Source organism: Eubalaena glacialis, chromosome 14 (assembly GCF_028564815.1).
Source record: "Eubalaena glacialis isolate mEubGla1 chromosome 14, mEubGla1.1.hap2.+ XY, whole genome shotgun sequence".
NCBI classification, from domain to species: Eukaryota; Metazoa; Chordata; class Mammalia; order Artiodactyla; family Balaenidae; genus Eubalaena; species Eubalaena glacialis.
In genome coordinates, this window is record NC_083729.1 from 82,386,048 (window position 1) to 82,439,692 (window position 53,645).

At 41.1% G+C, this 53,645-nt stretch overlaps 1 protein-coding gene across 4 annotated transcripts; it reads left to right on the plus strand.

The window, feature by feature from the left end:
- The first annotated feature begins 2,699 nt into the window (after nt 1-2,699).
- On the plus strand, nt 2,700-38,996 carry ZC3H8 (zinc finger CCCH-type containing 8). 4 transcript variants are annotated; one of them, XM_061211090.1, is made up of 9 exons: nt 2,700-2,882; nt 5,724-5,820; nt 23,048-23,285; nt 24,506-24,645; nt 27,085-27,207; nt 27,608-27,719; nt 28,721-28,830; nt 29,715-29,763; nt 38,467-38,996. In XM_061211090.1, exons 1-8 carry the CDS (start codon nt 2,803-2,805, stop codon nt 29,742-29,744), a joined length of 930 nt encoding a protein of 309 aa, XP_061067073.1. In that variant the 5' UTR covers nt 2,700-2,802; the 3' UTR covers nt 29,745-29,763; nt 38,467-38,996. The 4 variants fall into 4 exon arrangements, with proteins under 4 accessions (XP_061067073.1, XP_061067074.1, XP_061067075.1 ...); XM_061211091.1 differs by having other exon boundaries at nt 38,577-38,990; XM_061211092.1 differs by having other exon boundaries at nt 23,048-23,279; nt 38,467-38,990.
- Nucleotides 38,997-53,645: the final 14,649 nt, after the last annotated feature.

Genomic DNA, 53,645 nt, shown 5'->3' on the forward strand with positions numbered 1-53,645 from the left:
TTATCTTTTGCTGTATGCTGGACATTTTAAGTGAAAAAGTATGTATGGTAATAATTTTTTTTTTTAACTTGGGATCTTAGCTCCCCGACTGGGGATGGAACCCGCACCCCCTGCAGTGGAAGCGTGGAGTCTCGACTGCTGGACCACCAGGAAGTCCTATAATTTGAGTTTTGAAATACAGCACTTTCCTCCAATGAAAGGATACTAAAGGTAGCTTAATTCAATTTTCCTCTTAATTTTTAGTAATGATTCATGTACAAAAGAAGGTGACTGCCAATAATATAAACAACAGGGGAAAGTACAACTTCTCTGGGGAAGATGTCTGGCTTCAAAGAACTTCCCTTGTCTTGTCTGTGAAGTGGGCCCTGATTCCTGCCAGGAGTCAAACAGTTCTTCACTAAGAGAAGCAAGTCAGGCTCTCTATCATTGGTCCAACCTACCTTTTGAGGTTTTTTTCCCACGATTCCCTTATACTGGCATTATATTAAGCAAAACTAACCAATTCCCCATTTTTCTAACGTGTACTTTATTTTCCTGCCTTGATACGTTTCTCTCCACGTGTGATGCCCATTTAACTTCATCTCTTCTAAAGGAAATTACCTCAAGACCAAGCTCAAATATACCCCTTTTAAGAAGCCTTCCCAACCAATGTGCTTTTTGCTCTTCTGAATCCTCTTGGCACTTAGTACCCACCCTTTTTTCCCCCAACTAACCCTGGGCATCTTCATTTCACAAAAGCCCCCTATCAACTGTTTTTTAATAGACTTTGTTTTAGAGCAGTTTTAGGTTTATACAAAAATTGAGAAGTCCAAAGTTTCCTTGCCCCCCAAAACACAGTTTCCCCTATTATTTACACCTTATGTTAGTTTGGTATATTTGTTACAATTGATGAACCAATATTGATACATTAACATCCATAGTTTACATTGGATTCACTCTGTGTTGTACATTCTATGGGTTTTGACAAATATATAATAACACGTGGTCCCTCATTACTGTATACAGAATAGTTTCATTGCTCCAAAAATCTGCTGTGCTCTACCTATTCGTTCCTCCTTCCCTACCCTACCCCCAACCCAACATTTGGCAACTGCTGATTCCAAATAACTGACCAAAAATCCTGGAACTAACAAGCAATTAAAGCAAGGTTAATGTACAAAAGTCAATTGCTTTCCTACATACTAGCCATGAACAACTGAAATGTGAACTTAATATCAGTTACATTAGCACCAAAAAAAAAAAAACAACAAAACCCTCAAGTGTAAATCTAACAAAATATGTACATAATCTATATGAGGAAAACTACAAACCTCTGATGAAAGAAATGAAAGAAAATCTAAATAAATGGATATTCCTTCATTGAATTTTAAAAGCAAACTCTCCACTCAGTGAGAATCAGTGACCGGCAGAGCAGAGGGGCAACCACTCATTACAGCCCTTTATTGGCTTGGGCTGGCTACACAGGACCCACCTCTTAAATCAGAGATTTAGAAATGCCTTCCTTCACAATGATGGTTAACAAAAAAAATCCCCCAAACAAAGGTAGCCCCGCAGGTGTGCAGCTTCCAGTGAAAAGCCCAGGGCCCTCACCCTGTTGCAGCAGGGAAAGAGGCGACAAGATAAAATACAAACAAGCGTTTCGTATTTATGTATAAGTCCTAAATATTGCCTGGAACGTACTCATACTAAAATGTAACAAAGTTATTTGTAGCTTAGCCAAAATTCAAATGTAACTGTCTCCGGTATTTTTATTTGTGATATCTGGCAACCCTACTCCAAGGCCTCACTGTGGCAGAGACTTAGAACGAGGAAAAACAACAAATATCTTAGGTGTATTCTGTGCTTGACATTTTTCAAAGCCTTTCAACTCTTTTCTCTCAGGATCTTACTACAAGTCTGAGAGGAAAGCAGAACAAGCATTTCCATTCTCATTAACCAGATGGGAAAAAAACCCCAGACACCATACCACCCCCCCGAAAAAAAACTCACACAGCAAAAAAAAAAACAAAACAGGGAACAAGAAATGGAGGGACGCTTACCCAGGTCAGGAACACAGCTGGCTCTGATCATTCTTAAGCCCACCTGTTGAATTAGCCCAGGTTCAACCTTGGAATCACCTAGGGAACTGCCCAAAACCCGCTGATGCCCGGACCCCACTCCTAAAGTCTGGACGTCTTTTAAAAACATTTTACCTATCTACTTATTTATTAATTTAAATCAATTTTTTTTTTTAACCTTTGGACCCCCTTCACCCATTTCTCTTAGCACGTGGTACTTTCAGTGGACTTTTCGGCCTTAAAGTCATCTTTATTTTAATCTCATTATATTGTAAAGAGTCTGCAAGTCGCAAAATCAGTCCACCGCTCTGGTTACTCATCTGAAAACCTGGGAGGTAACAGTGTATTTCTTAAAGGGCTGTTGTTAAGATTAGGTGAGCGAAAATGTGAAATGATGCCTGGTACAAAGTGAGCGCTCAAATAAACGTCAGCTACCATGCCTTAGAAACACCGTGACTTCGATCGAAGAGTTTTCACTAAAGGGAAATAAAGGAGGACTAAGTTTTAAAATTCTACTAGATACTTGAGATAACGTGTCGAGAAGCATACACGCAAACGGCCGGAAGGAGAACGGCGCCTGCGCAGGGCCGCGGGGGCGGGGGCGAGAGCGGGCGTGCGCAGAGCCGGGGACGGAAAAGCGCATGCACGGGGCGCCCTGCCCGTGGTGAGCGGCGTCCTCCTCGTGGTGCGCGGCGCTCTCCTCACGCCGTGCCTGTTCGTCGGTAGCTGCTCGGCTCTGACGAGAATGATGGATTTTGAGAATCTTTTCTCCAAACCCCCCAACCCGGCTCTCGGCAAGAAGTCCGCCACGGACTCTGACCAAAGGTGACCCCCGGTCTTTTCATGCTTTGAACGCAGGGGATGCAGTTAGGTTCCGCCCCTTTGTTCCTTCGGGAGGCTGCGCGGGCAGGGCCGCCAGGTCCCAAGGGGAGCGCATCGGGCCGGCCGGGCCGGTGCGACGGCCGGGCGTCCACAGGTCGTTCCGGGGCAGGGGTTAGAAGCCGGGGATGGGGCCCGGTTCATAGGCCGCCGGAGCCAGCGGTGCCGGGAGCCTGGGCCGGGGGGAGCGGCGGGGCCCAGGCGGCGAGGGAGGCCCGGGATGCTCCCCTTTCTCTGCGCCCCGGCCCCTCCGGCCGGGTGGGAACCCGCCTGCGGCCCCATAGCGCTTTGCACTTGCAGGCAGTCAGCTCCTAGGGGACGGAGATCATTTGTCATTCTCACTGCACGTGCTAGGCGCTTTTGGGTAGAAAAGACGTGCGGTGAAGGATAAGGAGTCTCCTGATTTACATCGAAAGATCCTACAGACCATAATAGAGCAGCGAAGTCCATTGGGATATACTATTTCCTTTAGGTTGAAAAAGGCACTGAGACTGCCACGGAGAAAATGGAAGCAGGTTAGGGAGGGAAGAGAGGATGGGATGGTAGGGAGGAGGTAGATCTTTTAAGGATGGGAGGTAAGGAAAGCCTCACTAATAACATGGATAATTAATATTTGAGTAGGGACCTGAAGGAGGTGAGAGAGATTGATTATCTAGTGGGAAGAGTATTCCATATAAAGGTCCTGAGGTGGAGTGAGCTAGCTGTGATGGGGTGTTGGGAGCGAAGTGGCCAGAAGGACAGTTGGCGTGGAGTAAGAATAGTGGGGCTGGAAGAGAGGAACTCGAGAGGTATTGGGATGGGGGGCGGAGGGGGAGGCAGCTTGTGTAGGGACTTGTAGGTGCCGTAGTAAGGACTCTGGCTCCTACCCTGAGTGAGGTGAGAGGTCTTGGAGGGTTTTTAGCCGAGAGTGACATATTAGCAGGACCATCTGGTTATGTGGAGAGTAGAACGGAGGGGGGGCCAGAGTAGCTTGGATCGTAGTTTTAGCAACAAGAAGTGGTCAGGTAAGGATATATTTGGAAGATAAACTATTTTCTCACAGATTGGATGGGCAATCTGAGAGAGGAGTTAAGGTCAACTTCAAGGTTTTTGGTCTGTATCATTAGAAGGTTGGAGTTGCTGTTTCAGATTGCAGGAGGATTAGATCAAGAGTTCAGTTTTGGGGAGTTGCCTGGCGGTCCAGTGGTTAGGACTCGGCGCTTTCACTGCCGTGGTGCAGGTTCAATCCCTGGTCTGGGAACTAAGATCCCGCAAGCCCTGCAGCGCGGCCAAAAAAAAAGTTCAGTTTTGGATATATTAAGATTTTGTCCAGTAGATATCCAGGTGCATATTTTGAATAGGAAGTTGGCTCTGCCTGCCTGGACTCAAATCTCAGCTCCACCATTTGCTAGGTTTGAAGCAGGTTACATAAGCCTTCCGTGTTCCGGTTTCTCATCTGTAAAATGGGCTTTTAAACCATAGTGTATATGTCATAGGGCTGTTGTGATGTGTGTAATGTGCATGGAACAGCGCCTGGCGCAGAGTCAGCGTAATGCAAGAGTCAGCTGCTGCCGTTACTGCTGCTGTGGTCATTATTGCTCTGCCTAAGGAGAGGTTGCTTCCTGCTCCATAAGATGATTCATTACTGAAAACCAGAACAGTGAAAGTCACAGCATTTGGTTTATTGGCTCTTGTAACGATGGCCTCTGTAGAAGGCGCACACCTTGGTCTCTCGTCTGATGGACGTGACTGAAGCTCTGACTAGGGACAGATCGGCGTAGTAAACTGTTGGATTGGATGAGGCTGTGAAGCCTGAGCTCCTCCTGTAACTGAAAGAAGCACAAAACCACTCTTCACATTCCAGTGCTAGCAGTGCCTTTCCACTCGCAACGTGTTCTTTTGAGAACATACACATTGCCTAGTCCTTGCCTTTATCTGGCGTGCCACTCAGATCTTAAGCTTTTATCTCTTGGTCACTACTTGCTGAGACACAGTTGTCTTCAGACTTCTGTGTCTATAGCATCAACCATTATTTAGATTTACCTGTACATTTTATTGACTTGTTTGTTTCTTTTATTTCCCATCTTCATCTTTCTTAGGTTTATTTTTAGTTTTGCTGGAATAACCTCAAGTAGTCATCTCAGATGGTATCTATGCATGTTCAGCTTCTCAGTCCTAATGACCCTGAAAACAACTTTTCTTTTTCATCTTCCCACTTGAATATAAGTTTAGTTCTCTCCTGACCTCGGAAGGCACCCTGCATTCTACCTGAAATACTCTTCTCCCTGACATTCCTCTTTGTTTTTAATTCTTACATATCTTTTAGGTTAGGAAAACTTTTGGCCCCCAAATCTAGGTTAAGTGTTCCTCATGTATGCACTGATACTTAGCACACCATACTGAAGTTGCTTTCTTTTTTTCTCCCAAGTAGATAGAAAGTTCTTAGAAGGCAGGAACAAGGTCTTTTTCATTGTTGTATTCCAGGATTTAAGGTCCAGAGCCTGGTGTATGGTGGATACTCAGTATTTGTTGAATGAATGAATGATTTATATAGCTACTAATAGTTGAACATTAAGGTTATGTAATATAAAGTTTCAGCTTTGCGGTTTACTCATAAACATATGTTGACCTTTACTACTCATCATAATTTTGTACCTTATTTCTCTGGAATATTCGGGGTAGATTTTGAATTTGGAATTTCTTTGAGGGCAAGTTGAAGGTAAACCAAAGCAGTGAATTTTAATGTTGTGGTATGAACCCTTTTCAGGTTGAAAAACCCTTTTGTGTTATTTGATATTTTTGCTGCAGAATCGATGGTGAAATAGATGATACAGAAGTTGAAGAAACACGAGAAGAGAAAATAAAATGGAAAGTAAAACTGAAGTGTGAGCAGATTTCCAAAAAAGTAAGATTAAGTTGGTGTATTGAAAAAACAGACAGAAATGGATGTGAGAATTTGATTAGGGATCCTATTTGTCTCCTTTTAGTTAGCATTTGAGACCAGGTTACTTATATCAAAGGAAACCTTGTTGTTATACTTTAAAAAAATTTATCATTTAAGAACTTTGTTGTTGTTTAACATGACCTGTTTTTAGTGCATTGTCTTTATTGTGGTTTCCCCTATCTTTGAAATGGTTGTTAACGGTTTCAAAAACTTCTTTCTTTTCAAATTAGATAAAAAATTTTGATTTGCTAACTTAACCTTAGTGATTTATAGCTTGAAGCTTGTATTCAGTTGCTAGGACTGCCATAACAAAGTACCTCATACTGGGTGATTTAAACAACAGAAATTTATTGTCTTGTGTTTCTTGAGGCTAGAAGTCCAAGAGCAAGCTGTCAGGAGGGTTGGTTCCTTCTGACAGCTGTGAGGAAGAATCTGTTCCATGCCTCTACCCTAGCTTCTGGTTGGTTTGCTGGCAATCTTTGGTCTTCCTTGGCTTGGCTTCCAGAAGCATCATCTTGATCTTTACCTTCATGTTTGAAGGGCATTCTCCCTGTGTGAATACGTCTGTGTCTAAATTTCCCACTTCTATAAGGACACCAGCCATATTGGATTAAAGCCCACCCTAATGACCTCATCTTAACTAATTATACATATAATGGCCCTATTTCCAAATGAGGTCACATTCTAAGGTACTAGGGGTTAGGACTTCAACATAAGAATTTGGGGAGGACACAGTCAACCCACAGCAAAGCCAATATCTGCTCCTTTCTTGCTTTTTCTCTTTTTTGAACTTTTTTTTATTGTGAATGTTAACGCACTGCAAAAGAATGGGTTCAAATTGGCAATGAGACTCACAAGACACACATGGGCTTTAATATGATATTCTTATACTCAGCTTTATAAAAGGATACAGGACAGAAAATCCAGCAGGTACAGCATCTTCATCTCCTCAGGAAGCCTCTCAGCTACCCAAGTACATAACTTCTTTTGCCCTTTGGGGCATATATGGCTGCTGTGGACGAGAGCTGTGGTTGACACCAAGAAACTGCAGTTTGGGTTTCCCACACCTTTTTTATGCTATTTTAGTCATGTAGGTCCCAGTCTTTCATGCCCACTTAAAGTTCCCCAGTCCATGTGTAACACCATACAGGAGATGGGCAGCTACAACCTTCTATGATTATCTTAAGGAGTTTCCCAGAAACAATACTGTGAGGAGATGGATACCTAGATTATTTCTAAGTAGGCTTACTCCAGGCCAGGCTCTTTACTTATGAGTGTGTAAAACATAAATGTATAGTATCACAGCTAATTAAAAAGAGAACACCCAAGTAAACACTATGCAAGTCAAGAAAGCTTTACCCACAGTGCCTCTGATGCCTCCTTTTTCAGTTGTATTCCCTTTTCTCCTCCTGGAGGTAACTACTATCCGAACTTGTGTACTGATCACTTCCTTGTTCTTTACAGTTTTACTACTAATGCTGTCACCCTTCAGAATGCAGTTTTCTCTTGCCTGTTTTTGCACTTTATAGAAATAGAATAGTGTCGTACATGCTCTTTGCTGTCTTCTTTTTCTCACCGTTCTATTTATAAGATTCATAGTATACACGACATATACATGTAGTATATACATAGTATACACAAGTGGCGTATACTGATGTGTTCATTTTCTTAGCTGCATAGCATTCCATTATTTGAATATACTAGGTTCTGGTGTTGGTAGACATTTGGTCTCATGTCCAGTTTTGGGGGTTATGGGCAATGCTGCTACGTCTCTTACTTGTATCCTGCTGCACATCTACTCTACATTTACCTAGGAGTGGAACTGCTGGGTCTTAGAGTACAAGCATCTTTCCCTTTACCGTGATGCCAAACTGTATTCCAGAGTGGTTCTACTGGTTTTTATTCCCAAAGGCAGTGTGTAAGAGGCTGTGTTTCTACTGCTGCTCACTTGGTATTTGTTACCTTTCTTTTTTTTTTTTTTTTTTATTTTTTTTTATTTTTTAAACATCTTTATTGAAGTATAATTGCTTTACAATGGTGTGCTAGCTTCTGCTTTACAACAAAGTGAATCAGTTACACATATACATATGTTGCCATATCTCTTCCCTCTTGCATCTCCCTCCCTCCCACCCTCCCTATCCCACCCCTCTAGGTGGTCACAAAGCACCGAGCTGATCTCCCTGTGCTATGCGGCTGCTTCCCACTAGTTATCTGTTTTACATTTGGTAGTGTATATATGTCCATGACACTCTCTCACCCTGTCACATCTCACCCCTCCCCCTCCCCATATCCTCAAGTCCATTCTCTAGTAGGTCTGTGTCTTTATTCCCATCTTGCCACTAGGTTCTTCATGACCTCTTTTTTTTTTTTCCCTTAGATTCCATATATATGTGTTAGCATACTGTATTTGTTTTTCTCTTTCTGACTTACTTCACTCTGTATGACAGACTCTAACTCCATCCACCTCATTACAAACACCTCCATTTCATTTCTTTTTATGGCTGAGTAATATTCCATTGTATATATGTGCCACATCTTCTTTATCCATTCATCCGATGATGGACACCTAGGTTGCTTCCATGTCCTGGCTATTGTAAACAGAGCTGCAATGAATATTTTGGTACATGACTCTTTCTGAATTATGGTTTTCTCAGGGTATATGCCCAGTAGTGGGATTGCTGGGTCATATGGTAGTTCTATTTTTAGTTTTTTAAGGAACCTCCACACTGTTCTCCATAGTGGCTGTATCAATTTACATTCCCACCAACAGTGCAAGAGTGTTCCCTTTTCTCCACACCCTCTCCCAGCATTTATTGTTTCTAGATTTTTTGATGATGGCCATTCTGACCGGTGTGAGATGATACCTCATTGTAGTTTTGATTTGCATTTCTCTAATGATTAATGATGTTGAGCATTCTTTCATGTGTCTGTTGGCAATCTGTATCTCTTCTTTGGAGAAATGTCTATTTAGGTCTTCTGCCCATTTTTGGATTGGGTTGTTTGTTTTTTTGTTATTGAGCTGCATGAGCTGCTTGTAAATCTTGGAGATTAATCCTTTGTCCGTTGCTTCATTTGCAAATATTTTCTCCCATTCTGAGGGTTGTCTTTTGGTCTTGTTTATGGTTTCCTTTGCTGTGCAAAAGCTTTTAAGTTTCATTAGGTCCCATTTGTTTATTTGTGTTTTTATTTCCATTTCTCTAGGACCTGGGTCAAAAAGGATCTTGCTGTGACTTATGTCATACAGTGTTCTGCCTATGTTTTCCTCTAAGAGTTTGATAGTGTCTGGCCTTACACTTAGGTCTTTAATCCATTTTGAGTTTATTTTTGTGTATGGTGTTAGGGAGTGTTCTAATTTCATACTTTTACATGTACCTGTCCAATTTTCCCAGCACCACTTATTGAAGAGGCTGTCTTTTCTCCACTGTATATGCTTGCCTCCTTTATCAAAGATAAGGTGACCATATGTGCGTGGGCTTATCTCTGGGCTTTCTATCCTGTTCCATTGATCTATATTTCTGTTTTTGTGCCAGTACCAAACTGTCTTGATTACTGTAGCTTTGTAATATAGTCTGAAGTCAGGGAGCCTGATTCCTCCAGCTCCATTTTTCGTTCTCAAGATTGCTTTGGCTATTCGGGGTCTTTTGTGTTTCCATACAAATTGTGAAATTTTTTGTTCTAGTTCTGTGAAAAATGCCAGTGGTAGTTTGATAGGGATTGCATTGAATCTGTAGATTGCTTTGGGTAGCAGAGTCATTTTCACAATGTTTATTCTTCCAATCCAAGAACATGGTATATCTCTCCATCTATTTGTATCATCTTTAATTTCTTTCATCAGTGTCCTATAATTTTCTGCATACAGGTCTTTTGTCTCCTTAGGTAGGTTTATTCCTAGGTATTTTATTCTTTTTGTTGCAATGGTAAACGGGAGTGTTTTCTTAATTTCACTTTCAGATTTTTCATCATTAGTATACAGGAATGCAAGAGATTTCTGTGCATTAATTTTGTATCCTGCTACTTTACCAAATTCATTGATTAGCTCTAGTAGTTTTCTGGTAGCATCTTTTGGATTCTCTATGTATAGTATCATGTCATCTGCAAACAGTGACAGCTTTACTTCTTCTTTTCCGATTTGGATTCCTTTTATTTCTTTTTCGTCTCTGATTGCTGTGGCTAACACTTCCAAAACTATGTTGAATAATAGTGGTGAGAGTGGGCAACCTTGTCTTGTTCCTGATCTTAGTGGAAATGGTTTCAGTTTTTCACCATTGAGGACAATGTTGGCTGTGGGTTTGTCATATACGGCCTTTATTATGTTGAGGAAAGTTCCCTCTATGCCTACTTTCTGCAGGACTTTTATCATAAATGGGTGTTGAATTTTGTCGAAAGCTTTCTCTGCATCTATTGAGATGATCATATGGTTTTTCTCCTTCAATTTGTTAATATGATGTATCACGTTGATTGATTTGCGTATATTGAAGAATCCTTGCATTCCTGGAATAAACCCCACTTGATCATGGTGTATGATCCTTTTAATGTGCTGTTGGATTCTGTTTGCTAGTATTTTGTTGAGGATTTTTGCATCTATGTTCATCAGTGATATTGGCCTGTAGTTTTCTTTCTTTGTGACATCTTTGCCTGGTTTTGGTATCAGGGTGATGGTGGCCTCGTAGAATGAGTTGGGGAGTGTTCCTCCCTCTGCAATATTTTGGAAGAGTTTGAGAAGGATAGGTGTTAGCTCTTCTCTAAATGTTTGATAGAATTCGCCTGTGAAGCCATCTGGTCCTGGGCTTTTGTGTGTTGGAAGATTTTTAATCACAGTTTCAATTTCAGTGCTTGTGATTGGTCTGTTCATATTTTCTATTTCTTCCTGGTTCAGTCTCGGCAGGTTGTGCATTTCTAAGAATCTGTCATTTCTTCCAGGTTGTCCATTTTATTAGCATAGAGTTGCTTGTAGTAATCTCTTATGATCGTTTGTATTTCTGCAGTGTCAGTGGTTACTTCTCCTTTTTCATTTCTAATTCTATTAATTTGAGTCTTCTCCTTTTTTCTCTTGATGAGTCTGGCTAATGGTTTATCAATTTTGTTTATCTTCTCAAAGAACCAGCTTTTAGTTTCATTGATTTTTTGCTATTGTTTCCTTCATTTCTTTTTCATTTATTTCTGATCTGATCTTTATGATTTCTTTCCTTCTGCTAGCTTTGGGGTTTTTTTGTTCTTCTTTCTCTAATTGCTTTAGGTGCAAGGTTAGGTTGTTTATTCGAGATGTTTCCTGTTTCTTGATGTAGGCTTGTATTGCTATAAACTTCCCTCTTAGAACTGCTTTTGCTGCATCCCATAGGTTTTGGATCGTCGTGTCTCCATTGTCATTTGTTTCTAGGTATTTTTTGATTTCCCCTTTGATTTCTTCAGTGATCACTTCGTTATTAAGTAGTGTATTGTGTAGCCTCCATGTGTTTGTATTTTTTACAGATCTTTTCCTGTAATTGATATCTAGTCTCATAGCGTTGTGGTCGGAAAAGATACTTGATACGATTTCAATTTTTTTAAATTTACCAAGGCTTGATTTGTGACCCAAGATATGATCTATCCTGGAGAATGTTCCATGAGCACTTGAGAAAAATGTGTATTCTGTTGTTTTTGGGTGGAATGTCCTATAAATATCAATTAAGTCCATCTTGTTTAATGTATCATTTAAAGCTTGTGTTTCCTTATTTATTTTCATTTTGGATGATCTGTCCATTGGTGAAAGTGGGGTGTTAAAGTCCCCTACTATGATTGTGTTACTGTCGATTTCCCCTTGTATGGCTGTTAGTATTTGCCTTATGTATTGAGGTGCTCCTATGTTGGGTGCATAAATATTTACAATTGTTATACCTTCCTCTTGGATCGATCCCTTGATCATTATATAGTGTCCGTCTTTGTCTCTTGTAATAGTCTTTATTTTAAAGTCTATTTTGTCTGATATGAGAATTGCTACTCCAGCTTTCTTTTGATTTCCATTTGCATGGAATATCTTTTTCCATCCCCTCACTTTCAGTCTGTATGTGTCTCTAGGTCTGAAGTGGGTCTCTTGTAGACAGCATATATATGGGTCTTGTTTTTGTATCCATTCAGCCAGTCTGTGTCTTTTGGTGGGAGCATTTAATCCATTTACATTTAAGGTAATTGTCGATATGTATGTTCCTATTCCCATTTTCTTAAATGTTCTGGGTTTGTTATTGTAGGTGTTTTCCTTCTCTTGTGTTTCTTGCCTAGAGAAGTTCCTTTAGCATTTGTTGTAAAGCTGGTTTGGTAGTGCTGAACTCTCTCAGCTTTTGCTTGTCTGTAAAGGTTTTAATTTCTCCATCAAATCTGAATGAGATCCTTGCTGGGTAGAGTAATCTTGGTTGTAGGTTTTTCTCCTTCATCACTTTAAGTATATCCTGCCACTCCCTTCTGGCTTGCAGAGTTTCTGCTGAAAGATCAGCTGTTAACCTTATGGGGATGCCCTTGTGTGTTATCTGTTGTTTTTCCCTTGCTGCTTTTAATATGTTTTCTTTATATTTAATTTTTGATAGTTTGATTAATATGTGTCTTGGTGTGTTTCTCCTTGGATTTATCCTGTATGGGACTCTCTGTGCTTCCAGGACTTGATTAACTATTTCCTTTCCCATATTAGGGAAGTTTTCAACTATAATCTCTTCAAATATTTTCTCAGTCCCTTTCTTTTTCTCTTCTTCTTCTGGGACCCCTATAATTCGAATGTTGGTGCATTTAATGTTGTCCCAGAGGTCTCTGAGACTGTCCTCAGTTCTTTTCATTCTTTTTTCTTTATTCTGGTCTGCAGTAGTTATTTCCACCATTTTATCTTCCAGGTCACTTATCCGTTCTTCTGCCTCAGTTATTCTGCTATTGATCCCATCTAGAGTATTTTTAATTTCATTTATTGTGCTTGTCATCGTTTCTTGGTTCCTCTTTAGTTCTTCTACGTCCTTGTTAAATGTTTCTTGCATTTTGTCTATTCTATTTCCAAGACTTTGGATCATCCTTACTATCATTATTCTGAATTCTTTTTCAGGTAGACTACCTATTTCCTCTTCATTTGTTAGGTCTGGTGTGTTTTGACCCTGCTCCTTCATCTGCTGTGTGTTTTTCTGTCTTCTCATTTTGCTTATCTTACTGTGTTTGGGGTCTCCTTTTCACAGGCTGCAGGTTCGTAGTTCCCGTTGTTTTTGGTATCTGTCCCCAGTGGCTAAGGTTGGTTCAGTGGGTTGTGTAGGTTTCCTGGTGGAGGGAACTAGTGCCTGTGTTCTGGTGGATGAGGCTGGATGTTGTCTTTCTGGTGGGTTTGTCCACGTCTGGTGGTGTGTTTTGGGGTGTCTGTGGCCTTATTATGATTTTAGGCAGCCTCTCTGTTAATGGATGGGGCTGTGTTCCTCTCTTGCTAGTTGTTTGGCATAGGGTGTCCAGCACTGTAGCTTGCTGGTCGTTGAGTGAAGCTGGGTCTTGATGTTGAGATGGAGATCTGTGAGAGATTTTCGCCGTTTGGTATTATGTGGAGCTGGGAGGTCTCTTGTGGACCAGTGTCCTGAAGTTGGCTCTCCCCCCTCAGAGGCACAGCCCTGATGCCTGGCTGGAGCACCAAGAGCCTTTCATCCACACGGCTCAGAATAAAAGGGAGAAAAAATGGAAAGAAAAAAAAAAAAGAGGATAAAATAAAATAAAATAAAGCAATTATAATAAAAAATAAGAAAAAAAATTATTAAGAGTAAATTTATTAAGAAAAAAAATTTTTTTTAATTTTTAAAAATAGATTTATTAATTTTTTATACTAAAAATAAGAAAAAATTATTTAGAAAAAATTTATTAAGAAAAAAATTTTTTTAATTTTTTAAAATAAAAAATATGAAAAAACTTATTAAAAAGTTTTTTAAAAATAGAAAATAAGGAAAAAATTATTAAGAAAACATTTATTAGGGGGAAAAAAAAAAAAAAAAAAAAAAAAAAACGGACGGACCTAACCCTAGGACTAACGGTGAGAGCAAAGCTATACAGACAAAATCTCACCCAGAAGCATACACATCTACACTCACAAAAAAAAGGAAAAGGGGAAAAGTTAATATATCCTGCTCCCAAAGTCCATCTCCTAAATTTGGGATGATTCGTTGTCTATTCAGGTATTCAACAGATGCAGGCACATCAAGTTGTTTGTGGAGCTTTAATCCGCTGCTTCTGAGGCTGCTGGGAGAGATTTCCCTTTCTCTTCTTTGTTCGTACAGCTCCCGGGGGTTCAGCTTTGGATTTGGACCCGCCTCTGCATGTAGGTCCCCTGAGGGCGTCTGTTCCCCGCCCAGACAGAACGGGGTTAAAGGAGCAGCTGATTCGGGGGCTCTGGCTCAGTCAGGCCAGGGGGGAGGGAGCGGTACGGAGGAGGCGGGGCGAGCCTGCGGCGGCAGAAGCCGGCGTGACGTTGCAGCAGCCTGAGGCGCGCCGTGCGCTCTCCCGGGGAAGTTGTCCCCGGATCACGGGAGCCTGGCCGTGGCGGGCTGCACAGGCTCCCGGGAGGGGCGGTGTGGAGAATGACCTGTGCTCGCCCACAGGCTGTTTGGTGGCGGCAGCAGCAGCCTTAGCGTCTCATGCCCGTCTCTGGGGTCCGCGCTGATAGCCGCGGCTCGCGCCCGTCTCTGGAGTTCGTTTAAGTGGCGCTCTGAATCCCCTCTCCTTGCACGCCGCGAAACAAAGAGGCAAGAAAAAGTCTCCTGCCTCTTCGGCAGCTGCAGACTTTTTCTCGTGCACCCTCCTGGCTAGTTGTGGTGCGCTAGACCCTTCAGGCTGTGTTCACGCAGCCAACCCCAGTCCTCTCCCTGGGATCCGACCGAAGCCCGCGCCTCAGCTCCCAGCCCCCGCCCGCCCCGGCGGGTGAGCAGACAAGCCTCTCGGGCTGGTGAGTGCTGCTCGGCGCCGAGCCTCTGTGCGGGAATCTCTCCGTTTTTCCCTCTGCGTCCCTGTTGCTGGGGGATCCGCGCTGATAGCCGCGGCTCGCGCCCGTCTCTGGAGCTCGTTTAGGCGGCGCTCTGAATCCCCTCTCCTTGCGCGCCGCGAAACAAAGAGGCAAGAAAAATTCTCTTGCCTCTTTGGCAGCTGCAGTCTTTTTCCCGGACTCCCTCCCGGCCAGCACCGAAGCCCGAGCCCCAGCTCCCAGGCCCCGCCCGCCCCGGCGGCTGAGCAGACAAGCCTCTCGGGCTGGTGAGTGCTGGTCGGCACCGCTCCTCTGTGCGGGAATCTCCGCTTTGCCCTCCGCACCAATGTGGCTGCGCTCTCCTCCGTGGCTCCGAAGCTTCCCCCCTCTGCTACCCGCAGTCTCTGCCCACGAAGGGGCTTCCTAGTGTGTGGAAACCTTTCCTCCTTCACAGCTCCCTCCCACTGGTGCAGGTCCCGTCCCTATTCTTTTGTCTCTGTTATTTCTTTTTTCTTTTGCCCTACCCAAGTACGTGGGGATTTTCTTGCCTTTTGGGAGGTCTGACGTCTTCTGCCAGCGTTCAGTGGGTGTTCTGTAGGAACAGTTCCACGTGTAGATGTATTTCTCATGTATCTGTGGGGAGGAAGGTGATCTCCGCGTCTTACTCTTCCGCCATCTTGCCCCTCCCTCCTGTTACCTTTCTTATTTTCTGCCATCTGGTGAGATATTTTCATTGTCATTTAGTTTGCATTTTCTTGATTACTGTTGAGCATCTTTTCATGTTTGTCCAACTTGGATGTGCCTTTTTTTGTGTGCCACTTTAAGTCTTTTTTTCATTTTTTTCTTTATTCTGGATATAGGGGATTTTTTTCCCCTTCTTTGTGGATTATGTGTTGCAAGTATCTGCTCATTTTGCGGCTTTCTTTCCAGTCAATGGCAGTTTTTGATAAAAGGTTTATAATTTTAATGTATTCAAGTTTATTAATCTGTTCCTTTATAGTTAATGTTTTATATGTTTTATTTAAATATCCTGAGGTAATAAAAATATTTCCCTACAGTGTCTTCTAAAAGTTTTGTTGTTTTTCTTTCCCATTTATATTTATAATCACCCAGAATTGATTTTTGTGTATACTATGAGGTATAGGGGACAAATTTCGTTTTACTTTTTTTTCATTATCATACCCAATTGTTCCAGCACCATTCATTGGGGGGAAAACACTTTCTTTTCCCCCATGAGTCTGCAGTGTCACTGTTGTCAAAAATCAAGTGTTTGTGTTCGGATGGGTCCGTTTCTGGACTCTCTCTTCTCGTCTGCTGGTTTATTTGTCTGTCCCTTCCCCCAAGACCTCACTGTGTTGATTATTACAGTTTTATTATAATAAGTTTGGATATCAAATAAGCAAGTCCTCTCACGTTGTTTTTCTTCTTTAACTGTCTCAGCTATTCTTAGCCCTTTGCATTGCCATATAAACTTTAGAAAGAGTTTGTCAAGTTCCACAAAAAATCCTGTTGGGATTTTCACTTTGGAATGCATTGAATCTTTAGGTCATTTGGGAGAGAATTGACATCTTTAGAATATTGGATTGTCCAGTCTTTAACTCCTCTTTAATTTATCTCAGTAGTGCTTTATAATTTTCTTTGTAGATGTCTTCCATCTTATATACCTTTTGTTAGATTTATTGCTAGGTGTCTGATGAGGCTATTGTGAATTACATCCTTTCCTTTTTCTTTTTTTTTTAAGCACCATTTTCTAACTTGTTTTCTCATTTAGCTGGCATACATTGTTACATAGGAATGCATGGAATTAAACTTTTGAGTTCTTGTAACATTTCTGAAAATATCTTGACTTTATTCTCATAGCTGATAGGTAATTTGGCTGAAATAGAATTAGGCTTGAGTTTATTGCCCCATTTTCTTCTGCTGTCCAGTGTTGCTAGTGTGAAGTCTTGGCAATCTAATTCTAGTTACTTTGTTAAGTATCCTGTTCTCCCTGGAAGCTTTTAGAGTCTTCTCTTTATTCTTGGTGTTGTTAGAGACTGTGAATCTTTTTTCATTCATTGTGCTTAAGTGTTTGGTGAGACTGTTTACTCATACCCTTCATGTACAAGGAATATCTTTTATTTTTATTCTCTTTGCCTTTTTTCTTTATATTCTAAGACATTTCCTCTATTTCTGTTTATCTTCATTTCATAAATCATAATTATCAAGAGCTCTTTCTTGTTCTGTTTTGTTGTTATAGCTTTCTAGCATTTTTTAAAAATATAATACCATCTTGATACCTTTGTGTATTTATTTAAAAATTTTTGTGCTCTTTTCTTTTCCTTGAATTGTATTTGCTTCTTCTGGATCAGGTTTTCTCTTTCTCCTGCTTTTTTGTTTTAGTCTCTAGATTGGGAGTCAGTAAATATTTTCTGTAAAGGATAGGCTTTGCAAGCCAAAAGCAAAATTGAGGGTAGAATGTAGCTACTGATACAACAAGTGGGAGAAAACAAATTTCCACAGCATTTTTATTGACAAAATTTAACATATAATAATAATTGAGTTTTTTGTTGTACAGGTTTACTAGTGAGAATGAGGGGATTCTTCTTTTGGGGATAATGATTTGTTTAACTGGAGTTCAGAGTTAGTGTTCCCTATCAAAACGAATTGCAGACATTCATCTGTTAGTGCTGATCTGTAATTAGACTCTATACGTTTCATCTTTAAAGATGTCTTTTTACTGCAGGTACTGCAGAAAACTCTTATCAGTTCACCAGCATGATTGTTATTGAGTATATTCATTGCTTGGAAGGCATTTTTAAAACTTTATTAGATTTTTCTCTTGAGATTTGTCTTTTAGCATGTCATTACATTGCAGATTAATTACTTCCAATTGAAGGTTAGGTGATAACTCCTCAGTTGCACAGTTAAATGGATTTTGAAATAGCGATTTCGTTTGCATATACATTAAAATCTGAAAAACACTGCTGGAACTGTAGTTTGGGCCTGGGAGATAAATCTACTGCAAATTTGCGTGCGAATGGAGATCTTGCTTCTTGTTTTAACTTTGGACAGCACAGTGATATGAGCGATGTCAGTAACATCTGTCAACTCATCAAGAGCCAAGGAAAACCACTTGATACCATTTGTCTTATTTTTTTAGTTGTCAGAGTTTCTCCCAGTTTCCTCACGTCTTTGAGAAACTTGTTGCCAAAAGGCCAATTTTCTTAAACAACTTTTTCTCTGGACAGTTCTTCAGTCGCTGCAATCAAACATGATTTAATTAACTCACCATCAGCTTTCTTTGGCTAACAAATGAACCACTCAGAAACTTACTTTGATTGCAGCCTCATTTTCATTTTTGATTTTTGTGAGGAAATAATTTTGTGATGAGATATTTTGCTTAAATTTTCTAATTTTTCTCACCATGGCTTTCCTGTGAGTTGGGATTATTGTGATGAATGCTTAATATTGTCAATAATGTCAACATATATTGTGTTCCTTCAGCACTGCTGTAGTATCATTGTATAATAACCGTAATGCTTTGCCACCTAATTTGACAGTAAAATAATCCACACTTTACTGTGTCTTAAATGCATGGCATTCAAAGTCTACTTTTCATGTTTTGACATGGTGGGTGTACACTGGTAATGAAACAAAAAAGTATCATGACTTGGTGATATGTGACGTATTCAACATGCTGTCAAGTTATAACTGTCAGGTCTTCCCTGGTGGCGCAGTGGTTAAGAATCCGCCTGCCAGTGCAGGGGACACGGGTTCGAGCTCTGGTCCGGGAATACCCCACATGCCACGGAGCAACTAAGCCTGTGCGCCACAACTACTGAGCCTGTGCTCTAGAGCCCGCGAGCCACAACTCCTGAAGCCCGCGTGCCTAGAGCCCGTGGTCCACAACAAGAGAAGCCACCGCAATGAGAAGCCCACGCACCGCAACAAAGAGTAGCCCCTGCTCGCAGCAACTAGAGAAAGCCCGCGCGCAGCAACGAAGACCCAACGCAGCCAAAATAAAATAAATAAATAAATTTATTAAAAAAAAAGAAGTTATACCTGTCACTGAAATTCATGGTATGCTGAGCATGAGTGTAAAGTGATGAGAGAGCCACAGCCACTTATGGTCTCTTTTGCATCTGCTCAGCTCTGTGAAAGCAGCCAGTGTAATACGTAAATGAATGAGCATGGCTGTACTCTGATAAAACCTTATGGATGCCGAAATTAGAATTGTATATAATTCTCATGTGTCATGAAATGTTATTTCATTTTTTTTCCCCCAACCATTTAAAAAACGTAAAGACCATTCTTAGCTTGCTGACCATTACAAAAACAGGTGGCAGGATAGATTTGGCCCTTGGTTATATTTTAATGACCACTGCTCTAGATTTCATCACTTGCTTTTGTTTTTCTTTATGTCTCTTGATTGAAGAAAGGCCTGGAGAGCTGATGGATGTTCTTTGCTGGTCTGTTGGTAGGTCTATGTCTCCATAGGCCTTTCTTCTAAATGGGAAGCCTGATCGGATATTCAGTACTTGAGTGGGCTGTGTGCATCTGTAGGTTTCCAGCAGCATAGTAGTTCTTAACCTTCTTTGTGCCATGCACCCCCTTTGGCAGTCTGGTGAAGCCCATGGGCCCCTCCTCATAATAATGTTTTTAAGTGTATAAAATATGTTGGATTATAATGGAAATTGATCTTATTGAAACACAGTTATCAATATATTAAAGAACAAATGTGGTAAGAGTAATATGCTCTTTATAAATGCACTAAATAGTAAAATCCAGCGTTAGGTCTAATTATTGTAATTTTGACATAGTGATGAATATAAAAGATATTTTGAGGTCTGCAATAACTATAATATATGAAAGTGCCTGTGATTTCTAGTGGTGACAGTCGCAGCTGCTGCTAATGCTACTGTGGTTTGTTGCTGGTGTTCAAAACAGAAGAAAATGCCAAATGTCAATTTAGAGGTTGATGAAAATAATGTGTGATTTTTATTACTATCCAAGTTCATTGAATTCTATTTGTAGACCCTTGGCCATGGGCAGGGCGGGGTGGGGCCATCTCTGAACAGCAGGTTAAGAACCCTGATATAGGGTGAGTGGATAGAGTGTTTTTCTGGTGGGAGTTGCTCCCAAATGTCAGAATATGGAGGACTTCACTCTGGGGTGTACCCATACAAGAAGTACCCATACAAGAAGACTTGGCGTTCATCAGACATTTTAATACATTTCTTTAGCGAATAGCTCTCTTTTTGCCCAGGGTAAATTTTTTTTTTTTTTTTTTTAGTAAAGTTTTAAAATTTATTTATGGCTGCGTTGGGTCTTTGTTGCTGCGTGCGGGCTTTCTCTAGTTGCGGCAAGCGGGGGCTACTCTTCGTTGCGGTGCATGGGCTTCTCATCGCGGTGGCTTCTCTTGCTGCGGAGCACGGGCTCTAGGCACGCAGGCTCAGTAGTTGTGGCACGTGGGCTCAGTAGTTGTGGCTCGCAGGCTCAGTAGTTGTGGAGCACGGGCCTAGTTGCTCCGCGGCACGTGAGATCTTCCCAGACCAGGGCTCGAACCCGTGTCCCCTGCATTGGCAGGCAGATTCTCAACCACTGCGCCACCAGGGAAGCCCAGCAGGCAGGTTCTTAACCACTGCGCCACCAGGGAAGTCCCCTGCCCAGGGTAAATTTTTGTTTGATTGTATTCTGGGTTGGGGGTGGGTGGGGAGAGATAATTTGTTACAATAGCTTTGTTTGTTTTTATGTAGAATTTTAATTCATTCTCATTTATAGCCCTGTTTCTCACAATGCACCCTAAGCCCAACCTCCGAATTATAACTTGCTTTTTGTTTGTCAAAAATTTGCCAGGAATTTGTTGAACTTTTCTTAATTCCTAATGAGTGTACTACATTCCCCGTCTCCTATACACACACTATTTTAGGACTATTAATTTTTATATTTCTGTACTTTTATTTCTGTGGAATTTCAGGAGGCCATATGAGTGCTATATACTATCCTGAATCAAATGCAAGAAAATCTTTTACTTAAAAAAGAAGAAAAATACTTTATGTAGACTCCTTTATAAAACATAAAAAAGTTATAATATGGTGTTCTTATACTTTCTAAATTATATAGAGAACAACAGACATCAAAGCAATGAGTTTATAGTTAGTTGCATGAAGAAAAGTATTTAAGCAATCATTTGTATCTTGTGTATTTTGTTGCCCTCTGAAAAGAATCATATCAATTAGGAATACTTCTCTATAGTAAAACAACATAGTTGATGATTGTCCTGGTTTTATAATGTTGCCAAGTCATCTCATCTCTTCATTTAATACAAATAAGTCAGTTTTGTTACTACTTGTAGTAAAAGGGGTCTGCTTCAGTACTGGGAGGGAGAACACGTAATCACTCATTTGGATCCTCATAATATTTTGATTCAGATGCACTGAATAGAATCTCACGTTTAATTGAGCTAAACTTCTTGTGAACTGTTGCATATTGAATGATTTTTTGGTTCTCCCTGTGCCTACTAAATAAAATTAAAGGCCAAAACCAAGGTAAACATAATAATTATCACAGGAGTCAGCCAACTTTTTCATAAAGGACCAGATAAGTGCATCTTTTTGACTTTGTGAGCCATATCGTCTCTGTCACAGCTAAGCAGCCATAGATAAATGAATGAATGAGTGTGACTGTTCCAGCAAAACGTTATTTATAAAAGCAGGAGGCCAGGCCTAACCCCTGACCCGAGGCTGTTTACAAGTTTGTTCCATGGTATGTTGGAAAAGGGTGCTCTTGAGGACTCGGAGATGAGAAACTTGGAGGCTTGAAGATTGGATTGGTTGGTAGTCTTGTCTGGTGTAATGAAGATAAGATGTACAGTGAAGCCCTTGTCAGGTTAGGCAACCTTCTCAGCTTGTTCGGACTCTTTAATCAGGGGGCAAATTCATTTTCTAGGCCACAGTCAACCCTCCAGTGGTGCAGCTCCTAGCTTGGAAGTTAACCATCAAAGGTAAACCATTAAACTGGACCACCTAGTATATTTTGTGATTCTCCTTTGCCGCCTTCATCAGTTATGTGAGGGTAGATGAGACCAGGCCCAAAAGCTCTGGAGCAGGGTAATTGGCCAATTTAATGATAGACATATCATCTCTTCCTGAGATCAGAATAGGAGCCCTTTGGCAGTTGGGCTTTTTAAAAATAAACTTTTTAATTGAAATGTACTGGTTGTAATTACACGGCTTGATACACCTGTGTCACCAACTATAGACACCTGTGTAACCAGTACTTGGAAATTTTTATATGCAAAGTGCTTTAAGTTGTCTGCTTTGATCACCTCGGGCTGTTTCAGGGTCAGCTGCCGTACCTGAATTCCTGTTCCAGTGGATGCCTGTGTTTGTAGCTGTCACCTTGGGGCAGCTCCAACAACAGAGTTAGAAGACTATTTCTGAAAGTAAAATTAACTTAATTACAGAGAATGGGGCAGTTCTTTCTTACTTCTTATCATTGCTGCCACATCCTGTGCCACCAATGCTGTGGGTTATAGGGAAAAAATAGGCTTTGGTATCTGTGATGTATGTTACTTAGTATAGCGGATTTTCAATTGGGCCATTACAGTGTACTTGTTCTTTTATGAAATGACGAGCTATTGAATTAAACTGTTTAAAAGTATAGTCTATGCAAAGGGAGAAATAAAATGTGAACTAAAAAAAATAAAATAAAATAAAATAAAATAAAATAAAATAAAATAAAATAAAATGTGAACTATAATTCTGTAGTTCCTTTACATCAAATAATTAAGATATGGGGCTTTAGTCTTTCTTTTCTTTTTTTCTTTTATTGGGGTATAGTTGTTTTACAATGTTGTGTTAGTTTCTACCGTACAATGAAGTGGAGTTCCCTGTGCTATGCAGCAGGTTCTCATTAGTTATCTATTTTATACAGATTAGTGTATATATGTCAATCCCAATCTCCCAATTCATCCCACCCCCCCACGGCTTTAGCCTTTCAATTCAGTAAAGTATACACAGTGTACAAATTCAGACTCTTCCCTCAAACCATCTTTAAGGATATATATATATGTATATATATATATTTTTTTAATTCTGGAAAATTTCATATACATAAGAACGGAAAGAATAGCATATGAAACCCCTGTGTACCCATCTCCCAACCTCAACAATGATCAATTCATGGCCAGTCTTTGCTTCTTCTTTATAACCAGATTGTTTTGAATCATGCTGGGTTTTAAAAATTGAAAATGTAATTTTCACTTAGTTTAGGCACTTTGGAAACTCTACATCACGGAAGAATTTGCAACGTAGAAAATCAAGAAGTAAGGACTATGATGTATATAGTGATAATGATATCTGCAGTCAGGAATCAGAAGATAATTTTGCTAAAGAGCTTCAACAATATATACAAGCTAAAGAGATGGCAAATGTTACTCAATCCTTATCGCTTCCTGAAGAATCTGTGAAGAAAGAGGGAGCAAAGGATACCCAGAAAGGTAAAGGTAAGAGTCCAATTATTTTATCATTTAAAGTTATCTAGAGAAGCAGTCACATTTGTCCATATATGGATGGGGGGAGGGGTTCGCGTGCATTTTATCTCATGATAAGATCACGTTTCCTGGATCTTTTTTTTTTTTTTTTTTTTTTAAAGTATTTGGTTATTTATTTATTTTATTTATTTCTGGCTGTGTTGGGTCTTCGTTTCTGTGCGAGGGCTTTCTCTAGTTGTGGCAAGTGGGGGCCACTCTTCATCGCGGTGCGCGGGCCTCTCACTATCGTGGCCTCTCTTGTTGCGGAGCACAGGCTCCAGACGCGCAGGCTCAGTAGTTGTGGCTCACGGGCCCAGCCGCTCCGCAGCACGCGGGATCCTCCCAGACCAGGGCCCGAACCCGTGCCCCCCGCATCGGCAGGCAGACTCCCAACCACTGTGCCACCAGGGAAGCCCGTTTCCTGGATCTTTACACCAAATGTGAGCTGGTCACTTGGTGTACAAATGCTCAGTTTGCGGGAGGAGCGGAGAGTGCAGGAGGGTTTTCAAAGGACATGACTACTTTGAAAGGGAGAATGCTAAATCCCTGGCCTCAGCGTGTGTGAAGGACAGGAAATACCTGTTTGCTGTCCTCTAAAGAAGAATGGGTTTAATTAATGTCTGGGATGGTAGTGTATCAGACTAAACTCAGAAATATATTCTTTTAGATTACTAAAATGAAATTAAGCCACAGATATGAGAATAAATGACAATTGTAAATGAAATTCTTAATCTTCTCATTTTTTTCCCCCTCTTTAAATGTTCTTCTATTTAAAATGGATCTGTAGATAAACTTAATATATATAAAATGTTTTCAGTGAGTAATCTGACAGCCATATATGAGGTGATTTAAAACATTTGAAGGTTTTACTGTTACAGTGCTATAGCAGTTCCTACTTAGATCCATTGTACTCTGAACACTTCAAAAGGATCTGGCTGATGGCTAGCAAGATTGATTTCATGAATTATCTTGTTTTTTTCCCCAATAATACCTTATATATTTTCACAAAGAATTAATTTGGGATCCGGAATATATTAATCCAAGAGCTTCTAGAAAGACAGGTCGGCATCATCCTAGTTATTACTCTTTGAGCAGTGGAGAAGTTTTCCTGGATTATTATAGAATATACTTCTTAAGAGTAAACTGCTATTGTACTTTTATATCATCTTTAAATTTAACTTTCTTGCTTTTAGCTGTTAAACAAAAAAATAAAAATAAAAACCTTAAAGCTGTTCACAAGAATGGTAAACAGAAGAAAATGAAGCGAAAATGGCCTGGCACTGGAGACAAAGGATCAAACGCTTCCCTGAGGAACAATGGCTCACAGGAACAGGTATGAGAATATATGCCTGTCGGAGGGCACTGCCTGCCCTTGGATTTTTATCTTGCACCCCAATGGGATCTCCTCTTACCTCCAGTGGGCTCCGTGGGTTCTTCTTTCTCACTGTTGGGCTGCCTTCCCTCACACTCGTTACCTGCCAGCGCCCACTCAAGCCTTAGTGTCGTACCTGTTGCCCCTGTATACATGCACACAAGCCCCCTGATTTCTGAGGGCTGTGCAAAAACAGATTTGGGAGGCAGGGAGTATATAAGATAGCCATGAGGGCATTCCAAAGGCTACAGAGTCTTACAGAGTTTCTACTCTTTTTTTTTTTTCAGAGCTAAGGGTCTGGCTATCTATCTATCTATCTATCTATTTATTTATTTATTTATGGCTGTGTTGGGTCTTCGTTTCTGTGCGAGGGCTTTCTCTAGTTGCGGCAAGTGGGGGCCACTCTTCATCGCGGTGCGCGGGCCTCTCACCATCGCGGCCCCTCTTGTTGCGGAGCACAGGCTCCAGACGCGCAGGCTCAGTAATTGTGGCTCACGGGCCCAGTTGCTCCGCGGCATGTGGGATCCCCCCAGACCAGGGCTCGAACCCGTGCCCCCCGCATCGGCAGGCAGATTCTCAACCACTGCGCCACCAGGGAAGCCCCAGAGTTTCTACTATTAAAGTCCCTGGTCTGTTGGTTTTTGACTCCCTCTGGAAATTAAAAATGAATATTTTTGAGCTTTGACCTTACCAGACACTCCCTACCCTCCTGGAATTTTGATTTTGCTTTGTAGAAGTTCCTCTTCCTTGGTCTGCAGATGTAATCACGGTAGAACAATAAGTGACTCCTCTGGACTCTGGTTTTCTGAGGGCTTCTAAGCTGGATGGCCACCTTTTTTTTGTTAGGCTTGGTTCAGGAGGCAAGAGTTGAGGGTGGTAAAATATTAAAAATACCAAATATTATAGATTGAAATGTATTTATATAAAATCTATTTTACAAGGGAGGAATCCGAAGCCCTAGGGTTTAGGTAACTGCCTGTAGTCACAAGGGCCAAGGTAGGGCTAGACCCAGGCAGTTTCCCTTTCCTTTTTTTTTTTTTTTAGATATATATTTATTTATTTATTTGGCTGCGCCAGGTCTTAGTTGCTTCATGCGGGATCTTTAGTTGCGGCATGTGGGCTCTAGTTCCCTAACAACCTGGGCCCCCTGCACTGGGTGCGTGGAGTCTTAACCACTGGACCACAAGGGAAGTCCCCCCTTGCGTTTGGTTTAGATTGACTCAAATGATTATTCAGCCAAAGCTGACAGCCCTGCTACATGAGGAACAAATTGTAAACATATATGTTAGAATTTAATAACATAAAATAAAACCCAGAGTTAAAACTGACATATTTATTAGACACATAATTTTGATGGTGCTAAGTGGCAGTCTGACATTATTGCAAAGCAGATCACATAAATATACAGCCAGCTCCCTTCTTTGTACTTAACTGAATTCCTAAGACTGTATGCGGGTATATGGTACGTAGAAGCTGTAGGTTGTACCACAAGTTAACACACTAAAAGTGATTTATGTTTCTAAAGACCTAAAATGAAATTCCCTTTTTGTTTTCATACCTTTATTGCCATTTTTGAGGGTATATTTCTAATTATGTTTGTTAATTTGAGCTCATCAGTACACTCAGCTCACACGTAGTGAGCATCTCATTGAAATGAAAGATCACACTACTTTCGGTTTACCTTATGATTTTGAGGTTTGTCCCCATTGTTCTAAAGAGCCTTGTTCTTAGGCTTCACTTTTTAATCAGAAGTAGTGGTACTTTCCTTTTAAAATTTTTAAATTAATTTTTTAAAAAGAGGGCAAGGTACAATAAAATATTCATAATGTTCAGTGATAGAATGCTGTTGAAACTGACAAAACATTCATTTTTTTCAACTGATGTACAAAAGTCCACATCTTACCTGCAGGCCAATTCAGAAGAGTTACTTTTTAATGTTTTTAAAGGTGGTTTAAAATAATTTTGTACGGCCTTCCCTGGTGGCGCAGTGGATAAGAATCTGCCTGCCAGTGCAGGGGACACAGGTTTGATCCCTGGTCTGGGAAGATCCCACATGCCGTGGAGCAACTAAGCCCATGCGCCACAACTACTGAGCCTGCGCTCTAGAGCCCGTGAGCTGCAACTGCTGAAGCCCGTGTGCCACAACTACTGAAGCCCGTGTGCCTAGGGCCTGTGCTGCGCAACAAGAGAAGCCACCGCAATGAGAAGCCCGTGCAGTGCAATAGAGAGTAGCCCCCGCTCGACGCAACTAGAGAAAGCCTGCACACAGCAACGAAGACCCAATGCAGCCAAAAATAAATAATTAATTAATTAATTTTAAAAACACATTTTTTTGTACAATGGAATAAAATATTTAACTTTTTATTTCTCACATTTAGTTTTTTGTTTTTGTTTTCAAAGGATGGTAAACCTGAAGAGAAGCAGCAGCCTGTGAGAATGAGTCAGGGATTCATCAACCAACATACGGTGCAGCGCCAGGGAAAACAAATTTGTAAATATTTTCTTGAAAGGAAATGTATTAAGGTATAAAAAATGTGTAAGCAAAAATATACTAAAATGTAAGATATAGCAAAAATGTACTAAAACCAACTCCTCTTTCCATTAGACACTCCAACAGCATACCTGTACAATTCTAGAACCGTTTCCTTCTGGGAAAGTTTCAATTAGAAAATTTTACTGAAATATTCTTTTATGTTTAGGAAAGTAGATAATTTTTTAAAAATGCTTTGTGTTAAAAATATTAAGGACTTGACAGATTTTTAAGCAGATATATATATGTGATGTGGTTATGATAGCTCGTTAAGAATTAGACTGTACTGCTTCTAAGACTTTGTTTTCTTCTAGAATCATTAAGTTAAGTAGGAATTGTAATGACTTAACTATGAGGAATAATGGTTTTTCCTTGTTCCTTCTTTTGGCCCAGGGAGACCAGTGTAAGTTTGATCATGCTGCAGAGATAGAGAAGAAAAAGGAAATGTGTAAGTTTTATGTACAAGGATATTGTACCAGAGGTGAAAACTGTCTATATTTGCATAATATCCTTTATCACAGGTACAGTAACTTTACTTTTCATAAACATTTACATGAATGTAAAATTTTGAGTGAAACCAGTGTTTTAGCCATGGCAAAATTACATTATCCAAGCTCAACTCAGTATTGAAGTGATTAAATTGTACAGAGATTTTTTTCTTTTTCCCCCAAGCAAGAGTCTTTAGAAATTCTCTCAAATGCACATCCTCTCAACCTGGGTAGTGTAACACGTTCATGAGATCTATTCAGGTCCCAGAAAAACTTTCTCTGAATTTCTGCTGTGACATCCACTAATTGAATCTATATTCATGTAATCTACTTCATAAAAGAGGCAGGAATTGCACAGTTTGGGAGTACTCGTTTTCTGCACATTCTGTACTGTATAGAGGTTAATTGTCCCTTAATTTGAAGAATAACCCTAACTCTTCAGTGTAAATGGTCTAGACATGTTGTAAAAATACGAACATAAACACTTTAGGGTAATTGGATCTTTGATCAACACAAAAGTTGTTTTCCTTCAGTCATTCAATACAAGAAATCGCAAATTCTAACTTGAGAAATTCTTCCTAGAACACAATTTCGAAGCTGTATAAATTGATCCTATTTTGTACAAGCCTAATATATGAAGGATCCAGATTTGTAAGACATATCATTGTCATTGACTTTAATCCCCCCACTGCAAAAGAATGCTTTAAAAATAATCCCATTTCTCAAAGTATTTAAAATATACATCCCTCTCTTATATCAGTGAAATATACCTGTAGTTTATTTTAAGACTGGATATGAAGGAAAAAAGTATCCTGTGATAGCCAATAAACTTCATAATCATCCTAAAATTAGATTTTTCTTACAACCCAGTTAATAATTTACTGTTTCATATAATAAATAGAGAATTTGTTTCTACTAATAGAAAAGAACTTTACGTAGGAAAAATAAAGTTACTAAGTTAATAACAAATTATTTTAGTTGGATTACAGTTGTTCTTTTCCTTAACATTTGGGTTAACATGAGTATCCTTGCAAGTTTTACCATACAGGAGCAAAATGTTATCAGGGAGAATATTGCAAGTTTTCACATGATCCACTGACTGCTGAAACACAAGAACTGTTGGCTAAAGTAAGTACAATTTTAATTTTTGTTTTTCTTTTTTAAAGAATACGTTTGAACTAAGGGTGGAATTTGAAAAGACACTCACAGTTCCTTAAGGAGAGTGCCTCATAGGGTAGCATATGGGTTATATTAGGACTGATAATCTAAGGATTTACTTCAGTTTAGAAAATTCATTTGTATACTTTTCCTTATAGCTTAAAGGAAAATTTATACTTACTGCTGGTGTAAATTGGAATGTTCTTAAAACCTTCAGTGTAGTTAGCAACCTTAGTGGCTAAGTTAACCAAAGGAAAACAAAGCAAATAGGAGAAATAGTACTCCTGTTATACTCTTAGAAGGAAAGTTAAGGATCATTGGTTGATAAATATTTTAGGGTTACATCAAAACGTACTTAAGTAGTTATTTCAAAGTTTTCTTCAAATATTCTTTCAGATGTAAGAAAAGATAATTGAAAAATAATAGTCGTTTATGTTCTTTCATTTCCCATGTGTTAGTTGGAGCTAGTCTCTTCAAAATTAAACTGAAATATAAGTGAAAATAAAAGATTCTTTTAAAACCAAACCATTCCTTCTTGCGGCAGAAGTTCCCTTGACTATATGCAAATATTTGAAAGTCAAAGGTCCTTGTTTCTGGATATTTTTAATTGTGAAATATGAAGGGTTACCCTGGAATTAGAAATTATACCAAATATTTGGTTGTTTATTAGCATGAATGTATGTGGAAAAAATGATAAATGTAAAAGTCATTTTCCAGTTCCCCTTATAGTAAATATTATTAGATGATTACTAGGACAAATATTATTGGAATCTTTAGAAAATTACAAGAGTATGATGATGTACCTGAATTTAATGCATACAAATGATTGTGTGATTTTTTTCCCCCCATATTAGGTTTTGAATCCTGAAAAGAAGTCGTCATGAAAGTAAGATACATAAAAAGGTAAAATTAATGATTTAACACTTTTTTCCCCCTCTGAAATATCTCTAGAAATTGGCATGGGGACATAGGCCTTTTTACATTTCTCAAATAGAAGTCTTTTTCTCTCCTACCCCACTAAAAACTTGCAAAGTATTTGATACATATAAATAGATACATATGTGGATCTCCATGGACCTGCTTCCCTTTCTGGATTTGTCACTGTCTTTTTGTATTTTTATTCTTCTGTTTTGTTTCTTTGTAAATTTACCAAATGTGTATGATTCACCAAATATTATATTTAGTTTTGCTTGGGTTTGGATATTAAACAGTATCATATTCTATACTTACTGGTGACTTGCTATTTTCACTCAGCATTATGCTTGTAAGATTCATTCATGTATATGCATGCAGCTGTCATTCATTTTTACTCTTGTATAGCATTTATTCTATGAATATGTTACAAATTATTCAGTCATTCTACTATTGACGGACATTGAGGTTATTTTCAATTTTTAAAATATAAACTGTTACTATAAATAACTGTTTTACATGTCTTCTGATGAAAATGTGTGTGAGTTGTCCTGAGTGTACCAAGGAAGAGAATTGTTGCATCATCTTAAAACTTAAGATAATACCAATCTTTACTGAAGTACTTATAACAGTTTTTATTGCCATCAACTGTGTAAAAGAATTTCTGTTGCTCCCCACTCACTAATGCTTTATATTATCGTGACTTTAAATGTTTTGACCAATTTAGTGGGTGTAAAAATGGTGCCACATAGCTTTATTTTCATAAAGTTCAGCATTTTTTCTTATACTTACTGGCTTTTGAGCTTCATCTCCGGTGAAATGCCATTAATGTCTTTTGCTTATGTTTCTATTGGGCTGATTGTTCTTTATAAATTGATTTTTATATATAAATTGTTTGTGACGTATGTGTGACAAGTCTTCTCCCATTTTGTGGGCTGTCTTTTCACTTTTTTAAAGGCGTCTCAGTGAGCAGAATTACTTGTTTTGGCAATCTTTTTCTTTATGGTAGGTTTTGTGTTTTGTGTCTTGCTTAAGAAATCCTTCCCTATCATGAGGCTGTAAAGTACTTAAATTTTTTTTAGGTTTTTGTAGTTTTGCTTTTTACATTTATATTTTAATCCTTTGGAAATTCTATCAGTTAACAGTTGTCACAATAATGGTGTTTAAAACCAACCACAGGACTCTCAGTAGCATATAAAAATAAACATTTCTTTTTCCATGCATCTGCAGATTGGCTGGGAATAGGCTGATACAGGCTGCCTCTGGCTGGGTTGGTTGTGCTTCATAAAGCAGAACCACTGGGATGGTTCTGCCCCACATTTGTCTCACTCTCCTCCTGGGACCAAGGGGCTAGCTGGGGCATGTTTTTCTCATGGCATTGGCAGAAGGACAAGAGGGCAAGGCCCTGTTTGTATCACATCACGTTTACTTACAACCCATTGACCAAAGTAAGTCACATAGCCAAGCCCAAAGTCAGGGAGTAGGAAAGTATACTCTACTTTCTGTACTTTCCGTGTGGGAGGAATTGCTAAATTACATGAAAAATTTTCTGAAGGGACCTTGAGGGAATTATGCTAAGCAGATCAAGTCAGAGAAAGACAAATACCGTTATGATTTCACTTATGTCTAAAAAACAAAACAAATGGACAAATAAAACCAAACCAAAATCATAGATACAGAGAACAGAGAGTGGTGGTTACCAGAGGGGATGGGGATTGGGCAGTGGGTGAAACAGGTGAAGAAAGGGGTCAACAGGTACAGACTTCCAGCAATAAAATAAATAGGTCATGGGGCTGTAGTGTACGGCATGGTGACTATAGTCAGTAATGTTGTAGAGCATACTTGAAAGTTGCTGAGAGAGTAAATCCTTAAAGTTAAGTATGTATGGTGTTAGGTGGTAACTAGTCTTATTGTAACAGTCATTTCTCAATCTATACAAATACTGAGTTATGTTGTACACCTAAAGCCAATATAATGTTATATGTCAATAATACCTCAATAAAAAATTTTTTTAATTACACGAAAAAGAGGGCAGCTGTGGGTATAGGGAAAAGGGAAGAATTAAGACTAATTGATTTTTTTTTTTTTTAAACAGTGTGCTATAGGGACTTGATTTTCTTTTTTTTCCCCATATGGATAACCAATCTCCCAGAACCATTCAACTGAAAAGACTGCCCTTTCCCCACTGATTTGTAATGCCCCCTCTGGTATATATCGAGTTTCCTTCAAACAGAGGTCTATTTCTGGGGTCTCTGTTCTGTTCCTTTTGTCTTTCGCTCTAGTACTCTACTGCCTTAATTACTGGAGCTTTGTTGGATTTTGATATAGTTTGATAATTTTTGTAATGTTGTTCTTCAGGAGCACCTTGACTATTTTGGACCCTTTTACTTTGTTAGTTTTTTTAAAAACAGCTTTATTGAGGTATGATTTATATATCACTTGTTTTAAGTGTATAATTCAATATTATTTGGTAAATTTACAGAGTTGCATAGCATCACAAAATCTAGTTTTAGAAGGTTTTTGACACCCCCAAAAGATTCCTTTTACCCATTTGTGGTCACTTCCCAATCCCACTAATGAATTTTCTAGATTTGCCTTTTCTGGGTATTTCATATAAATTTCAACATGTGGTCTTTTTTTGTTTTTGTTTTTGTTTTGTTTTTTTTTATTTTTGGCTGAGTTGGGTCTTCTTTGCTGCGCGTGGCCTCTCTATAGTTGCGGTGCGCGGGCTTCTCGTTGCAGTGGCTTCTCTTGTTGCGGAGCATGGTCTCTAGGTGTGTGGGCTTCAGTAGTTGTGGCACACAGGCTCAGTAGTTGTGGCTCACGGGCTTAGTTGCTCTGCGGCAAGTGGGATCTTCCCGGACCAGGGCTCGAACCCGTGTCCCCTGCCTTGGCAGGTGGAGTCTCAACCACTGCGCCACCAGGGAAGCCCCAGCATGTGGTCTTTTGCTTCTGGCTCTTTTCATATAGTATAATGGTTTTGAGATTCATCAATGCTTTAGCATATATCAGTGATTTTTTAAAAAAATAATTGCTCCATTATTCCATTGTATGGATATACCACTTTTTTTTATCCTTTCACCAGTTGATAGATATTTGTGTTATTTCCAATTTTTAGTTATTAGGAATAATTCTGCTGTGAGCATTTGTGTGTGAATCTTTGTGTTGTGGACATACTTTTTTTTTTTTTTTTGGAAAATGAGAATTCTAATACATTGTCAAAATATGCCTTGGGGATATCACAGAAAATCAATGTTACGAAGCTACCAAATGCATAAATGAATATTCTCTTGAGGAACTTCTCATCTAAGGACTTTTTTCCCTTTTGGTGGTACAATTAGGAACAAGTGGGTTTTGTGGAACTTTTTGATGCTGGTGGGGTGGCTGTCAATTCAGGGTAGATTTGGACCTGTGTTAATTGAAGTACTTTTTCATTTCCTCAAGCAGGGATGACTTATTTCTAGGTCATGGGATCAAGAGGTGACTACTTGAGATCACAGAAAACCTTAGGCTGCATCAAGGAAGTATTGGTAGGAGGAAAAATCAGGATGAGCTTATTTTTAGCTTTGCGGACATACATTTTTATTTATCTTGAGTAGGTTACTACTTTAGTGGAATTTCTGGGTCTGACAGTAAATACATGTTTAACTTTTTAAGAACTGCCGCATTGTTTTACAAAGTGGCTGCATCATTTTACATTCCAGACGGCAATGTAGGAGGATTTTAGTTTCTTCACATCCTCACCAATGCTTGTTATTGTCAGCTGTTTTGATTATAGCTTTTCTGTTAGGGGTGAGCTGGAATCTCATTGTAGTTGTAATTTGCATTTTTCTAATGACTAATGGTGTTGAGCATCTTTTCATGTGCTGTTAGTGGATTCAGATCTTTGCCCATTTTTTAATTGGGTTGTAAGCTTATAATTGAGTTGTAAGAGTTCTTTATATATGTTGAACACAAATCCTTTATTAGATATATAATTTGCAAATATTTTGTCTCAATCTGTGGCTTTGTCTTTTTGTCCCAATTTGTGCTTGCCTTTTAAAAAGTGTCTATTGAAGCATGAACGTTTTCATTTTGTTGTAGTACACTTTATCAGTTTTTTTCGTCATGGATCATGCTTTTGGTGTTTCATCTAAAAATTCTTTGTCTAATCCAAGGTCACAAGACTCACTTTTATGTTTTCTTCTAAATTTTTTTAAATAGTTTTAGCTCTTATATTTATGTCTGTGATTCATTTTGAGTTAATTTTTGGGAATGGTGTGAGTTAGGATCCAAATTTTTGTTTTGCATATAGATATCCAATTGTTCCAGCAAGCATTTTAAAAAACTACCCTTTCCCCACTGAGTTGCCTTGGCACCTTTGTCAAAAATCAGTTGAACTAAATGTAAGGATTTATTTCTGGGCTCTCAGTTGTGTTCTCTTTTTTTTTTTTTAATAATTTTTTAAAAAATTTATTTTTATTTATTTATGGCTGTGTTGGGTCTTCGTTTCTGTGCGAGGGCTTTCTCTAGTTGTGGCAAGTGGGGGCCACTCTTCATCGCGGTGCGCGGGCCTCTCACTATCGCGGCCTCTCTTGTTGCGGAGCACAGGCTCCAGACGCGCAGGCTCAGTAGTTGTGGCTCACAGGCCCAGTTGCTCTGCAGCATGTGGGATCCTCCCAGACCAGGGCTCGAACCCGTGTCCCCTGCATTGGCAGGCAGATTCTCAACCACTGCACCACCAGGGAAGCCCTGGAATTCTTTTGAGATGAGCACGAGTTTTTCTATTCTGCTAATGTGATGAATTATATCTATGGATTTAGAAATGTTAAGCTACCCTTGCATTCCTGAGATAAACAAAATTTTCTAATTTAAATTAAAAATTTTTGAATGTTTTGGCATAATCATGATATTCTCTTTTCTTCTTAATATCTGTAGCATCTGAAATTATAGCTGCCTTTTTATTCCTTATGTTGATTATTTGTGCCTTTTATTCTTTTTTTTATAAATTTATTTATTTTATTTATTTACTTTTGGCTGCCTTTGTTTCTTTGTTGCTGTGCGCGGGCTTTCTCTAGTTGTGGCGAGCAGGGGCCACTCTTCATTGCAGTGTGCGGGCTTCTTATTGCAGTGGCTTCTCTTGTTGCGGAGCATGGGCTCTAGGCACGAGGGCTTCAGTAGTTGTGGCACGCGGGCTCAATAGCAGTGGCTCGCAGGCTCTAGAGTGCAGGTTCAGCAGTTGTGGCACACAGGCTTAGTTGCTCCGCAGCATGTGGGATCTTCCTGAACCAGGGCTCAAACCCGTGTCCCCTGCATTGGCAGGTGGATTCTTAACCACTGCACCACCAGGGAAGCCCCTTTTATTCTTCTTGATCAACTTTTCTGGAGGTTTAACAGTTCTGTTATCCTTTATAAAGAACCAACTTTGCTTTTAGTTAATTCTGTTTTATATTAATCTTCCATTTCATTAATTTCTGTTCTTTATTATAGCATTGATTTTACATTCTTCGAGCTTATTTTGCCCAAAAATTGATTGTTTCCTTTTCTAATACATACATCTAAACCTATAAATTTCTCTCAATGTACTATTTGATTTATATCCTAGAAGTTTGTTTCATTAAATATTTTTTATCAAGGTAGTATATTTAGATAGTTTTAAAAGTCATGTAGTTTTACAAGGATTATCATGGAAAAACAGCAAAATGGTAGTCTTTCATTTCATGATTATTTCTGTAGATGCTGAAAAGACTTCCTCCAAAATTCAATGCTTGTTTCTTATTTGAAAACAAATACTTGAGAAGATAGGAATGGATGGATGCTTTTTTTTTTTTAATTGTGGTAAAATACACATAACATATTTACCATTGTAACCATTTTTAAGTGTATGATTCACTGGTATTTGAGTACAGGCATATTGTTGTGCAACCATCGCCACCATGCATCTTGCAAAACTGAAACTTCATACCCATTGAAGAAGAACTCCCCATTTCACCCTTCCCCAGGCCCTTGGCAATCTCCATTCTACTTTCTGTCTTTATGATTTTTGACTACTCAAGGTACCTCTTGTAAGTGGAATCATACAGTATTTATCTTTTCGTGACTGACTTATTTCACTTAACGTGTATCTTCAAGGTTCATCCATGTTGTAGCATATTTCAGAATTTCAATCCTTTTTTAAGGCTGAATACTATTCCATTGTATTGGGACTTCCCTGGCGATCCCGTGGTTAAGACTCTGCACTCCCAATGCAGGGGGTGCGGGTTCGATTCCTGGTCAGGGAACTGAGATCCCACATGCTGCATGGCACAGCCAAAAAATTAAAAAAAAAAAAAATTCCATTGTATGTATCTACCACATTTTGCTTAACCACCCATCTGTCAATGGTTACTTGGGTTGCTTCCATTTTTTAACTATTGTGAATAATGCTACTGTGACCATGGTTGTGTATCTTTTTGAAACCTTGCTTTCAATTCTGAGTATATACCCAGAAGCGAAATTGCTGGATCCGTTAGAATAGAATGTGATAATTCTATTTTGAATTTTTTGAGGAACCGCCATACTGTTTCCCAAGAGGCTGTACCATTTTTACATTTCCACCAACAGTACACAGGGTTCCAATTTCTCCCATTCTCATCAACACTTGTTATTTTCAGTTGTTTTGATAGTAGCCTACCTAATGGGTATAAAAGGTGGTTATCTCATTGTAGTTTTGATTTGCATTTCCCTAATTAGTGATGTTGAACACCTTTTCATGAATACTCTTTTACGTGAAAGAATAACTCAGGGACAGGGACTTCCCTGGTGGTACAGTGGTTAGGAATCCACCTGCCAGTGCAGAGGACACGGGTTTGATCCCTGGTCTGGGAAGATCCCACATGCTGTGGAGCAACTAAGCCCGTGTGCCACAACTACTGAGCCTGTGCTCTAGAGCCCACGAGCCACAACTACTGAGCCCGCACACCTGGAGCCTGTGCTCTGCAACAAGAGAAGCCACTGGAATGAGAAGCCCGCACACCACAGTGAAGAGTGGCCCCCGCTCAACAGAACTAGAGAAAGCCCGTGTGCAGCAACGAAGACCCAACACAACCAAAAAGAAAAAAAAGAAAAAAAAAAAACTGAGGGGCAAACTGGTTTTTTCAGATGTGGATGTTTGGCAGGTAGATTTTCACAAATGAATGGAGTGACCCTGTCTCTTCAAGAAAAACAACTGAAAGTATATGTTATTGATGATAAAGTTCTGGCTTTTGAGCAAAAATTACAGTTTAGCAACATTTGATCTGCCTCTGTGAGCTTGAAAGCTTTCCTGCACTTAAAGACTTTTTGGTAAGATTGATTGGTGATGATATTAAAGAATGTGATTCTTAAAATGCTATAGAATGAAGCATTTGAAAAATCTGCATAAATTAGTAAGGTAATATTTTCCAAATAAATAATGCATGATATTATAAAATATGCTTGTGTAAAATATACATCCAACCTACAATGTAGATTAATAGATTTTAATGTAACAGTACAGAAAATTTCTTGATGTGGTTTCAGATTCTACATTGCAGCCAGAGATTTGTTTGCATTTGCTTTTAATATTCATTTGCCCATCATTTTATTTTTAGCTTTTCTGAGTCAGTTTTAGGTTTGTTTCTTTAATAGTGCATATAGTTGGGTTTTGCTCTGTGAGCCAAACCAGAAATCCATTTTTTTCTTTTGGTAAGTGAATTAATCCGTTCACATTTATTGAAATGACGGAATGTTTGATTTATAGTTACTATGTGTATTATGTATATTATGTTATCTCTGTGATGGTTTTTCTTTTTTTTGCTCTTTGTTTTAACTTTCTTCATCTAATTTTTATTCTTTTTCTTTTTCCACTTTTGTCCAATTACCCTTATTAAGTTTCCATTCAAATTTGGTCTGTATTATAGTCTTCGTTTTTGATGTGATTACTATTTCTTCTGTCATTTCTGGGGTCAGTCAACTCTTGTTTCATTACTTCCTTTTTTTTTTTTTTTTTATCTTTATTGGAGTATAATTGCTTTACAATGGTGTGTTAGTTTCTGCTTTATAACAAAGTGAATCAGCTATACATATACATATATTCCCATATCTCCTCCCTCTTGCGTCTCCCTCCCATCCTCCCTATCCTGCCCCTCTAGGTGGTCACAAAGCACAGAACAGATCTCCCTGTGCTATGCGGCTGCTTCGCACTAGCTAGCTATTTTACATTTGGTAGTGTATATATGTCCATGCCAGTCTCTCACTTCGTCCTAGCTTACCCTTCCCCCTCCCCCTCCCCATGTCCTCAAGTCCATTCTCTATGTATGTCTGTGTCTTTATTCCTGTCCTGCCCCTAGGTTCTTCAGAACCTTTTTTTTTTTTTTTTTTTTAGATTCCATATATATGTGTTAGCGTACGGTATTTGTTTTTCTCTTTCTGACTTCCACAGACCCTAGGTCCATCCACCTCACTACAAATAACTCAATTTCGTTCTTTTTTTATGGCTACTTCCATTTTTTTTGTTCAGTTTTGGACTTAGTTTTTGAATTCCAATTCTAGTTGTTGTTGTTGTTGTTGTTTTTCATATACCTAAATTGGGATATTTAATTCAGTTTGGATTTTTGTGTTAGTTTTCTTCTGTGCATGTTTTTTTTGGTGGAGTCGGTAGCTAAGTTGGTAATTTTTACCAGCTCATGTGTTTTTGTTTTCTCTTTTCTTCTGTAGCTTTGTATGGATGAAGAGTGCTTGTGTCTGCCTGTTCAAGACTATTCAAGACTTGATTTGGAGTGGTTTACAAAATTCCTCATTTAAAGCGCCCTCTTGTGTCATTACAGTAATGTGCAACTCTTCAGTGGGTGGCGCCGAGGGACAGAATGTAGTGTCTAAGTGAAGGGTTGGTCTTCACCAAGATGGTTCCAGCCATTGAAACATATGTGAAACATATGGGAGGAGCATATGTGACAGAGATGCTGGCTGGTGGGTAAATGTTGTAGTAGACTGCAGAAGTCTCTTCTGATTGATTGCGTTTTCTCAATAAAATAGGAGGAAGGTTAGGCTGAGTGAGGATGGAAGAGAGAAAACTACTAGGTTCCACTAGGAAGACATTGGGATAATAGACAATGAATATACAGCTAGATCTTTTCATGTCATTAAATACATTCACAACATATTTTTATTGTTTGCTCACAGTTCTGTTTTATGGCTTAAATTATGGTTCTGTGATTTTTTTAAAACCAGTTTCCTATTGTTGAACAAAAAAGTTGTTTCTGATTTCTTACTGTTATAAATAAAATGGAACAGTGTTTCTTGCTATACCATTCCTAAACCTGGAGTTCTTAAGTTTTTTGTTGTTAAAATATAAGAATGGTTATCTTTCTCATTGGTTCATAAACTATAGTCAGATTATATACTTGTAGAACATAAATTTTAGGAGTGTGGTGATATCTTTAATATAATATTCCAATACAAAATTTTCCAAGCATGAATAATAAGATTCTAAATATGTACTTTTATATAGTGGTACTGATTATTATTAGAAAAATGAAATTGAAACTATTATCATAATATTGTTTTATTGGTGGGAAAAATAATAGCATCACTAACTTGCTGTATACATTAGAGTCCACCAAAGTTAGTGACGCTTCTTAGCAAAGTCTTGTCTGAAAATATGAGTCAGAATTATTTTGGTTGTAACCTAATCCCACAAAAGCAAGAAAGGGAATTGCTTATACTCAAGCAAAGGTATATCAGACAAGACCTGGGAAAGGAAGAAACAACGATGAATCCTGGGCTCTTAGCATCAGGAGTGTGTGAGCTGAGAGTGAGTCATCTCTCAGCGCCCATTGCAGTCTTCCATGTTCACTCCATGGCTGTGATAGGAAGGAGGGAAAGGTAATGCACTAGAATCGTCCAGAGGAAGTCACAGGGGAGAGGGGCTGAGTTGATGCTTTAAGAGGGTTCATTACAAGAAGCTTCAATAATTTAATGAAATTGTGCAAGGGAGTGGTTATACTACCTGTAGAATTGATACTTCATGTCTTCTTTAAAGATCACATACAGTTTAAAGGAATTCAAGATCTTGTCATAGGGCACAATTGTAGAAGGTACATTTTATGGCCAACCTGTACATAAGCTAACATTGGCTGACATAAAGTTTATGTATAAGAAAAAAGTAATTCTTATATTCCAAGAGGCAGTACCCATCTCACCTGTAAACTTAAAAGACCAAGTAGAGATTTGAGGGAGTGAGAATCAGAGAAGTTTAAATAGCTACAACTATCATTATTTTGAAGAGGCAAACATCGCTGTGTCAGTGAAATCTCTTAACTTGTGTTAAATCAAGTCGAGGGAGAGACGTTTTCCCTCAGATGTGCCCTGTGCACCTAAAGCAGCCATCAGGCTGTGGGTCTCTATTCTGTTCGTTATTACAGCCCTTTCCAACTGGACTCCAGCCTCCAATTTCCACTTTCTTCTCTACAATTCTCTAAAGAGAGCTTTTCCTCAGAGCAGATTTCCCAATGTACTGCTTCAGTCATGCCTCCACTGTGTTGTACCTTGAATCAGGGTCTGTTTGTCTGCCTGGTTGTAAGTGCTCTGAAGTCTGGCCATCTCGGCCGTACGAGGCTTTAGTGCCCATTGGCCTCTGCTCCTCTCTGCTCCCTTTTTCCTCTTGTGAAGTAAATTTCACTGACCCTTGATGCAACTCCAAGCAAGTATGAGTATAATAATACCATAGTTAAAAAAAAATCTGAACCAGAGGAAATATAAGCAAGAAAGTTGTAATGGGGAAAGCTGTACATGGATTTACATGTCATTTGGTCGGCATGGTTATCATGGCTGTATTAAATTTATCTCTGATCTTTTTTAAAATTCTTCTGGCTGCACTGCGTGGCATGCAGGATCTTAGTTCCCCGACCAGGGATTGAACCCATGCTCCCTGCAGTGGGGGCATGGAGTCTTAACCACTGGACCACCAGGGAAGCCCTATCTCTGATCTTTTTTGGAGCCAAAACAAAAAGGATGAAGTGGTTATCTATTTACCTCTCATTTTCAGAAAAGAGGGAGGGTGCAAAGCCTAACTCTTCTAATAATACTTTCATAAAAACGGTTCTTACGTAGGTCTTCATTATGGAAATCACTGAGTAGAATGGAGAGAATTCTTATTTCTAAGATTCTTTGTGACAGGTTTCATATAACTTTTTTACGGTCAGTTACTGAAAGCCACGTGACAGCAAAACTCAATTTTTGTCATTTGGTAAGAGAATATAAGTCAAGTATGTAGTCTTCCAGTGTGTTAACTTGATCTAGTTGTAGACATCAGGAATTCAGGCACAGAGGTATTGAATGATCTGCTCCCTGTCTTAATAGGATTCCTGACTTCCAGCACAGGTACCTCAGTTCACTGACTAGTTTTAATAAACATAACCATTGAGAGGTTAAAAAAATATTGATGCCTGAGGCCCACTCCCAGAGATTGTGATTTTGGGGAGTTTGGGGGGAAGCCTGGGATGTGGACATGAGATTTTTCAGTAGTTCCCAGATGATTCTACATACGGCTGTTGAAAACCATTTGTCTCAACAACTAATGGAAGTGCCATTCTTCTTGCCAGTAATTGGTTTAAGCTTGAAATACGAATTCATGTCCTCTGGTGTGCTTCTGGAAAAGCTAACATCTCTTGAGATAGACGGGAAGAGGTTAGACGTTGCCATGTCTAAATAGACTCCCAGAACTGATGCAGCTGTCTTAGGGACCTGAAGGGGAGCCAGCTAAGCAGCTGAAGATGACAGAGAAAAGAGATGGGAAGAAGCTGGGTCCGTGAGAACAACTGAACCATGGAATTCACCACTCTTAGGAGATAGCCAACCTTCAGATTTCATGTTATACCACATGAAATCATATATTCTCCTTATTGTTTAAGCCATTTTGATTTGGGCTTTATGTTACTTGCAGCCAAAGGCAGGCTAATACATGTGAGCCAAGAATAAGCTACTTTTGTCCATCCAAAGGCCATGGGTCCCCACTCACTGCCCTCTTCACTGGAGGCTGTATTCACCGTCTGGGCTCCTGCAGGCAGCACACAGTAAGAAACGAGTGTATTTTTTTTTGTGGTCGACATCTCTGAAATTGGGATGTACTTTACAGTTGATAGCAGGTTATTTTTTCTTATTGGTACATTAAAAATGGTGGCTCTTATTAAGTTACTGACATTTAGATTTGGTTGAATATAATTTTTAAATGAAATTATATATGTATATAGGCAAAAATTTACTGTGAAATAAAATTTGTTACGGGAATTATTTTGGATTAATGAATTATGAAAACATAAAAAGGCTTTTAATGAAAACGAGTGATTCCCTGTATCCTCCCTTTTTCCCACCCCCTTTGTGGGAGGTAGAATTCTAAGACGGCTCCCAAGATTCCTCGTCCCCAGTGAACACAGCCTGTATAACCTGCTCCCTTTGAGTGTTGAGCGTTACTGTGTGTAGGATGGACTTCACTCCCATGGTTAACTTACACTGTATGCCAAAGATGAAGTGGTTTTTACCTTTGGTGTAACTAAGATCTCAAATCAGTTGATTCTGAGTTAATCAAAAGGGAGATGATCCCAGGTGGACCCTAACTAATCAGATGAATCCTTAGAAGAGACTGAGCTCTTCCTGAAGTCAAACATTAGAAGTGTCAGATTCCCCTACTAGCCTTGAAGTAAGCTGCCGTGTTTCAAGAGGGCCGTGTATCCAGAATGACAGGGAAGAAACGGGAGCTTCGGTCTTAAAACCACAAATTACTGAATCCTGCCAACAGCTTTAAGAACTTGGAAGAGGTGCTCCAGGCTTGTTTTGTATGTTCCTACCTCGGCCCGCGAATGGGCCATTTCTCTAAGGAGCCCAGATTCCTTTTAATTGAGAAGACAGTCCCCAACTTAAAATGGTGCCACTTAGTGATTTTCACACACGATGGTGTGAAAGTGATATGCATTCAGTAGAAACCATGCTTGGGTTTTTGAGTTATGATCTTTTCCCTGGGCTAGTGGTATGTGGTAGGACGCTGTCTCATGATGCTGGGCAGCTCTGCAATCAGAGTAAACAACCAAGAACTTAACGACCATTCTGTACCCAGACAACCTCCTGTTTTTCACTTTCAGTACAGTATTCAGTACATTACATGAGATAGTCAACACTTGATTATAAATTAGGCTTTATGTTAGATGATTTTGCCCAACTAACTATAGGCTAATGTAAATGTTCTGAGACATTTCAGGTAAACTAGGCTAAGCTATGATGTTCAGTAGGTTAGGTGTATTAAATGCATTTTCAGCTTATGATATTTTCAACTCACAGTGGGTTTATTGAGACGGAACCCCATTGTAAGTTGAGGAAAATCTGTAGTAGTTACAATCCAAGATCTGGATGCTGGATGTGCTTATTGCTTTTGAGTCTGGTCAGCTGAAGACAGGCCCTGAGAATGTCGTGTGAACTGTCATACAAGTCAAACACAATTTAGGGAGGAGTGGATTTGGCTTTTGAGGAGCTCCCCATCTCTTCTGCCTGGTCTGGGGACTATGGGTACTGGTTTTCGGTTGTCATTTTGGGGCTCTTGATTTTCAAGGCTGCTGTGGAGCTGGGGAGAGGAGAATGAGATTAGGGCAAGTCATTGTCACGAGGCATTTTACCCAGATGCAGCTGTTTTTCTTGAGTAAATTCTCTTTGAATTGTTGTAAGGCTTTAATTTCCAGAATTCTGAAAAAGTTGATTTTCACTGTTTTTGCCAGTGTTCTCTCATGCCTTTTATGGAGTAGTAGGTTTCAGAGATTCTTAGTCTGTTATTCCAGAAGTGGTAACAACAGTTCACTTTTAAGTATTTGACTTTTTTTTTTTTTTCATGCCTGTACTTTAGAAATATTTATCTTTGATATGAAGACTGAATGTGTGCCATTTTCGTAGTCCTTTTATTTCAGAATCCCCCTTTCCTGCCTGGCGGTCCAGGAACTCATCTTCCTGGCAGGATGCTCTTCATTCCTGAGTATTTAGGGCCTTTGCTCCTGCTCCAAATGTTTAAACTGCCTTTTTCATGGGTTCCACAGAAGTGTCCTTATTTACCGTTCACATAAGTCTTAAATAAATAAGAGTTTTGTATCCCAGCTGTATCCTGCGCAAAAATATTTCCAATTTATTTGCCTGGATGTGTTGCTTGGCAGGTAAGTTTGTTACATAATAATATAAACTGGACTTTAATCTTGGACTTCCTGAACAGATTTGTGATTCAGCCCATATCTGCTGACACACGAGCTCTTTCAGCCTTCTGTGTGCCTGAGAACTGCAAGCCAACTTCAACTTCCTCGTGGAGCTGAGCTCAGTTAGGTGAACCCGGAATCAACAGAAATGCTCCTTATTTCAGCCAGAGGCACATAAAACAGTCATTTCAGTCCATGAAGAAGGAAAACCTGGTCCCAGTGAATTCCTGATTGTCTCGGGGGCTGAATGGCTCTCCTTGTGCAGCTGTGAAGGGTTCTATGTTCTTCCCAAGCTGGGGAGGCGATGCGAGCCGCCCCTCAGGAAACAGAAGCCGCCCAGCCTCCTGCAAGACCGCCAGCAGCTCTGCAGGGCTGTGCTCTTGGGGATGCGCCTTTCAGCTAGATCTGCACCAGAAAAAAGAAGGGGGAAAATGACCTTGACTTTCGAATGGGATGTGCAGGCCCCTCCAGCTGGGGGGCCAGAAGGCAAGAGGGGAAGGAGGAACAGATGGGGAGACACTGCTCCTGCCCTCGGCCTTTGTTCTGTCAAATTTCAGCAAGATACCATGGCTGAGGTGCTGGAGCTGCATGAAGGACCATGGAACCGGCCTCCTGGGCCCACCCACGAATTAGCAAGGGTCTGTTCAGAACCGTCCAGGTCAAATTGCAGGAGTGGGAAATGGGGGTTCAGGCCAGCAGTTGTGTCCGTGGCCTCAGGCCCTCACTGGCCTTCCCTCTTTCCTCTGAGGCCTCACCCACATTTTCTCTGTGTCGGGGGCAGCTTTAGCGAACTTAAGGCAAGGGCATCCCTCGCCCTCCACCCTCCATTGGGCTCAGCAGCCCTCACACCCCTTAAATTGCTCTCCCTGATATTCTGGAACTGTTACAAGGGATGTGCAGTGTCTCTGTCTTGTTGAAGGCTGTATTCCCTGCAAGGATCAGGCACGTAAAAGGCCCTCACTCGTCATTAATCATTAAAATATTAATTTCCCCCAACCATAGGAAGAAGGGTGGCCCTTTAGGTGAAAAGAATGAAAGTGATTTCTTAAGATGTTGAAGACTTGAAGTGGTAGAGGCCAAACCACGAAACAACGCAGATGGGGATGAATGGGTCCTTCCGCTCAAGTAATTCCCCGGACAGGCAGAAAGGAAGGAGGGTGGCTGACAGCAAGGTTCCCCTGTGTGTCAGCCCGGCGCGCGCACCTCCCTCTGTGTGACGTTCACATGTGCGTGTGCACGGGTGAGGGGCCCTCCAGGCTTGGCACGGTTCCTTCTCATTTCCACACTCGGGCCTCTTAACTAGTGCCAGTCGCCAGCTACCTAGCACGCGCCTCCCAGCTGGTCACCGCCTACCAGTGTGTGTGGATCTGGGGAGCAGAGGATCCCTGGTTGCTCACGTTGGAGGTTGGTGCCCATCAGTCAGAGACCACCCGGCACCCCCTTAGGGTCCACAAAGCAGGTTTATAACTTGCTGCATCAAGACAGAGATTGCGTTTCTGGGGACTGGGGGCAGCTCAACAGGAGGGACTTAGGGAAAGATAAACACAGAGTTTTTGAGTCAGTCCTGGGATGGCCTTGGCGGGAGTGGGGCAGAATTTATCAGGTACAGAGTTGCTGGAAGAGCCGGTGGTCTTGTCCCTGTGAGTGAGCAGGTGTTAGGAGTTTACACTTAAGAGTTTGCGATGCTCACGCTCTGAATGGGTGCAGTTTCTGGGTGGTGTGAGTCCCAGAGCAGCCTGTTCTGAAAAGCTGTGGCTTCTGTTTCAATTTTCGGTTTCCCCCTAAGGCTGGCTGGCAGCCGAGCAGTTTTTCGCTCTTATCAAAGTGTGGCAAGTAAGGGATGGAGGGATGCTGGGAAATGACCTTCCTGTCCAGCAGTGGGAGGGCGTTGCGTGCATGATGCCCGAGGACACGGCAGGGTGGTTTCTCAGATTCAGGGAAGGCCCCGGCTCTGAAGGAACTTCTGCGGAATTCCTGTCCTTTTTTTTTTTTTTTATAAATTTATTTTATATATATATATTTTATTTTTGGCTGTGTTGGGTCTTTGTTGCTGTGCGTGGGCTTTCTCTATTTCCGGCAAGCGGGGGCTATTTTTTTGGGGGGGGGCGGTGTATACTATTTTATTAACATTTAAATTTCACCAAGAGTTCAAGCATATGCTAGCCATTTGTTCAGATTTTTGAAATAAAGACAAGACGGGCAAACAGCTTTAAGGGTGCGATGTACTTAACACTGCACAATATATTCACCAACTAGACAATCGAAGGGGTGGGATAACTGTACACTTAGGAGCACCAAGTATAGGAACAAGCCCTGGGATTGAAGGAAAAACCTGCCATTCAGGACTGCACAGAGGTCCTTGGTTGCCGATAGAATCTCCCCTTGACTTCAGACTTGAGACAAACCGAGGGAGTTTGACAGTATACAAAAACCACTGCCTTCAGTAACAGGATGGACTGGCCAGAGCCAATTCAGATTGTGGGGGCCAGTCTGAAGCGAGCAGGGTTGGCTGGAGGCTGGAAATGCTGCAGCTGAAGTCCAGCATCGGCAGATGAGAGCAGCCATGTTCTAAAAAATCGCTGATTTCTACACAAGTCGGGGCGGGGAGGCTGCTCTTCGTTGCGGTGCGCGGGCTTCTCACTGCGGTGGCTCCTCTTGTTGCGGAGCACGGGCTCTAGGCGCACGGGCTTCAGTAGTTGTGGCACACAGGCTCAGTAGTTGTGGCTCGTGGGCTGTAGAGCGCAGGCTCAGTAGTTGTGGCGCACGGGCTTAGTTGCTCTGCGGCATGTGGGATCTTCCCGGACCAGGCATCGAACCCGTGTCCCCTGCATTGGCAGGTGGATTCTCAACCACTGCGCCACCAGGAAGTCCCCTGTCCATTTCTTTTGACTCAATTTTTTTTTTTATTTTGGCCGCGCCCCACCACATGGGAGATCTTAGTTCCCCCACCAGGGATGGAACCAGTGCTCTCTGCAGTGGAAGTGCAGAGTCCTGACCACTGGACCGGCAGGGAAGTCCCTCGACTCACTTTTGATCTAGCTTATAAATTGTGTTCCCCTTCTGTGTGTGTCAGGAAAAGGAAATGCAAGCCTTGCATTCCGGTTTTTAGGGCAGAACCTGACTTTATCTGGTACTTCACTTGCTCCATGATGTCCCCTGCTGTGAACGACAGCAGTTTCATTCACTGTAGACCATGGGGGAGGGGACTTCTGAGGCTACACTGTGGTGGTGAGTGGAGGGGGGAGAGCCGCATCTCCTGCTGCTGCAGGAATCTTGCTGGAGAGGTGGTAAGGGTGCGGGGGACCCAGGGCTGGGGCTGTGGGGAGGGGAGGAGCGCTGCGAGAGGAAGCTTTTGATCCTGCAGACCCTGAGGGGAGAATGGTTTTGATTTCGTGTCCAGTCTTCTAGGCTCATAATCCAGGGTTGGGATTAAGAGTCCAAATTCCTTCCTTATCCCTGGACTCAGTGAATCTCTTTATGAAATATGCTGATTGAGCCCCTTGTTTCAGCTCTTACTGCTGAAATAAGTAGAATTATGTCACTGCTGGTTATAAAATTAGTCAACTTCTCTTTCAAAAAAAAAGAAAAAAGGCCACAGTGTTTGAAAATTAACCTCTTGAATGTCCCCAATGTGACTCTGCACTCATTGCAAAATGGTCTTCTTCTCTGACTCTCACCTGAGCAGGAATTACACAAATAAGGTGATCGTTTTTTTATCACTTTTAAGTGCTCCAAGATTATTGACAAAGAAAAGGATGACCAGGCTGGGATGTGGGCTTTTGAAGAGAAGAGTGTGCTTGGCACTGGGTGGCTGTCCAAGTTCCCCAGAATGGAGGTGCCCCCTCCCTCGGGGAGGTGGGATGGTTGACCCTCAGCAGATGCTCTGCAGAGGAGACCAGGATACAAGGTGTGTTCATTTGCTGTAACAGAGGACCACAAACTCGGTGCCTAGAACAACGGAAATGTATTCTCTCTCAGTTCTGGAGGCTAGAAGTCTGAAGTCAAGGGGTAGGCATGGCCATGCTCTGAAGGCTCTAAGGGATGATCCTTCCTTGCCTCTGTCTAGTTTCTGGTGGTGACTGGCGATCCTTGGCGTTTCTTGGCTGTGACAGCCTAACTCCAATCTCTTCCTCTGTCTTCTCTCCCTGTGTATGTCTGCATCTGTTTTCTCTTCTTATGAGGATACTGGTCATTGGGTTAAGGCCCACCCCAATCCAGTATGACCTCATTTTAATTAACTAATTACATCTGCAAAATCCCTATTTCCAAGCAAGGTCACATTCACAGGTACCAGGTGTTAGGACTCGAACATACCTTTTTGGCAGACACAGTCCCGCCAAAACACAAGGCCTGTTCTGCTCCCGAGGCAAGAGGTTGCAGTAGAGCTGGGGTTGGGCCTTTGGGGCCTCCTAAAACTCCTCCGTGTTGCTGGGAAGCCTAACCTCAACCTTTGAGACATACCACTGTAGCCCAGTTTTGCCATTTAAGGTATCACTTGTGTGTGTGGCTTTTTTGTTTGTTTGGTGTTAAGCACGTATAAGGAGTTGAGTTCATCCCACCCCTCAGCCCATAGCACGATCTCACCATCAGTGATGGAGGGATTCTCCCTTATTTTATTTTTTTCCCTTTCTGCCCTGCATCAGTCAGGATAGTTATGCTGGAGTAACAAACAACTCTAAAATCTCTGTGGCTTGAAACAACCAAGGATGATATTTTGCTCGTGCTGTGCACATCGTGGGCCAGCAGTTCACTGTGTCACACAGGCAGGCACCTAAGCTGTCAGCGCAGCCTCCACCTGAGTGGGGCCAGATGCCATCAGGGAAGGGAAAGAACTCTGCAATAGTGTGACCGAACCACAAGGGGGCAGAAGTCCCCAGAGGTGGGAGAATAGGAGCGATTTGGCCAGATTGGCCAATGTTTCCCCTGATCGCCAGCTCCTTTATTGCGTTGGCCAATTGGGAAAAACTGGAATGAACTTTTTGGCCAATCCAATATTTTGCGGCTTGTCTGTCACCTTGTCCGTGGGTTTCCATTAAGGATTTCCATCTTTAGGAGGCTCTCACTACTGTTTCCTTCCTACTCATTTTTCTAATAGTCCCTTCCCCAATCCACTGCCTCAGAGCCCTGATCTTTACAAACTAAATTAAAGCCAAGTTGTTTGTGGGTGCGATGGGTGGCCCCTCTTAATGCATTCACGTTGGTCCTCATGATTTAAGGTTCTCCAAACATCAGTCTCTAGACGAGTGTTGAGCACCTGCCAGGGAGAGCAGGTGCTGGGGCTACATCAGCAGGTGTGCAGACAAGATGCCTGCTCTCTCAGGACTTCCCTGGTGGTCCAGTGGTTAAGAATCCGCCTTCCAGTGCAGGGGACACGGGTTCGAGCCCTGGTCGGGGAACTAAGATCCCACATGCCACGGGGCAGCTAAACCCTCGAGCCGCAACTACCGAGCCCGTGTGCTCTGGAGCCCACGCACCACAACTAGAGAAGCACTCATGCCGGAACAAAGACCCGGCGTAGCCAAAAAAAAAAAAAAAGATGCCTGCTCTCATGGAGCTGGGATTCCAGCCAGTTAGATCCAGGATGCTTTGGGCTACAAACAACAAGAATTCCATCTCAAACCCACTTAAACCATAACCACATTATCTCATATAACAGGAAGTCCAGAGGCAGGAAAGTTTCCAGGGGTATTTTGATTGGGACCCCAGCTCCATTTGGCTCTGCCTTTCACCAGGAGGCTTTTTCCTTATACTAGCTTCTTTCATTGTCCGTAAAATGGTTTCCAGCAGCAACCGTGATGACATATTCCCTCTTATTCAGTGGAAAATATAGAGACCTTTCCAACCATGTAATAAGAAAGTCATTCCCTTCATTCTGCCTGGGACATTCACTGTGGTTGCCTTGGAGCCTGGAGGGTGGGTGGTGGGTGATCGCCTTCCCCTGAGTCACAGGCTGGAATGAGGAGTGTATTGGTTTACTAGGGCTGCCATCACAAAGGACCCAAGACACAATTATGGAGGCTATAAGTCTGAGATCAAGGTGTCAGCAAGGCTGAGTTCTGAGGCCTCTCTCCTTGGCTTGTAGATGGCTGTCTTCACACGGTCTTCCCTCTGTGTGTGTCTGTTTCCTAATCTCTTTTTATAAAGACACCAGTCCTGTTGGATTAGAGCCCACCCTAATGGCCTCATGTAAACTTAATTAGCTCTTTAAAGACCCTATTTCCCAATACAGTCACATTGAGGTACTAGGGGTTAGGATTTCAACATCAGAATTGGGGTGTGGGTACACAGTTCAACTCATAACAAGGAGGGAAGGGGCTCTGAGCAAAACAGGTTTCTTTTTGGAAGGTGGAAAAGGGAAATGGATATTGGATGGGCAACCAACAGGCTTCATGCTATGGGGAGAGACAGAAAACAGGTAAACAAATATGATCATTTCAGATAGTGAAAAGTACTTCTGAAGAAAGCGAAACAGGGAAAGGTAATCAAGAGGGATGGCAGATGGGTGAGCAGCATTGGCGAGGGCAGCTGGGACGGCCTCTCTGGGGAGGGGACTTTTGAACCCACCCAAGTGGAGACCAGAATGAGGAGCAGAGCAAGGAGGAAACGGCAGGTCCAGAAGCCCCAGGGTAGGAATGAGCTTGGCAGAGTCCAGGGGAAGAAAGGAGGCTGGTGCATCTGGAAGCATCACAAGCAGTGGTCCAGGAGGTCGGCAGGGGCCAGCTCACTCAGGGCTCTGGGATTTGGGGTTGCCCACTAAGATCCGGCTGCCCTCAGGGAAACAGGGATCTTGATTGAACATGGAGTGTGTTGAATTTCCACGTGGCCAAGTAACTCTGCAGAGATACACCTGTCCCGTGGGCAGACTCCAAACCACTGTAAGACCAGCACTGGAGTGAGAAAGACCCCTTAGAGGATGGTGCCCTTTCTCCAGCTTCCAAGGCCCAGTCCCCAACCAAGTTTGGCACTGCCTGCCAGCTGAAGGCAGGAAGGGAGGAATGAGTACATAGCTCATCTTAGCCCACAGGACTCTGGCAAGGGGTGAGGAACAAAACAAACTCTCCCTATGATGGAACTTGATGGCCTGGATGGGGAGGACAGATGAGTCTCAGAAACAGAGATCTTTGTCTCCAGCACCACGTCTGACCACTCGGCCAACTGTAAAAGGAAGGCAGGCGAGATACTGTCCAAGCGCCACCACATGACGGTTGTGAATCCTGGCTCAGGTCAGCAAGGTATACATACCATGGAGCCTGTTTTTCCTCTAAAAAGTGTATCTAAAAAGCTTCCTGGAGGTAAAGAACTAGATGGAGAAAATCTGATTTCTCATTTGAAGGTGGTGGTCAGACTCAGAAAATTCTGTCAGCCCAAACCCAGTTTTCACCAAGTCATGCTCTCCTGTGTGCATGTCAGCTGACCTTCCCATCTCCTGTGTGCATGTCAGCTGACCTTCCCATGGCTTTGCCGATGCTGGATTTTGTTGGAAATGCTCCTTGTGAGAGTGAGTATACCAGGAGATGGCTTGCATGTCCCACTAGAGTTCCCTAGTAAGAACCATTTCAGTGCCAGCTCCTCCATGAACTGGTCCCAGCCCTTCCCTCGACCTCTGAGCTTGGTGAACCTGCAGCACCATGCATGGGGACTTTAACTCTGTTTCTCCCATTGTCCCTGGTGAGATATGGGAAGATCTTATCTCCCAGCCTGAGTATAAACCCTGTCTTAGGCAGGGATCATCTGTTTGCAGAGAACACCCAAAAGGGCTATGTGATGAAACCCACAGGTCAGAAGCCAGATTTCAGGAGGCACTGGAGCCCTAAGCAGGAAAGCACGAGTGGCACGGTTAGAACATGGCCCTAAAATCCTTTGAAACCTCTCAGTTCAATTCAACTTAGTGAGGTCACTGGTCCATGTCCACTTCCCTTGACTCAGTGGCTGCTTGTGACTATGTCAGCCAACAGTGTGGCGGAGGTGACCCTACGTGACTTCCGAGGCTGGGTCATAAAGGCCATGCAGCTTCTACCTTGTTTTCTGGGACATGCACTCTAAGAGCCCTGAGCCGCCGTGTCAGAAGTCTGCCTACTCTGAGAAAGCTAACCCACAAGGAGAGTCCAAGGATAGCTTTCCCGTTGCCAGTGCTAGTCTCTGAGTCATCCCAGCCCAGGCCAGACATGCAAGTGAGTGAATGACCCTTCAGGTAAGCCCAGCCCCCAGCCAAGGAGTCTTCCCAAATGAGGGAGGTACAGACATTGTGGAGTAAATATAAACCACCCCGCTGTGCTCTGTCTGAATTCCTGACCCACAGAATTTATGAGCATAATAAAGTAATTGTTTTAAGCTAAGTTTGGGGATATTTTATACAGCAGTAATAACCAGAACACAAAACTAGGCTCCCTCCCTGCAAGTTTCCTTTCTTCCCATGTAGCATCATCGTCCTCTCTGTGTAGACGAGCCCAAGGTGGTCATCCCAGGCCTTGCTTTACATCACGACTTCCTTCAGACCCTTGAGACTCTGAGTCCTAATTCCAAACACCAGGAAATGAAATCTGATTGTCACCACACACAATCACAGTGTTTGCAACACCTAGGCTACATGGATGATATATCTATGCATACTTATGCATACAGTTAGTATATACTGACCACCCTCTTTTGCTGCCTTTATTTTTATAGCACTCATCCCTCTTTGAAATCACACACTTTTCTTGTGTATATAATCTTCTCGCTTGCTATAGTGTAAGGGTACCATGAGGTCAGGGTCCATCTTCTCATCCATTGTATTCTGAACAACTAAAACAGTGCCTGGAACACTGTAGATATCCAGGAATATTTATGCAGCTTATAAACCCCTATAGATTTTCATTGTACAAGGTAAAAGTCGTAGAAGTCCACTTTTCTCTCCCTGCAGTGTGAGCTTGGAGAAAGCTGAGTCAGTGGCTGGTGGACCCATTCAAGGCTGACCATGTCTCTCCTTGGGGCACATGCTCAGATGCCCAATAAACCATGCAGTGACCATGACCGTGCAGTTTATTGTGACCATGCAGGGATATTTTGTTTTCGGCTTATTTTCCTTTTAGTTTGCTAGTGTTGTAAGTATAACATTTTAAAAATAAGATGATTTTTTAAAGTTATCCCAAAACCTAGCTAAGTTTCCATCCCTCAGGAGCCCGTGATCCAGTTGGCTTGTCCCTCATGTCTTCCTCGTGAATGTTGATTGCTACTCAGAAGTCCAGGACAGGCGGGTGGGCTAGCTGTGGAATAGCCCTCCATTCAGGCTTCTCTGTCCTTCCAAAGGAGAGTCTGGTGGATGCACAGATGTGAGAACTGGGGACACCACTGGGGCCTTCTTTGGTTTTAGGGACACAAACTCTCATATATTGTTCGTGGGGATAGAAGGTAGTATAATCCTTATGGAGGAAAAATTGGCCCTAGAGATAGAAAGGCAAAAATGCAAAAAGACAAGTGCATATTGTTGCAGTATTTTAATAGCAAAGGACTGGAAACAACCCAAATGTCAATCAAGGGTGACTGGTTGAATAAACAATGGTATGTCCTCATAATGGAGCATTTTATAGGAGAACATTATATCTGGTTCTATGGGATAATATTCAATATATTGTTAAGGAAAAAAAGCAAGATCAAGGAAAGTGTGAAATGAATTAGTATGCTATCATTTAT

Bases quoted from the DNA above. Each gene is read 5' to 3' on its own strand.
- ZC3H8 (XM_061211090.1), top strand. From the start codon at position 2,803: ATGATGGATTTTGAGAATCTTTTCTCCAAACCCCCCAACCCGGCTCTC. The intron at 23,286-24,505 runs GTAAGAGTCCAA...TCTTGCTTTTAG, and splicing joins GGATACCCAGAAAGGTAAAG to CTGTTAAACAAAAAAATAAA. The intron at 27,720-28,720 runs ATATCCTTTATC...ATTTGGGTTAAC, and splicing joins AAACTGTCTATATTTGCATA to ATGAGTATCCTTGCAAGTTT.